Raw genomic sequence first — 72089 nt, forward strand, 5'->3', positions numbered from 1 at the left:
GTCTTTAGTTTTTCAAATGCTAAAGATACATTTGGTTATTTTTTAATGAGACTAGTGTTGAGTGAAATTTGCTGACTAGCCACTAACCATGTCTGCAGCTGTATTCTTTTCACACTCTCTTCCATTTATGAGGAACAAGGAACTATTTTATCTTTCCAATGAGTGCAACACATCGCTTACTGTGCTGTATCCTGTTTCCACAGGGATCTGGTAAATCATCTCAAGATGAAAGTCAGATTGAGCAGATCCTGATTCTATTCTGGGGGAAAAAATCCCCAAAGTAACTCATTTGCAAGCTTTTACGATTTTGCTGCAGTTGCAGGAAAAGTTAATTTGTAGTCTGCATTTCCCCAGAAAGATTCAATTCAGTGAGTCTATGGCAGCGTGCACCAGTAACATTTACTTCAGCATTTCAACCGGTACATTACCTAAACTCTCCAAGGGCTTGTTAGTGCAGGCCGACATTTCAGTACTACAACTAACACTCTTCCCACCTGTCTGTTTTCTAATGTCCTCCTGGGTTGCTAGGGCATCTCTCAGTAAGAGCAGGGACATGTCCCATCTCGAGTTAACTAATAGCCAAGGGTTGCATGGAGTCAACTTTCCCCTCTACCTCCAATTCTTGTAGTATGATTGTCCCCCTCAGATAATTCATTATCTTCCACAGATAAGGGCTGATTAGTAAGGGAGTGACTCGTCATCAAGGGAGGTACCTCTAAAATAAGCTCCAAAGAGTGCTATGGCAAGATGAAGCAGGACGGTAGAAGGCAGATTTAGCAAAAACATGTTTCAGCTGGGAAAAGTCAAGTCTGTTGGGAAAGTTGTTGAACGACAAGGTAAGTGAAGTAATATCTTTTATTGGATCAACTTCTATTGGTGGAAGGGACAAATTTGTGGAGCTGCAGGCTTTGGCCTGAGACCGAGACGTGTCTTTGCAAATGCCTGATAGGCCAGCTATAGATACTTATTGGAGAATCAGATTTCTAGACCTATGAATGGGAAGGGAGGACTTAAAATTGTTCAAGAAGCCCACTCACTGCTCCTCAAAGAGGGCAGCTGCCACCTCAAGCCATGAAGAATTCAGCACATGCTTTTTGCTGCAACTTTCTCAGAGGCAGATGAAGGACAACGGGATGGCATGGAAGACGGACCAGCAGGTCATCAAAACAGTGAGTGGTAACTTCTTTCCCTTGGATTTACTGACAAACTATACAGTTTTGGTCACATATTTAAAGGCTAGCTTTACAAGTCTGGATTCAAAGCCTGTCCAGTGTTAAAGGTTACTTTCTAATTTTCATATTGTATAAAGCATGTTATTTGTCATATACTCTCTTGCATTTGAACTTTACAACCAAGATTATCAAAAACAGGTGCTTAGTTAGGCTCTTAATTGAGTTTATCCTGACTTTTGAAAGCGGATGGGCATCCTCAGCGCCAACTGAGCTATTTGAGCTGCTGAGTATTCAGCATTTTTGAACATTTTGCCCAGATATGGATGTAAGAGGCCTTATGGACCAGACAGTTCAAGAACAGGAACCTAAAAATCTTGGCCTAGGTATCTGTAAAAGTCGATAAACTGGACAAGTTCTAGTTCTGTAACTAAGTACAGTATTTTTTTCCTTTCTTTCCCAACACACTCAACCCAGATCCTAGACTTTTGGCAGTATCTTGTAACTGACTTTCAAGCTCCTTGCATTTAAGTTTTCTCAGAAGTAAATGCCAATACATTCCCTATTTAATTGTAAAAATATTGGCTTCTCAGTCTGAGAATTTTGCATCTTATCCAGATAATAGTTTTAGAAATGGATTTATTTTTTGAATGTTTTTAGCAAGTTAACAATTTGTAAAAGACAGGCACTCTTGAGCATTTTACCCTTCAAGTCCCATTGACTTTCAATGAGAAGTCCCATTTCTCAAAGCGACTCAGTTATATGGGAGCCAAGGCCCTTAAGTCATTTAGGTGTTTTTGACAAATTTACCACACTTGTGTAACTGCTACAGAAAGTATGGATTCCAGGAAGGGTTTAAATTGTGTATCAAGTATATAAGAAGATTGCTACGAGCATGATTTTTAAAATATTGCCGTGTGATTGCCTTAAAGTTGAGACCGAAGCTATACTATCATTCCACGTGTATGTGACAGGTTCTAGTGACACCACATTCTAATGTAGCAAAATGAAAACCGTTACCTTGCCACCAAAACTAGAGCCGAGCAGATGATACAGTCACATTTAGAGTTTAGCAAAATTCCATATCTTTAATCAAGTGCCAGGTGCATTTTTCATCTTATGTATATGCCAAGAGTCCAAATTTAACGGATTTCTGGGACAAATTTTTACGTGCTTTGTCTTTGATAGTTACCTTGACAGCTGGTGGAGTATGGAAATATTTGCCCTTGTTATCACAAAAACGATATTTTCCCTCCCACTTTCATTCCATGTTTAATAACTGATCGTATGCTTGACAAAAAAGGAAAATTAAACATTTACTTAAAAATCTATTGGCAATGACTGCACAAGTCTTTGTCCTGAAAATTTATTTAGTACGGAATAGGCTCAGATAAATGATTGACTTGATAGGTTTTGAGGTCAGCATCAGGAAATTCATTTTTAACGTCTTAGAGATGATTTTACTGAAATCAGTGCACACCGATTAGCAGTAACCACATAAACAACAAAATCAAGAGGTCACTGTTCTCAATAGATAACACACTTCCCAAGGGGGCCTGGTCCACATATAGTTTATTGATGTAATAAAACAATACAGTTAGTGTTAGATCCAACCACAGAGAGAGAAAGAATGAGTGAATGAAAAATTTGTACAGTACATATAGGAAATAGGATGTTTGTGAGACAACTACTCATTTCAAAATCAAAAGGTTTCTAAAATATATTGAGTTATTGAAATCTACATGAATACATGGATGTTAACAGCAACAAGGTGCATAAAAACCAAAACATCAAATATTGAGCAACTCAGTGATGTACTAGGCAACTTTGCTAACAATGCATGATGTCTTACGATCTGCTTGAAATATCACCTATACCACACAGGGTAAACAAAACATTTAGATTTAATCTCAGATACACAATATTAGCATGAACTTCCACAACTACAGGCAGGGATTTTTCTGAGCTGGCGAAGTGACTACTTTAGGAACATCAAATCCTCTCTGTAAATTAAGAGAATGTATCCAAATAAAATGCTGTTATAGTCCTTTCCAGATAAAACCCTTCCCTTTTACTTAATACTCATTTCAGTCATAAGCATAATACAGCATTTAAGAACACAGTTTATATTACAACATGACTAAAACAATGACATCCTCGAGAATTAAACATGATTTCGTAGGCAAAAAACAAACAAACTGTCAAAGATTCTTCTCCTTAAAAACTAGTTTTATAAATGTAGACTATATTGCATGAGGAATTGCTGGTATTTTTCTTAAGAAAATATATTGTGCGATTGTGGCTACAATGCACTGCTGCAAAGCATTGTTGTTTCATATAAAAAAATCATTAAAATAAAAATTTGTTTTAAAATAACTGACAAAGCATACATCTTCCCACTACTTATGAAGAGCAGGCAGGAAGTATTGACAGTTTTACTGTGTAACATTTTACTGATAAGAATCTTTCAGTGAAACTCTCCAGCCAAAAATAATAAAAAATAAATACGTTTTTAAAAACAGGTGCATATTTCAAAGCTGCTATTGCAAGGATGTTTTAAATGTAATGGACTTAAAGTCTATGTACCAAAGAACTATGAAAATGCACTATAATCTGAGTTGTTACATAAAGACTATATGAAAAAAGTCTGTCAAAATAAGTAAAGTAGAAAGGGGATCGAAACGGAACTAACTGAATTAGTGCAGTATTGTAGCCAGGCTTCTAAAATCAGATATAGAAAATATAAATAGACTGCTTTAGGTGATGATTCTCCAGTGTCCAAAAAAAGAACAAATATTGTGAAAACTCAGTTAACTTGATCCAGAGCTCTGAGCAATTCTTCACCCTGTAGCAGGTTTCTGCTGCCTTGTATGGGAGCATTTACTTCACAATCATAACTGGTAAGTTGTGGTAGTCCAGTCTCATCCATTGACTGTCCTAGGAGCTTACTCGCTATATCTAAAAAGGAAGAAGATAAAGATAAGGGCACAATACTTACTGTATTTTACATTTCCCAAATTAGTGTATAGGGCAAGACAAGTTCCATTAGCCAATACAGCTTTAATAATATTTAATTTCCCCCCTCACTCCCACATATACGAACACTAACCAGTTGATAGTAAGATGATTGTCTTTTGTCCCACTCCATTCTGGCCATTAGATTTGCACCCTTTTACACGTTTCCAACAAAGTGATGCATTCGCTCCACAATCTTCTGACTGCTGGAATAAAGATCCCTTTAAAAAAAAAAAGAAAAAATCAACAAAAAACCCCAAACCACTTATTTCGGCAGCTCATGTATGCAAAAATTTCAAGAGGAAATCAATCACCAGTTCTTGTCACTATAGTTACTAACATGCTGCTACTATTTAAAGCTGAATTCATTCAGTATCTGAGAGAGAAAGTTTAAGAGCAAATTAGTGTAGACTGATGTTTAAAAGTAAAAGCGAGTCAGTTTAAAAACAAAAAACATTAAGAAGGATAAAGATAACCTTAGTTTTAATAAAACCAAATACCATCCTCAAAATCAGGGTGCATGTATATGTATACATACACCCCCCCCCCCAGCCATCCCTTACTACTTTTGCTGGTCACTCCCACTGTCTGAGGAGGCAGCAGAATTCACTGAAGTGAATGGAAATAAAAGACACAGGAGAAGAGAGAACTACTATGGCATTACTACTGTTCCCAATCCCCACGTGCACAAAAGGTTAAATAGTTTTTATATCTAGTTATGTGAATTTTGCTCCCACACGGCAATTATCTTGCCTCCCAGCTCAGATGCCCCCTTTCTTTTGTTCTCATTGTCAACGTGTAGGGCCCTACCAATCTCATGGCCATGAAAAACATGTCACGGACCAAGAAATCAGCCCCTCCTCCTGACATCTGATCCGCCTCAGCCAGAGTCCAGGCTGAGCGGGGGGTGGGGGGGCAGGATTTCTTCTTCACCTGCAGGGCTGCTCTCAGGGGGGAGTTCAGACCCACCTCCATGTACCTTTTGGGTTGGGGCCCTCACAGTTACACCACTGTGAAAACCTGAAATTGACCAATTTTAAAACCCTCTTGCCATGAAATGGATCAAAATGGACCCTGAATTTGGTCGGGCCCTACCAATTTGGAATCCTGACTCGTCCAATCACAGGCGTGGCTCTAGAATCACTTTTGACAGCAGCAGACAAGAGATTCTGTGGTACAGGAGAGAGCAGAAGGCTCTGTGTGCCTTCATAGGAAAGTTATTGCTTTCTGGAATAGGTAAGAAAACAGGTCTGCTAAACCAGAAAGCAAGACAAAAGGAAAAGCCAACCATTTACAGAAATGCTTAGAAGCTGGGCAACAGCTGGCAAGAGTGCTAATACTGATGCCTGGATTTGGAAGTTCTGTCCTTTCTCTGGCTGTTGAACATGGAGGGGTGAAGACAGTGGAATGTTGGGAAAATCCTAGAGACTTACATATTCAGGTATGTTGCTTTTCACTTTGAATTACTTCACTTTTTCGCTAAGAATTTTCTGCATATGTGAAATCTATAGAAACAAGAAAACCTGACTTTGGTGTAAAAAAGGTTAAAACGAATGACTCAATAGTCAGAAGATTTAAAAGTTACGTTTTCACAGTAAGGTTAACTCAGCCACATTGTACTAGTATATAACTAGTATATTTTTTTGCGCAACGTAACAGTTCACATTACCTTTCCTAACCTTTGATTCATTCGTTTTGAAATCTTATTACACCAATGTATTTTTCTTTTTAACCAAGGATACATCTACACAGCAAGCAGCACCATGGCAAAAGAGTCTCAGACCCTCGTCTACAGTGGGGCATGCTACAGTGCTAAAAATAGCTATGTAGATGTTTGGGTTCAGGGGTGGGCTTCAGAGCTCAAGCTCCAGCCCGAGCCGGAACGTCTACCCAGCTATTTTTAGTGCTGTAGTGCAAGCCCCCTGAGCCCAAGTCTGTAGATCCAAGCTCTGAGGTTTGCTGTGTAGATGTACCCTAAATGTCCTTGTTTTAAAAAAAAGTTACACAATAGTATATTCCAGTTTCTCTTCATGCACAGAACTATGGAACGCTACACTGACAGGAGCATAAAATCTTATGTGTAGCTCTTCAAAACCAGGATCTATATTTACATAACCCTAAAATATGAGAGAGTATAAACCTAAACTTAGCGGCAGTTTTCTTTTACACATGCGCAACACACATTTCAAATGCTTACAACTCCATTTGGGGCAGGCTGTACAAGCTGGTTTGGAACTAGTCCTCAGTAAAACCTACACAGGGGTGGTCAAATTTACTGACCCTCAATCATCAGAAGTTCAAGAGCCCCATGCGCCTGCTGGGGCTTGGGGCTCCAGCCCTGTGTGGAGGGGAGATTTCAGAGTTCAGCCCTGCGAGAGGCGCCTGCTCAGGGTTTCGTCTCTGCAAGGGGTGGGGGTGGCTGCGTGTCTCTCAGAGCTTCAGCCCCACAGGGGGCGCCTGCACGGACTGAGGGCTTCAGCCCTGCTCCTGCTGAAACCCTAAGCCCTGGCACATGTGCCCCAGAGGGCTGAAGCCCCGAGCCCCCAGCATGCGCACCCCGCAGGGCTGAAGCCCCGAAACCCCCCTCCCAGCCGGGCAGAAGCCAGAGCTGACAGGTGAGGGGGATGCCTGGGATCATGTGCCCCCCCCCAGATTTTTGCCAGGGTTTGCTTTCCCTGCTTGGTCACATGGTGCTGCTGGGCCTCCTCCCTGCACGGCAGCTGCTGGAACCAGCAAGCTGGGAGCTGAGGCAGCAGGGAAAGGCAGTGGCAAACAGCTAGGAGCTGCAGGGAGAGCCGCTGATTTTGCTGCTGCCTCTCTCCGCAGAGCTAAAGCAGCTGCCCCTCCCTGCAGGAGCTACCTCTCCATGCGGATTTAACACCTGGGAGCTGCAGGGAGGGGCCGCTTGAGGGTAAGAGGGGATAGTGTGCGAGGGGCAAGCATGACAAGTTGGGGGGGGGGGAGAGGAAAGGAGAGTCCTTTAATTCGTGTCCCCCCTCTCAGCGGGCACCAGTCATCTCTGGCAGAAGCCCCTAGCCCCACCACCACCCTGCTGCAGGGCAGAAGTTCCAAGCTCCCTCCCCCCAGTCTGGTAGGCGGAGAATGGGTGGTGGGCTAACTGTAAAAGAGTCGCATGCATCTCACGAGTCATGGTTTGGCCACCCCGACCTAGGCACTGGAAAATTTAATCTTTTAAAGCACAACCTTTGAGTTACCTGTGTTAAAAATAGTAATTTTTCAAATATGTGGCCAGAAAGACGTTGCCTTTAAGCAGAGACAAAATCAGTAATGGAAATTTTAGCTAAAACGAGAAACTGAGAAAATTATGAACGTGAGAAAAAAGGGGATGAGAGGCACTGTATAAATGGAAGCCTGAACAGAACCTTAATTATAGCAGCTGGCTTACACTGCAATACATGAAGCTAGCACAGATCATTTGCTATTTTATCAGTGGTGACACCTGTTGAAATGGCCTAAATGGGAAAAATATGGCAGTCATAGCGACAATAAGTAAGACACATGCAGCAAGAATCATTAGAACATTGATGGAGAATGACAAATTCATAAAAGGCTAATCAGGAAAAACCAAACATGCATGTGAATGCAAAGAGCAAAGAGAATGAAAACACAGTGTTAGAATTTTTTTTTTTTAAATAAAAAGATTAAGAGAAGCTAAGGAGAATAAAAACAAGAGTCTCTAAATTACCTAAAAAAAGCTTCAGGAGCTTTACAGAAGAACTGGATGTACAACAAGTTTTCCCCAGCCTTCTGGGAGACAAGAGGTCAGATTGCTTACATTTTGTTTACTGGCTGTCATTCCAAAGCCAGGACAGGATGTAGGGATAATTCGCAATTCGGAAGAAAACACGCTTGCACTCTAGGGCATGCTAGCCTACAGCTACAAAGCAAAACAGAAAAAACAAAACAAAGAGTCCCTGGTAGCAAGTCTTAGAGCCCAGGTCAACTGATTCAGGCTTGCAGGGCTTGTGTGGTGGGGTTAAAAACGGCAGTGCAGGCATTCGGGCTCAGGCTCCGAAACGTAGCCAACCGGGGCGAGGATCTTTGAGCCCAGGTTCCAACCAGAGCCCAAATGTCTATACTGCTATTTTTAGTCCTGCAATACAAGCCCAAGTCAGTTGACCCAGGCTTTAAGACTTGCTGCCATGGGGTGTTTTGTTGTTGTTTTTTTTTTTTTGCTACATACACATTCTAAGACCACACTTATATTTCAGACCATCAAAGAATCAAAGTCTCGAGACGCATACGAGATAGAGAATTAACTTGTATGAAGTTTTTAAAAGAAATGGGATTTTATTTGACAAGTGACATAGGCAATAAGAGATCTCTCTGAAGTTCTCAAGATACATCAAGGAGAGAGAAACGTAGCTGTACTAATGTCAAATCCCAGTATTTCAGAATACTGACTCAGTGTAAAAAAACCCCAAACAAACCCCAAACCAAAAATCCCCAGATGGAATTTTGCTAAAATAATTGTATGCAAGATGATAAAGTTGTGAAACACCCTGGTAAGTGAAACAATACAAACTACATAGCTGTTTAAAAGGAATTTTTCAGGTGCTATAAGGACAAGTGATGGGTTATTCACAAGTACAATGACTAACTACAGGACAGACTATGCCCTCAACCCTCTTTTTAGCCCATAACGTTCCCATTCTAACATTCTGATTGTGTCTATTCAAGGCACAAATGTATATAACTATAAATATATTTCTATTTGTAGGATTTACACATCTTTCCAAATCTGTGCTGCTCCTGTTCCAGCTATTTGCACTGTCTCTGATTTTGAGGGACATGTAGATAAAGTTTGAAATAGCAATGACATGCATTGTTAGCAGGTGAACGTTCTTTTTAGTCTCGTGTTCTTACAATGCCTTATTTTCTCCTTAAGAAACACATTCCAGAAAACTGTTTCACAAGTGAAAAGTTTATCTTCTATCTAACTGAGAAATTTGTCTGGGTGCAGAGGGTAGTTTAAAACTATTTTGACAGTGGGAAAGAATTGAAAATCAGGGGGTTTGCATTCAGGAAGACATAGGATGTTATGAACTTAAATGGATTACTTTGGTCACAGGATTTTGCTGTACGACACTAGCTAAAGTCAAGATTCTATATCAGTGGTTAATTCTGGAAACAGTAAGATTACAACTAATTTTAAAAGAAAAATAATACCAAAACTTACAATTCCCACTGCTTGAAAAAGCGAGCCATCATATTCCATCTTTCGCTTTCTCTGAGAGTTATGCAAAGCCAGCATCTTTGGATTTAGTTCTTCATTCATTGCAGATCTAAGAAAAATTGATTCAGTCCATTAAAGTTCCTACTATCCTCAAGCCAGTCTTTTATAAACACTTTGTAAAATAAATATTTCACAGTGACAGTCAAGTTATTTATGTGTCCTAATTTTCTATGATTAGAAAGAATTCTAGCTTTAAATCTTGCTAAGTCAACTACTTCTGATCCTAACATGGAAAACTGGCTGTCCTTTAAAAAGTTCTTCTCTACAGAAAAACAGAGGAAGCTTAAGTGTTTGTCGTTCTGCTGTCCCTCCTTAGACAGCAGGCATGGGGAGAGCAGTTAAAATGTCCATTTTGCATGTCCATGCACAGGGAAAGCTACTTTGTTTTATCCAATGGATTGAAATTCTGATTTGGTGACACTGTATGTCATGATAAAAATCTGTTTTGGATGCTCATAATCCATATTGCTGAAGTCTGACTTATTTTAAGCATAACATCTAAGCTTAAGGCATAACTACAGTCTCTGCATTCATCACAAACTGGGCAAGAAATTACTTATGCATACCCTCTCTCAATTGGCCTACTGGACTGTTTTATTTGCACAACTCAGGTATGAAGAGGAGCAGAACAAAAATATGAACAAGAATGGTTCAATTGTTTGTTTTCTATACAAAGGCTTGATGTAAATAAAAATGCAAACAAAGTTCTGGGAAATTAACTCCAGTCTACTGTTGAAGTGCACTAAACCTAAAATCTTCTTTTAAAGCACAAACTAAGGTGTATAGCTTATTCAAAAAAAGAGATCAAAGACAACAGCAGATAATACTGTACAGGCTAATTTCTTCAAGATTAATGGGTAACGGGATTTCAGCTTCGTTTTTAAAATACCTTTTACTCAAAGTGACTGTTAACAAATTGGGTGTTCCTGGATAAGATTTCTCCGTCTGGTCCAATGTTCCTTTTCCAGCCCTGATTGGAGATGCAGTTCGACTTCGATTTCCACCATATGGTGATGCTGGGGCGCTGTTGGTTTCATTGATTATGAGGACAGGAGACTGAGAAACAAGTAGAGTCTTAATGTCATCCATGCGTTCTGTTTTCACTGGTGTTATTTCCTCAGTGGCAGTAGACGGCGTATGAGTTTGCTGAAATATGGTATTGGTGGCCACACTCTGAGCGCTGGCACAACCACTCTCCAGTGAAGGTGGCTGATCAAAGGATCGTAACTGGAAGTCATCATCCATTGGGATGTAAGGAGCTAACATCTCCAAGTCTAAATCAGTTTCCTGAAAGAATAATAAAATGGGTAAATAAAGTTTCTAGGGTATCTGTGCAATACCCAAGAATGCCTTCATCATCTGTAAATAGTCTGCCACTTCCCCCCTCCCCAAACCTCTGGAATAGTGCTTTGTGAACACCATTTTTTTATATCTCAAAAACTATTTAGAAACAAGCTACCAACTCGTCTTCCATTTTCAGAAATACTGCTCCTGTATTTTAACACATTAATTTTAACATTTGATAAAATAAGCTTACAAATACTGTGCTCTAGGATAGGCTTAAGATGACATTTAAGTTTAACTTAATGTACATACCTGAGTAGAGAATGGATTTTTCGCTTCTGTGTCTATTGCAAAGAGTTTTTCCACTAATTCCAGCTTAAACTCATTAGCCATATCATTATCCACATCAAAGCAATACTCATTGGGACTACGGGGCTGTCAAGACAAATCAATTCAATTTTAAGTACAAATTTTCAATTGGTTCAACATTCTGTTATTTTCCATTGTTTCAAGAAACAATGGGCTTAAATTGTAGCAAGGGAAGTTTAGGTTGGACATTAGGAAAAACTTCCTGTCAGGGTGGTTAAGCACTGGAATAAATTGCCTAGGGAGGTTGTGGAATGTCCAGCACTGGAGATTTTTAAGAGCAGTTTGGACAAACCCCTGTCAGGAAGGGTTTAGGTAATACTGAGGACTGGACTAGATGACCTCTCGAGGTCCCTTCCAGTCCTATGATTCTACAGCTTCACGCTAAAAAAACCCCATAAAAATGTGCAACCAAACTATAATTGCAAAAATTTCATGAAAACTCAATGGGACTGGATAGTATTTGCATTCATCTAAATATGCCCAGAGTTTTCACCATCATCAGTTTTAATAGATTGCCCCAATTTGGGGACTGTGGGACAGGTATAAATGTGTCAGAAGTTTATACACTGATTTGCTGTAACTCACTCATTAATTGCAATAAGCATATCTCTGAATCTTAAGTTCTTTAAAAGACATACTCAAAACAGTTACATGCTTCATATGCAGTTTTAATTTCTAATTTTTTAAAAAACTGAAAATATAGCTTTCAAACTGAAAAGTAAAGTAATTTTTTATTGACAGGTCATGCTGCAAATATAATTTAACAGTACATGGCCACAATTTATAAATACAATCAAAACAATTTTGCAAATACTCTTTAAAAAAAAAAAAACTCTGTTCATGTCATAGTGTCTAGAGATATTTACTCAAAAGCCTACTGCACATTTATTTGGATGACTGTCTTCCCAAATTGTATGACTGACCTCAGGTGAACTTTGGTTAGTGCTTGCATCAGAAGGGCTGGCTGGCTGTTCTTGCCTCTGGTGGCTGGAAAATGCAAGTTCAAGTGGCTCTGTGTTTGGCTCCAGCTTTGATACAACTTCTCTATTGAGTGCAGGGTCAGCATTGCTACGAAGTGGCTTTGTAGTTTCAGAGGCAGGAAGTGGGGACATTGCCAAATTTATATTCTGCAATTTCTCACTGGATGAGGGGAGCATTACATCATTATACAAAGGAACTTCATCATATTGTTGCTCATCACTCTCTATAAAAATTAAAAAAAAACAAGCAACCTAAGTAAAAGCGCTGAGTGGGTCTATGGACCTCATTAAATAACAGCAGCTGAAATATTTTTTGTTAAGCAAGTGATACCAGGAAGTTATTTTCTAATGTTTATTTTAACATACACTAATATGATTAATCAATAGGGTCTCTGACTTAAACACAAACCCACCATTACTGCTGAAATCTAAAGAGATAATCGTGTCTCCAGGAGCTGGTGCGAGCAAAGTTAAAGCATCTGGTTCCTTTTTAAGTTTTTCAAAGAGGCTGTTAGTATCTTCTAGGTCAGCCTTGCTGAATATTTTCATATCAGGAGACTCCACTGGTTTCAGCATGCACTCAGTCTGTGCAAGGGAAAGAAATAACTCCTTCTGTACAATCTCACTGTCAAAACCAAAAAGAAAGACTATTCTTTAAAGAGCAGCTAGCAGCTCATGGGAAGTTCAGAAACAATTCTGCCAATTCTATTTTGTTTCTCTTTGCTCGTCATATGCATTTTCATTAACACAGAAGTTTTTAAAATTCTTTATTGCCCATTCATCCCCCAAATTCAATCTTTTCAGAAACCAATTGTGATCATATAAAAGGATAACTTCACGTAAGTAATTATGATGGCTGTGCTTTATTAAAATGTCAGTAATAAACAGATTAAAAAAATACCAAACACAGATATGGAAATCTTAATTTTTTTTTTTTTACACAACAATTATATGCTGTTTTACTGGTTATTACAGATTAATTCAGAATTTTGAAGAAGTTCAAAAGATTTCCAAAAACAGCAAGTTGCAGTCAATATTAGCAATGCAGTTATTTTACCAGTGAAAAGTTAAAGTTTTGATGAAACAAAAAAAGTCACACTTATGAAGAAGCGGGAGGAAAGGTTATATTTTAACAGAGAGTTAAATAGTGTTAAAGAGTGACGGAGTTAACACACCACTGAAAAACTCCAGACAAAAAGGTAAAATTAGAGATCTGGACATCTATCTAGACCAGGGGAGGGCAAACTAAGGCCCATGGGCCAGATCCGGCCCATCAGGGCTTTCAATCCAGCTCGCAGGGTTGCCAGCCCTGCTGTGTGCCGCTGCCACCCCAGAGCTGCTTGAGGTAAGTGGCGCCAGGCCAGAGCCTGCACCCCTCCTGCACCCCACACCCTAACCGCCTATCCTGAGCTCCCTCCTGCACTCCAACCCCCTGCCCTGAACCCCCGCCGCACCCCTCCTGCAGAGTCCATCCTAATTCTACGTTCAGATTTCCCCATTGACATCAATGGGAGTTCTAGGTATACATTAAAGAGCGACTCTACTTCTCAGTTTATTGCTCCCTTAACCCTGTAACTGGCAATTTTCTAGGCGAATGCAAAGCATTGCTTGTAAAGGAGATAGTAAATGCCAGAACCTATCTAATATGAGGTCAGATCCTTTGGGCTTTGGCTCAATCTACAATAAAGAAACATGCAAAAAGTGTTTAACTACTCACAGCTTACCTCAAGACGTAATTTACACACACTATGCACTGTGGTTGGGAGTTCTTAGTGCTGTATATAACAGTTGCTTGAGTCTCAACCCAGACATATCCACCGTGTTTAGCAAGCATTCTGTACTGTCCTGTAGTCACTTGCCCTTTAGTGAACACTAAAGCAGAAAGGTCAACTTTAGCTATAAAAAGTCACTTCATTATTCTAAAGCAAAAACAATCAATCATTTCAGAGCCACACTTGCTATTAAAAACTTTCAAGTAGTTCCCTCCCTACACACACCCTCCCTATCTTATCTAAAGGACTTAAATTACAGAGAGTTATAGGTCTGTCTTTCCACTTACTATCATGATGAGTTTTGGTCAGATGATCAGAGTCCAGAGCATGATAGTATTCATAGATGGAGTGACCCAAGAGTTCTTCTGGCTCATATCCCATCAGCTCTGTAATTCTTTAAATTGAAAAGAAGAAAGAAAAAAAGTTAAGTGAAAGCAGAAATAGAGAAGTAGATAAGAACATAAGAATGGCCCTACTGGGTCAGACCAATGTTACATATAAGCCCAGTATCCCATCTTCCAACAGCGACCAGTACCAGTGCTTCAGAGAGAATGAACAGAACAGGGTAATCACTGAGTGATCCATACTGCCGTCCAGTCCCAGCTTGTGGCTGTCAGAGGTGTAGGGTCACAAGAGCATGGTGCTGCATCCCTGACCTCTTGGCTAACAATCATTTATTTTTATGATTAGATGAATATAGTTAATGTAGATGTTAATGGCTCTAAAGATACAATCTCTTCCAAACCAGAAACTCCCAGATGAATACATTGCCAACAACAGTGGTGCGTTTAAAATGAGAGTTTTCCTTTCAAGCAGGTTAAACTGAGGAAACTTGTCTCTTCTGATGTTTGCCTAACTCAAAGATCTCATAGTCCTATTCCACTAGTCTTTCTAGGCACAGTTTTACTACCAGCTGGAATGTTCATAACCCTCCACTTCTGGATATTAAAATCTAATCTCAGCTCTTTATACATCAATTTTTCTCTTATTAAATACAGGACAATGGATGCACTCTGAAAGGATGTAGTATGCCATTTGTACTAATACTATATTCAGAAGTTAAATCAAATATAGATAAGATATTATACCTGCTTCAGCACTATTTTATTCTGTAATTGTTTAAGATGAATAAGAATCTGAAATTTCAGCAATCCTAACTTTTACAAGCGCAATCCCTTTAACCACTAGATGGCAGTGTTGTACACAGAACAAAAACAAGAGCACTCAGTTTAGCTGCCTATAACAAAAGAAACCAGAGAAACAGAACACACAGAAATGGCACTGATCTCACTAAACTGGCTGAATCAGTGCAATTTCTGCATGCAAACGAGTTCTGAAAAAACACTTGCACTAACATACAATATTTGTTTGAATCTAACAGCAACCTGATGAAGCGACAGTTTACGTTAGAAGCAGCAATCTCCGACCACTGCTTATTCTATCAAGAAGTAGCAGCATGCACTGGTATTGATCGGAGTTTTAAATCCAATGTTGTAAAGTTACTCATTCCATATTCTGAACTTGACAAACTAAGTTTTCACTGCGAGCTTGTTAGATAAATGCATTTTGCTCAGAAGTGGTCAATTGTACACATGCAAGAAAGGTTTATAAAGAAATACAAAACACTGAAATTAGCAGCTGTGTTACACCCCAGAGGTGGCTGCACTTCACTGATGGGTAAAAGGGTATCTGATTTTTAAAATGCCTTTAGATCCTTCTGGGTGAAAGGTGCTACTTTGCCAATTCAAATTCTTCCAAAAGTGATGACTCCATACAGGAATTATTTCCTTAATGTAGTAAACTTCTCAGGTTAAAAAAAAAAAGAAATCCTTGCTTTTTACATAAAATATATTGACCAATTAAAAAATGACAAGCTAGGTAAAACCTGAAGTATCACATATGAACTCAGTTTTATAGATAGGTGAAAGTTAAGCAATAAAACTACCCACAAGTATAAAAACTACAATAATGCATTGAATGTTTGTCAGAGCTTATATTTAGCTTTACCTTTCATCACAATATGAAAATTTCATATCCAGGCTGTGGCGACTGAGGAATGTCTTGCTGTCCAAAGGGACTTCAATGTTTGATGGATGAGGGATAGGTACACAGATCAACACCAAGCATGTCATGGGAGGCTTTTTATATCCACAGAGAGTCTGATTATTGCAGGTATCATACACACGAACATGCCCTGTGCAGTGAAGTACCTACGGGGCGGGGGGAGGGGGAAAAACATTTAAAAAACTAAGTTCTGTATTGGAAAAGGAGATTGACATAATAACGGTTTTAGTTTCATAAGTGGGCAGTGGCCATCCTCTCTCCCTGTGCCCAAGGTGAGCTATTGGTGTCCGTAACCAAAATGCAATAGCAGCATTCAAGCAATATACATGACATCTGCTACAGTTATGTTAAAAAAAAAATTCCTCCCCACTTACACTATGCACATTAAAAATGTTAAGTTGGCTACCAACTTTTTTTCCTTTTTGGTGCTCACTGAATTTATACTAAAGTTAATTGATTCATCTTTGAAAATTGCCTCTACAGCCAACAGACGAGTGCAATCACTCATCAGTGACATTGTGCATTAGCAGATGGTGTTTGATTGCTTGTACTTCAATTTGAAACACAGACAGAAGACACAGCTTATATTCTGTTTGAAACAGAGATAGAAGACAAAGCTGTATTTTGCATTCTTTGTGGGGATGAAGGTGGAAGGAGAGAGTTCCAACAAACTCCAAATATTCCTGAAAGACAAAAGCCTGGCAATCACTTTGCCTCCCTGAGTCTGAAGTCAGAATTGTTTCTAAGAGTGGGGAGCTGATCATGAATACATGAAACTGAAAGCCATGGAAAAACTTTTCTGAACAGAGTGTAGTCACAGGACATATTAAAAGTGATCATATTTTATCTGGGAGAGAAGATGGATCCATTTAAAGAGACTCAAATTAGCTATATTTTATTCCAGTTATGGTGTGGGGGAGAACCAGCAAAAGAGGTATAATAATGCTAGGCTCCTTCACAAAGTGACCTTAACTGTGGTAACCACTTTAAAGTCAATCAGGATCAGTCATCATCATGATGTAATCCTAGTTAGTTTTATGCAAGAGCAGGAAGCTTCACACAAATATTTTAATAATGATTAGTGATTCCTGATTTAAGTTGAAAGGTCAGTATTAAAAAGGTTCTCTTATTTTGAAAATGACTGTTCAGTTACATCCTAGGCGTGTTCTAAGTTGCAGTGCAGCATACTTAAGAACTTCTAGTCAAAAGAGTGCACTGTAGGTTTTACCAAATCAGCAAGAAATTGCAGAATGCTAAATTGCACTGCTGCAAGCTAATTATTTTATACTTTGTTCCAAATGTGGATACTTGCACCTGATGAGATCTGAAAAGCAAAGGTTCTAGTTATATCAGCATTCATGTATACCCCATGGTTGGTTACCTTCCATGTTGCAGACTTTATATTCACGGTCCTTCCCCTGCTGGTCAGTGTGCACTTCATTCTGAGGAAAAAGCTACGCTCTGTATTCTGTTCTTTGCCCTTTTTCATAGGACCTAATAAAAAATATTAAGTGAAATGTGAGTATTTCATCACCTTCACAAGCTTCAAATAAGTGCAGCAAAACTAGCTGTGTGACTAGAATAAAGGACACATGAAAGTAGGGATGAAATGGTTATTTTTGTGTGAATGATGCATGCTGGGAGGCCTGACCGCATTTTAGATATGAGGAGTTTTCAGGTAAGTTTTTACTCTGAGATAGGCAAAAGAGGATATTGCAATGCTGGACCTGCCAAAACAAGGATAGGTTCAAGGTTCCATTTACAGTAATCCCCCTGATTTCAACGTGAGGACAGACAGGGGGGAAACAGAGAGAGAGACTGACTGAGAATTAATGTGTATTGTTCTTCCCCCATCTCTATTTTAAACACACAAGAAAATTAGTCTGAACCCTCTCCACACCCAATAACTCATGGTGGGTGGGGAAAAAAAGAAGGCTAGATATATTGTACCAATTTTGGCCTATCTTCAGGTTTTCAGTATTTAAAAAACAAACAAACAAACAAACAAACAAACAAACAACACTATTTCAATTCAGGATTAATCATCTGCATGATTTACTGAGAGTAACATGCTGCTGCTGCATAGAGGTCTCCAAGACTGGGACCGAAGCTGATGCCTAGCCACTCAGGGTGGGATTGATGTTGAAGGAGAATCACAGCTCCTTAATAATGGGTACTTGGCTCTGTTTTGACCCATAGCAGCCTTTATTGACAAACAGCTCTATACCATCTGGAACACTACAAGGGATTTTATGGAAATTAAGAAAAGGAGTACTTGTGGCACCTTAGAGACTAACCAATTTATTTGAGCATAAGCTTTCGTGAGCTACAGCTCACTTCATCGGATGCATACTCACGAAAGCTTATGCTCAAATAAATTGGTTAGTCTCTAAGGTGCCACAAGTACTCCTTTTCTTTTTGCGAATACAGACTAACACGGCTCTTACTCTGAAACCTATGGAAATTAAGGAACCATGGCCCCCTGCTTCAAAGAGTTTACAGTGCGAAGTAGAGAAACACAGAACATGAACACAGGTTTCAGAGTAGCAGCCGTGTTAGTCTGTATACTCCTTTTCTTTTTGCGAATACAGACTAACACGGCTGCTACTCTGAAACCTGTGTTCATGTTCTGTGTTTCTCTACTTCGCACTGTAAACTCTTTGAAGCAGGGGGCCATGGTTCCTTAATTTCCATAGGTTTCAGAGTAAGAGCCGTGTTAGTCTGTATTCGCAAAAAGAAAAGGAGTACTTGTGGCACCTTAGAGACTAACCAATTTATTTGAGCATAAGCTTTCGTGAGTATGCATCCGATGAAGTGAGCTGTAGCTCACGAAAGCTTATGCTCAAATAAATTGGTTAGTCTCTAAGGTGCCACAAGTACTCCTTTTCTTTTTGCGAACTTGTGGCACCTTAGAGACTAACACATTTATTTGAGCATAAGCTTTCGTGAGTTACAGCTCACTACAGATCTCCCCACTGTATTTTCCACTGAATGCAACCGATGAAGTGAGCTGTAGCTCACAAAAACTTATGCTCAAATAAATGTGTTAATCTTTCAACAGTTCTCTCACCCTATTTCTCCTCCTCTCCCCCCCCCATCCTTTGCCTATCTTCATGTTCTGTAAAAAGAAAAGGAGTACTTGTGGCACCTTAGAGACTAACAGTTCTATTACACATCTCACCCCCAAAACTATTTCATTATAGCACCATAGTCATGACAGCAGGAGTTAAGATTGTGTCCAAGTTCCTGTTACAGATACAGGAATGTGTCTATATATGACCTTAGAATTGTACAATAAGTATGAACCAAGTTTTGAAACACACCTTCAACTCCCTTGAAGTCAATGGAGAAATCTTAGTGCAACCTCATATTAATGGATCCCATTTTATGTTACTGTACAAGTCATCTAATTGTGGTGCACCTGGATTCATTAACAAACTTCTGAAGACCAATCATTATTTTTAAAGCATTGTGATAAAAATGAGAAGTCTGAATTTCAGAGAGGTCTATTTCAAAAGGAACAAACTGCTCAGACTGGGCAGAGAAGGTGCAAACTGCCTCATCAACACAAGTGTAAGCAGCTTAGTGCCTTTGTGAGTGGAGACACATGAGGTTTGGAGATGGTGGTGGAGAATTAGTTTGCAGGAATGCATTCATAATGACTTTAGGCCACCAATTTGACCTGGTACAATTTGGAAGCTTACAGAATACAGGCTCATTCTAGCATACATTACAGCTATGCACTAGTCTGTTCATACTCTGAAGACAACACAGTTATGACATTCACAGGAAGAAAAATGGATAGAAAGCACATGTTCAGAGGATCATAGCAATAACATATCAACTCAAAGTTTTTAAAACAGCACACAGTTTCTGGGTGCATGAACTAGGCAAAGCATATTCAGAAATCTACAATTCACAATATTACCATCATTATTACTTTCTGAATAATCTGTCTAAACATCTTAATGTGTGGTTCTACTCTGAGAAGCAGCTGTATAAAGATGGCACATTTACTGGTTCTTGGTGACTTAGATCTACGCAAGTTGTTTTCAGATTGACAATTCTGAAAAAACAAACTAGGATCTGAAACTAAACTGTGCTGTGATTGTACAGCATTACTAATAAATGTTTCTGCTAGCCAAATGTTAGCTTCAGTTACACCTGTACGATCACATACAGCAATATTTAGCACCAAGACTGAAAACGGGTTAATAATTCTGTTATATGTGAGCCAGAACAAAACCTAGGTTATTCAAAGCCATGTTAGCCTTGTAGGGATAACAAATAAAGACATACTTTTGTTATTGCAGTCAGGAAATAGAACTCAATTATATACAGAAAAGAGATCTTTTGAGTGAGGGGGTAGGTAAACCATGTTGAAAACTGACTAATTTAGACATGCCAGAATGGGTCTACATTATATCTACTTATTATGAAACGGCAGTCTTTAAAAAGAATTTATCTTTGCAACAGATCCATTTATATCCTGCTGTACTGAATATAGCATTGCTTCAGGTACAAAGATCCAATTTAGCACTGGATGCATGGACCAGTAATGATGGCAGGAAGATTTAGAAAATTCAGTATTAATATTAAAAGGGCCTGTTTTTCCTTTACACTGGCTTTAAACTAGTCTTCTCCACTGACTTCAGAGTCACTCCTGATTTACCTTGGTGTGAGAAAACAGAATCAAGTCCTACACATTTTGATGACATGTAGGAATTTATAATCATCTTCTGTTTAATCATTCCAGGGACTCAGGGTAGGTCTACAATGCAGCTGGAGGTATAATTTCCAGCTCAGGTAGAAGTATCTGTGCTAGCTTTGATCAAACCAGCGCACTAAAAATAGCAGTGCGGGTGGCAGTTAAGGTTAGCCACCTGCGTACAATCCTGTCCGAGACCCTAGGTAAGTATTCAGGTAGCTAGCCCACACCGTCACAGCTACACTGCTCTTTTTAGTGTGCTAGCTCAATCGAAGTTAGTACAGGTATGTCTATCCAAGTTGGAAATTACACCCCACCTGCAATGTAAACCTACCCTCCGTGACATTCTCCCCTTCAATAAGCACAGTGGCTTTGCTTGGCTGCCACCTATCCAATATCTGAACTTTTTCCCCTATTTGCTGCAGTGAAAATATAGTAGCTCAATCGCACAGTCTACACTGAGCCTGCAAATGGCTGATGAGTAAAAGGATTGTGGAAGTTTTAATTTTCGCTAGTGCAGTTGGAGAAAATGGGATTAGTGTGTTCCATTCTAGTACAGAGAAAACAAAACTATGAAATATACTGTGTGTCAAAAAGACAGTAACTTCAGACTAAAGAACTGCAGTGAAGCAACAGCATAGTCAAAGACCAGTATTAGCTGAAGATTCATTTTACTTTAAATATTTTTGGTTCGTCCTAAATTCATGCCAAAGCAAGATCTAAAACCATCTGAAATTTATAAAGCTACTGCGTGATTCTTTTCTATACCTTTTCTGAGAACTGCAACCAAAATATAACTTCTTCCAGCATCCTGTGGAAAGATTTGCCCTGCACAGACACTCCAAGACCAATACAGAAAAATACAGATTTATTATCTTCAAATTCTTCTATATCAACCAATTAAGATGTTCTTTACACTCACCCTACCCTCTAAATGTTTCTTATCTTTTAGGCATTTTCATTCCTTCCATCTTCAATAGTTTTATTTGATACAAACTTTTTTTTTTTTTTTTTTTTTTAAAGCACTACTGAGTAACTCACATCTCTCAGAACATCCATCCCCTGAAGTAGCGTGAGATCTCGGTAGAATTTGAGTTGTTTCTGACACCTCTTACTATAGTGTCCCAACTAGATTTGTTGTGAGCTCTGAGAAGTGAAGTGTAGCAAGTAGTTCTCTCCACTGACTCCTTTTTTCCCCTTCACAGTTATTTTATTCTTTAAATACCTTTGGTGCCTGTTCTAAAGAAGCCATAGAAGTCTCAGTAACCAGGTAACTGTGGATTCAGGCTTTTTCCCTATTCAAGTAAATGAGGTAAACAATATCAAAACTGGTAATATCAGCATCTGATTATACAACACTGATAGGAACCGTCTTTCATTAAATTAAAGAGTAGCCTCTTCTTACCATTTCTATGTGTAAGCATTTCTCTCAGCTCTTCATGGTCACATGGGTGGGTAAAATCGAACACAGTGTGCCCAGTCAGCTCAAACTGTAGAAGTAAAAAAGAGTGTGAGTCTAGCTCTGAGTAGTCAAGAATGTACAGTAGGCACAACATTGTAATTGTATTTAAAGATGTGTCAGTATTTCACCTGAGTGAGCCCCATACACTTGTTCACATTTTCAGACATGTAAATCATGTCACCATCCTCGGAAAGAACCATGACAAATCCATCAAGGGCTTTTAAGTAAAAGCAATTCATCTCCTTCTCCATTTTGGCTTCTGTCTCCAGGTCACCTAGAAGAGCCCACATTTTTATTGATTTTTAGATGAAACTCACATAATTCACACTTTGTTGCCTGATGCCTGAAGTCATCCCACACATTAACAGCTAGTTTGACAGGTTGCTCACCAAAGACAGCACAATTCTCTTACTGGGATACTTAGCTGGAGAGATAGTTGTCCTGATTAAGCATCTCACTTAAAAACATGAGCTTTCAAAGACTGTCTGATAAAAACTTAGTAATACCACATACTATGTTCAAAAATGCCAAAATAAAAGTAACGGTTGCTGCATTTTACCTTTATCTGATCTTTTTTCTTTTAAACTTTAACAACTTCTGCATTAAATGACAAAAGTTTGTATCATTCATATCTAACATCTTGGTAAATGCCACTTATTTACCAGGTTTCAGAGTAGCAGCCGTGTTAGTCTGTATCCGCAAAAAGAAAAGGAGTACTTGTGGCACCTTAGAAACTAACAGATTTATTTGAGCATAAGCTTTCGTGAGCTGAGCTGTAGCTCACAAAAGCTTATGCTCAAATAAATTTGTTAGTTTCTAAGGTGCCACAAGTACTCCTTTACTTATTTACCAGGCACTGACTAGATGGGTCCTCTATTACACAGAGTTTAAATTACTATCTCACTTATGCAGCAGTCACTCCCCATCGCTACCACTATTTCCTGGAACACGTATTACTGAGGCGTATCTTAAGTGGAGCACAACATATAATGGTTTTCAGTGGTTTCATTTAAACAGGAATGCTCAAATTTAGCAAACCTAATCTTAGATCTACCAACTACATATGGGGTCCTGTGAGCTATCTTGGGCATAATCGACCTCCCTTCTCACAAGGGAAGCAGGCAGAGTAGAGATGGTGTCAAGTTTTATGCCCAGAAACTTGAGACCCTGATTTCTGTGGGGGGAGTCACAGCTGAGATTTTTAAAAAATAAGATAATGGTGCTGGTCTTCTTAGGGATCCAAGAGATATCAGGAATAAGTATGAAAAAAATGGAGTGTACGTTACAGTTTAGGCCCCCCTCAGCCTGGCTGTATCTATTTAATCTCTCTCCCCACAGTAAAAAGTAACGTTCTAGTTTTTCTAGTGTCTTCATTGATATCCCAATGGAGGGAGGCTATCTTTAACCAATGTAAAAGGCAAGGGGCGAGTTCAGATCACTCAGACCCCTTTCCTGGCCTCTCTGTTGGTAAGCCATAAGAAGTTTATTCACTTACTTGCATCTAACAGCTTTCTCATGCGTAAGTAGCTGATAGTCAGCCTCATAATGGAGGCCTTGTCAAGGTGTGCGCTGACAGTATGAGGAAGAGGCAGCTGGTGAGCAAGTTCATAGAAAACTTCAGATTCCTTGCTTCTTCGGCATCTGGCTGCATCTCTTGACTTCTCCTTTCTGCGATCTGAACTAATCCTGTATGAATAAAATTTTAGATTATTAACATACATTGGAGGCAACGTTATCACAGTGACACAAACACATTCCTTCCGCCTTTATATCTAAGCTACTTGGTAGCTGGTACATTTGTTATGACATATCTGAGACTTTGTAGAAAGATTTAAAATATTCCATGTAAGGGCAGATACTATTCCATATCTGCACATGAGTCTCTGACTTCTGGCACAGAAAATCCTCGCAGACAAGATTAAACAAAAACCGATTATTAAGACCAAAATCCAGTTTAGACAACAATTGTGGATTGATAATACACACTGCAGCTTCAATGGATATATTCTTGGCATTTCCAAGTGTGACCGTTACAAGATTAAATTGGCAAATGCAAAAAAGATTTATAAACAAAGTTTGTTTAAAAAATAGTTTATCGAGAAGTAGCATGCCTCATTCTTCTGAGAATATCAAATTATTCAGTCATCAACTTAATTTTAACATGGCAAAAAAGAGAGCTCCTGTTCTTTCACCTAAAGCACTCCCCTCTCCCCTTTTCTCTACCATGATGGACAACACTGCTGCCCTACCTGTCAGAGTTTATAATCTTGGCTTTATATTTGACTCAGCTTTTTTACCCACCTCTCCAGACCTTGTCTAAATCTTGAGGCTTCTTCCTCAACATATGCAAGACATGACCTTTTCTACTCACTGCTGAACTCTTGTCCAAGCCCTGACCATCTCATGGCCTTGATTATTGTGAACTCCTCTTCTCTGGCCTCAATCCTCCAAACTTGCCCTATCCTTCAAATTCACTCAGAATACAGCTGCTGAAGTTATTTTTGGTTTGTTGCTCTGACTACATCACACACACACTCTCTCTCTTTTTTTTTTAATCCCCTCCATTGGTCCCTCTTCTCCTAATGCATCAGACAAACTTCCTGTCCCTACTTACAAAGCTCTTAACAATTTAGCCCATCCCTTCCTATTTGACCTATCACCACAAGGTGGGCTCTGCCAAAGATGCCAGCCTCACTGCCTAATCCTCCTTTTCCTCCATCAAACACATCTATACTCTCTCCTATGCTGGTCCTTGTCACTGGGAGCTTATCCCAGTTGTAATCTGTAACGCTACCACCTTCAAGTCCTTCCTCAAAACTCACCTCTGCTGGGATGCACACAGTAAGTTACAATCAGATAATGACTGGGCAGGTGACAAGCTGTGACTGTGACAGATGGACAATATTCTGAATAAAACTTAAGGGTTAATACCTTTGGGGTACATTGTATTAAAATGCAATTGTGTGTGTGTTATTGTGGCATTGTATGTACATTCTGCAGGAGGGAAGCGGGGAGACTAATGTACTTCCTCCATTATCAACGATTTAAAGCTACTTCCTGGAGAGGTAAGCATATACTAGTTCAAGTGTATTCTCCAGGGACCAGAAGAAAAATAAAGGGTTTTTGGATAAACAACTTGATTTTAAACTGGCTCATGACCTTCTTCCTGATTCATTGAACAGTCCTTAGGGTAGGTTTGGAAAGACTGGGCCTACTGGGTACTTGTTCCGAGTTGCAGCGGTGATGAACTCATAACCACGAGGAATCAGCTTGGGTGGGGAGTAGAAGGATTGCTCCTGCCAGAACCTATGTTAGAGTGAACTCTGTTAAGCTTATTAGTATGTAAGTTCTTTTACTGTTTTTAGTATGTTTTCTCTGTAATGCTTTTTACCTTAAGAATAGGCTTGCATAAGAAGTGCTGTGTGGTGCCTTATAACTGTGGCAATTAAAGACATGTTAACGGTCTCTGAACAGAAAGCAAGCAGGTGTCCTTGGACAATTTATCTGTGCTGGGAATAAACACAGTAAAGGCAGGAAACTGTGCAATCTGGAAATACCCCAGTCAGAAAGGTCTCTACATAAGAGGCAATAGCTGAGGAGCTAGAAAGCTGAGAGTATCCCTGTTGTACGCTGAACGGAAATATAGATGCAGTTGACCTGAACTGCTACATATGGTGGTAGCAGATATGGGATCTGTAGCAATGTGAATTGCTAAGTGCCAAAAGCAGTAAAAGTACTGTAGAAGGAAAAAACAGAGAAAAAAGCATTGACAGTCCCTTTGGGAAAAGAAATAGCGAAGAGAGAGAGAAGGGAAAATGAATTATGATCAGCTAAAGAAAACGTGGCTGATTGAGTTATGAAGAGAAAGGGAAATTAGAACCAAAGAAACAAAATCACAGTTGATTTGTTGTGTTCTAATGACCAGTCGAGAAATGATGATCTGTGTTGCTGCTGAAAGAGGGACCAGCGGTTGGGTGTTGGCTCCAAGATTCTCCCCTAGAGAGAAACAGGGAAGAGTCCAACTTTTTAGAGTGCTTACTTAGGAGGGTGGTCTTGTCTTGTCTTTTAGTTGTGGGCCTCTGTGTCTATCAATACTCCAAGATGTACTAGGTGCTGAGATGGTTGAAGATGACTCTTGAGAATTTACTATGAATCCATCCTGTTGCACCATTTGGACCCAAGGACAGGCTCTGAACAGAACATTGTCCAGGAAAAGGTACATCTGTACACTCTTCGGCCCGAGAACAGTCACCAAGACGACAAGGACTTCTGTGAACACTCAAGGAACGGATGACAGGCCAAAAAACAGCGTGTTATATTGAAAATGATTGGTCCCATGAGTGAATTGCAAAAATCTGTTGTGCATTGGTGAACCAGCATATTAAGGTAGGCATCCTTCAAGTAACTAATGCAAGGTAATCCCCCAGTTGAACCACATCCAGGACCCATCTGTCAGTTGTTGAGAGAAGCCGACTGCAACCAGACAGCATTTCTAGTGCTGGAATTTGCTCTGAGGGAAGACTGGCTTCTCCTCTTTCTGGACTTAGACATGTTTCACCTGCTTTTGCTGTAGTCTCACCTTCATTACTTAGCCAGAGTAGCCATTACTTAGCCAGAGTAGCCATGAAAAGGATACTTAGGCCTGTAATAAGGCCAGCTTTTCCTTTCCCATGTCTGGAACCAGGACGGTTCTTTAAGAACTTTTTTGATTTATCTGAGGACTGTCATCACTTTGTCCAATGACTCCCCAAATAACCAACCTACTTAAAATTTCGAAGCTGCTAACATGGTTTTGGCGACCACTGTATCCTGTACTGAACCAAGCAAAGCTACCTAACAGCCGCATGGACATGTCCTTTTGTTTCAAACTGGATCGCAGGGTGAGCAAGGCAGGCTTCCATACGGCTGACTCACACCTTGTTTTATCACTCTGTTTGTTTTAACAAGTGGTGGGCCACGAGGCCTCTTACCACCCGCTTGTTCCTCTATATCTGAGCTGCTCCTCTCAGCCCTCCAGGGCTGGCTGTGTGGGGCGTGGTCAACCCAAAACAAGCAGGATTTCGTTAGTCCAGCAGTTGTGGCATGACTGACCTGCAGCACGAGCAGGGTCCTGTTAGCCCATGCATTCTTGTGCCTTTTCTGCCAGCTTTTCTATTCCTCTGGTTAATTATGCGATGCAAAAAAAAAAAACAAAAAACAAAAAACAAAAAACAAAACAAAACCCAACCAATCATCATTAGTTATTTACTGCCTATTCTTTTCTCCAAACATTTGGACAAATGGGGATTTAACGCATGATTTCAGGAACGCCAGTCATTCTCTGAAATATCTCAAATCGTTTCCTGTAGTAATGTGTCCATTTTGCCCTTCTCAGACAAAACCACAATTGTCCTGTTAAGTAATCGCTTGGATATATTGGTTCAGAACAGTCAAACTTGAATGTGTTTCAATTCGAGAAGCCAGGCTCTTTGAATTTCCCTCTAATTTCTGTTGCAGATGTTTCCAGTTGAAGTTAGATTCCTTCCGACTATCGGGATGAAATAAACTTCTTCTCCCGGCACTGGTTTAACAAAACTGTTTCAAATGATTTACTTAAAACAGTGCAAAGTCTGCAAAGGCAGAATTAAATCTGGCTTATATTTAACTTAAATCAATTCCTTACAGACTTAGGTTAAATCAATAAGCCAGGTACAAACCAATTTTAGTTAAGCCTGTGCAACTAGACATGGCCTAGAATTGCCACGCCCAAGTCCGTCTGCTGCAAAAGCCCACTGTGGAGAGCTTGACTCAAATTCCCCTCCTGCCCCTTGACTCAGACACCCCCCACCCATATAGCTTTTTAAATATAGGTACAGGTTATTACCAAAATAGTAACCACAGGACTACTATCCAATAAAAACAATTTGTTTACTCTTACCTAATCTAAAGGATCTGGGTATAGGAAGGAAAGATTTACCACAAAACACTTAGAAATGTAATGGAAAAGTCCTCTCCCACTTAGTTGCATATATAGATTTTCTTGTGACATTTAATTTCCTGCCCTATCTAAAAATCCAAAGGGGGGCGGGGGGAGAAAAAGACCATTACTATTAATGTGACATCTCAAGTGGCTAGATATACGAATTATTTTGGACTTTTAAGCGAAAAGACACATAGTAACTTTTGTATCATGACCTGCCTTTTTGTAATTCCCCAATAACTAGGTTTAACCCCAGCCACCGCACAGGAAGGTTTCAGTACTATTAGGTTTCCAAGAATCCACAGGCTGCCCTCAGATTCCAGTTTTAAACCACCAATACACGTCATGATCTCTAACCGAAGAAATGAAATAAAATGACGCAGGCAACAGTAAAACCTGATAAATATTTAATTATAACTAGGGCTGTTGATCGCAGTTAACTCACGCAATTAACTCAAAAAAATTAATCGCAATTAATTGCACTGTTAAACAATAGAATACCCATTGAAATGTATTAAATATTTTTGCATGTTTTTCTACATTTTCAAATATATTGATTTCAATTACAACACATAATACAAAGTGGAGAGTGCTCACTTCAATGTAATAAATTATTGTTTTTATTAAATATTTTCCACTGTAAAAATGATAAAATAGTATTTTTCAATTCACCTCCTACAAGTACTATAGTGCAATCTCTTTATCGTGAAAGTGTAACTTACAAATGTAGTGGGGGTTTTTTATTACATAACTGCACTCAAAAACAAAACTATGCAAAACTTTAGAGCCTACAAGTCCACTCAGTCCTACTTCTTGTTCAGCCAATCACAAAGACAAACAAGTTTGATTACATTTACAGGAGATAATGCTGCCTGCTTCTTATTAACAATGTCACCAGAAAGTGAGAACAGGCGTTCGCATGGCACTTTTGAAGCTGGCGTTGCAAGGTATTTACATGCTAGATATGCTAAACATTTGTATGCCCCTTCATGCTTCAGCCACCATTCCAGAGGACATGCTTCCATGCTGATGATGCTCGTTAAAAAAATAACGTGTTAATTAAATATGAGACTGAACTCCTCGGGGGAGAATTGTATGTCTCCTCTTCTGTTTTACCTGCATTCTGCCATATATTTCACGTTATAGCAGTCTCGGATGATGACCCAGCACGTTTGTTTTAAGAACACTTTCACAGCAGATTTGACAAAATGCAAAGGTACCAACGTGAAATTTCTAAAAATAGCTACAGCACTCGACTCAAGGTTTAAGAATCTGAAGTGCCATCCAAAATCTAAGAGGGACGAGGTGTGGAACATGCTTTCAGAAGTCTTAGAAGAGCAACACTCAGATGCAGAAACTACAGAATCCGAACCACCAAAAAAGAAAATCAACCTTGTGCTGGTGGCATTTGACTCACGATGATAAAACACGTGTCGGTTCACACTGCTTTGGATCGTTATCAAGCAGAACCAGTCATCAGCACGGACGCATGTCCTCTGGAATGGTGGTTGAAGCATGAAGGGACATATGAATCTTTAGCACATCTGGCACGTAAATATCTTGCAATGCCAACTACAACAGTGCCATGTGAACCCCTGTTCTCACTTTCAGGTGACACTGGCTAAACAAGAAGCGGGCAGCATTATCTCCTGCAAATTGTGACCAAACTTGTTTGAGTGTCTGACTGAACAAGAAATAGGACTGAGTGGACTTGTGGGATCTAAAGTTTTACATTGTTTTGTTTTAGAGTGCAGGCTTGATTTTTTTCCCCACATAATTCTACCTTTGTAAGTTCAACTTTCATGATAAAGAGATCGCACTACAGTACTTGCACTAGGTGAATTGAAAAATACTCGTTTTTTACAGCGCAAGTATTTCTAATCAAAAATAAATATGAAATGAGCACTGTACACTTTGTATTCTGTGCTGTAATTGAAATCAATATATCTGAAAAATGTAGAAAACATCCAAAAATATTTAAATGAATGGTATTCTATTATTGTTTAACAGCATGATTAATCGCGATTAGTTTTTTTAATCACTTAACACTTGACGTTATAAGTAGGGCTGTCATGCTGGCAGTAAATTGTTTGAGGTAACATTTAAAATCTCAGTTAAATATAAATCTGATGTTAAGAAACTGAGCTGAAGTTTTCTGGATTTTGTGAAGAGCATATCAAGTCTCTCTCTCACTTCATTGAAAATCTTAGTTTAAACTGTAAGAACTATACTTACCGACAGGTAGTTTGCTCACCAACTAATTACTTCTAGTAACTGAAAATAAGTATTATGATTTAGCAAATGCATGGCAGAAAAAGTTTCCTACCTTTTCACGGGCAAAGGCAGTGACGAAGTGGGGGGAAAAGACACCCAGTTTCTGAAGAATTAAAAGTTTTCATTCAAAAAACTAAGACCATGATCTTCACACTTGGGTGACTAATTTTAGGCACTGAAGCCTGAAACTCTGCCCCCCTCCATCCCCCAAGTTTCTACAATATCACAAATCTGACCCAAACTTCTATTCCTTATGATTTTGAAGACAATCTTCCAGATGAAAGCCAACATAGTTGTCTTCCTGAATGTGCAAGTAGAGAGAACTGCCTATATTCACATAGATGGGAGGGGTTAATGACCATAGATGGTGAAGATTTTCATCAGGATTTGCTGCAGCATTGTTAAGGAATTCAAGAGAGGCATACGGTTAAGGAATTCAAGAGAGGCGGGCATTGACAAAACAACATGGCTCTTCAGACAGCGAGAGTTGCATTGGAAAAAGTGAAGTGTGAGCTAATGGACATTAACTTGCCATATCTTACTATGTATGCTTCTGGACCAAAGCACTTGAGCAGGATACGGAGTTGTTCCCAGTTTAAACGGACTGTAGCAGATCTGATCAGGATGACAGTAGCACCTTGCTAAAAAGCCATGCAGGATGCTGAAATCAGCAAGAATGACGCTGGCAAATTATCCTGGTTGGTGGTATGAACAGAATACCTAAGGGGCAGCAGACTGCACAGGATCTGTTTGATGGTGCTCCTTACAAAACAGTTAATCCCAATAAAACTGATGCTATTGGTGCTGCTATTCAAGGCTGGTGATGTCACCGACGTGCTGCTGGTGGACATGACTCCCGGTGGACATGGCTCCCCTGTGCCTGGGAATCAAGATGATGGGAGGTGTCTTCATTCAGCTCATCAACAGGAACACAAAGATTCCAAATCAAGAAAAGCCAAGTGTTTTCTATAGCAGCTGATGGACAGACTCAAGTGGAGATTAAAGTGTGCCAGGGTGAGAGAGAGATGGCTGCTGACAACAAGCTTCTTGGGCAATTCACTCTGGTTAGAATTTCTACAGTTCCACATGGAGTGCCCCAGATTGAAGTCACTTTTGACACTGACGCTAACAACACTGTTCACATTTCAGAAAAAGGATAAGGGACAAGACGCAAACAGCAAATTGTGATCCGGTCTTGTGGTGACCTCAGCAAAGATGGAACTGAGAACATGGTGAAGAATGCAGAGAAATATTCAGTGAAAGACAGATGAAGAAAGGAAGGTGTCAAAGCTGTGAAGATGGCAGAAGGCATCATCCAAGATAGAGGAGTTTAAGGATCAGCTGCCAACAGATGAGTGCAACAAACTGAGGGAAGTCAAGTATCGGGGGGTAGCCGTGTTAGTCTGGATCTGTAAAAGCGGCAAAGAGTCCTGTGGCACCTTACAGACTAACTGACGTATTGGAGCATAAGCTTTCGTGGGTGAATACCCACTCCGTCAGATGCAATCTGACATACATATATACACACATATACATACACACAGTATAAGTTTTAAACAATTTAATACTGTAAACAGCAATGATGATTATGAAGCTTGGTTGAGTTGGAGTCAGAGGGTGGAATATTTCCCAGGGAATGCCTTACTGCTAAATGATGAACTAGCACTCAGCTGAGCCCTCAAGGGTTAACATTGTTGTTAATGTAGCCTCACACTCTACAAGGCAGCACAAATGGAGGGAGGGGAGACACACACCCTGTGTGTGAGAGAGAGAGAGAGAGACAGACACACATGCACGCGCATTGCCCCTTTAAGTACGCTGACCCCACTCTAAGTACATTGCCTTTTTAAGTAGATAAGCAAGTTGAAACAGCAGCTGCTGCCCACAAGCTCCCTTTGTCCTGAGCCCTGTTGATACCTGTTGTGTCCCCCCCACTGCTCTGTGGATGGGGTAAAGGAGTGGGGGGAAGGGGGACACCTTGACATTAGCACCCCTTTCCCCTCCCGCCCCCGCACAGCAAGCAGGAGGCTCCAGGAGCAGCTCCAAGGCAGAGGGCAGGAGCAGCACAGGGCAGCGGGGGGGGAGGGACAGCTGAACTGCCAGCAATTGATAGCCTGCTAGACGGCTGCCACACAGGGAACTTAGGGGAGCAGGGAGCTGATAGGGGAGCTACCGGTCCACCCTGGTTCCAAGCCCCCACCAGCTAGCTCCAACTGGCTGCTCTTCCTGCAAGCAGTGGACAAAGCAGGCGGCTGCCAAACAATGTTATAAGGGAGCACTGCACAACTTTAAACGAGCATGTTCCCTATTGATCAGCAACGTGACGTTAACCAGGATGACTAAGTGAAGAGTTACTGTACACAGACTGGAGCAAGAAGAGGGTGAAAGTTCTGAAGCTTGGAAGCAAAGGGACCATCCTGAGCTGAAATGGGCAGAATTCAGTCTGTCTTTGCAGTACTCTATATGCAGTTTCTTCAGTGTATAAATGTAATGATTCGTCTACTAGATAACTTTCATCAAATGAAGGTTTAATTCATGCAAGACAAAGTTCTAAAGGTTCAGTCTTGTGGTATTTTCAGCTGAGCAGCCAGGGGATTCACTCGTCATTTACTCCTGATACTTGACACAACAGTGTACTAAATTTAGGTCAAAGGTTTAAAACCATGTCACAAATGGTGCAGGGACAGGAGTCCTGATGAAGCCTGAAACAGAACACCCCCCCATGGATCCTCTTTGTGGAGCTAAGCACTTGTGGTCTGATTTGTAGTAGGTCCTGGGTTCAGCAGTGGCTGGGTCAGCTACATTACTAGACAACATTAAATCTGCAGCTAACTTAGTATTCTTGTACCCAGTGATGAGCTGCCAAAACCTTAACAACGGGTTCCCTCCTCACCCCACGAGGGGGTCGTTGCCCGCCCCCGCCCCCCGGGACTCCTGCCCCATCCAACCCCCCCGTGTTCCTTGACATCCCCTCCCAGGACCTCTGCCCCATCCACCCCCCTCCCCTGTCCCCTGACTGCCCCCAGAACAGGGCAGGAGGGTCTCGTGGGCCACCGTAGTGGATGGCCACCCCACCCCTAAGAGCCAGAGGCACCTGCCGGGGGGCGAGGTGGGGAGTCCCAGCAGTGCTTACCTGGGGCAGCTCCCAGGAAGCATCCAGCAGATCCCTCTGGCTCCTAGTGGCGGGGGAGCAACCGCTCCCCCTACTGATCACATCAAAAGTGGCGCCTTAGGTGCTGACTCCCTGGGTGCTCTGGGGCTGGAGCACCCATGGGGAAAAATTGGTGGGTGCAGAGCAGCCACCAGCAGTTCCCTGCCCCGCGCCCGGCCCCAGCTCACTTCCGCTCCTCCGCCTCCTCCCCTGAACCCACCGCCCCACTCTGCTTCTCTGTGCCGGCTTTCCGCAAATGAGCTATTTGGCAGGAAGCCGGGGAGGGTTGAGAAGCAGGCGGCGGCTTCCCGCTCAGGCCGAGGGTGGCGGAGGTGAGCTGGGGCGCAGTTCCCCTGCGCCGCCGCCCCTCCCCCCCTGCCGGGTTACCTGCTGCGGCGCAGGCGGCCCTCCTCACCCCCCCATGCCCCCCCCCCGCCCCAACTCACCTCCGATCTGCCTCCCTGGGCCTGAGCAGGAAGCCGCGGCTTGCTTCTCAGCCCACCCCAGCTTCCCCCCCAAACAGCTGATTTGCGGGAAGCCGGCGGGAGGAGGGGAGAAGCAGAGCGGGGCAGCACGTTCAGGGGAGGAGGTGGAGCAGAGGTGAGGTGAGCTGGGGCTGGGAGCTGCCGGTTGGTGCTCTGCACCCACCAAATTTTCCTCTTGGGTGCTCCAGGGCTGAAGCACCCGTGGAGTCGGTGCCTAAGGCGCCACTTTTGGCCGGTTAAATGTAGAAGCCCTTTTAGAACCAGTTGTCCCTCGCGGAACAACCGGTTCTAAAAGGGCTTCTAAATTTAACAACCAGTTCTAGCGAACCGGCTCCAGCTCACCACTGCTTGTACCAAAGAAAAATGCGTTATTTTAATTTGGCTTTAACTTTATTCTTTATTTATAAGGGCACATTGAAGTTGCATGCATTACTTGTCTAAGCTTTCTACTCCATCCTAGTCTGCTTTCTGCTTATTGTAAAACAACTTCTCTGATGAAATTGTTCTCACTGGAAAAATCATTAAGTTCCCCCCCCACAAATTAATACATGCATCCACCCATTCCATTCTTTACCCCTGCCCTCTCAATACCATGCACTCACACACACAACATTGGTGGTTCCCAGCCAATGGGAGCTGTGGAGCTAGCACTCGGGGCAGGGGTGTTGCACAGAGCCGCCTAGCCGCACCTCTGCCTAGGAGCAGCAGGATATGTTGCCGCTTGCGGGGAACTGCTCCAGGTGAATGCCACCCTCCCACGCCCCACACCCCTCCTGCGCGCCGAACCCCTCGTGCCCGTTCCTCTGTCTAGGAGCAGCAGGATCATGTCGCTGCTTCTAGGGACCCATGTGGAGCCAGGTAGGGAGCCTGTCGGCCCCACGCCAAACCGGACTTTCAATGAATATCAGAAATGCTGATTTATAGAGCTTTCCGGTTGATAAAGTGCCAGATAACACAGCTTTTACTGTAATTAGTCATCGCCTCTTGTTTTTCATATCTTGGAAGGAGCTGCAGATGCAGGCTTTATAGATGGTGAGGTTTTTTGTTTTTTAAAAAGGAGAAGCGAAGCCACACTTAGCTTGACCGTACAATTCCATACATTCAAATGATCATGAAAATTAAAATGCCAAACACAAAATATACAGGCCTTTAAGAAACATTTTGCGTTTTCAGTTCATTAGTAAGTTTATCCTGGGATGTGAGTTGCATAAAGAAATTTTTGAAGATCAGATGTCCTGAGTTCTTAAAACTCTATTTTCCCTCTTGAAATGTAAAAAGATCCCCATATAAAAAAAGCTAGTCTGATTTTAATTAGGAGTACAATAAAACATGGATTCTAGAAAACAGATGTCATCCTTGTTCACTAGGTACTACTACAATCGCATCAGTGTTGAAACTGTTGAAAAGGGTATATTTAATAAAAGTTAATGACTTGTTAAAACCTCCCAGCGTTGTAATACAAAACAGTTCTATTGTACTGTAAGCACCAAGTGTTGCAGCTTGCTCAATTTTTCATTTGAGCTCCTTTTCAATGCAATGCAAGTTACAAATGTACTAACTTTGCAGATTTTTCCTTAAATGTTTAATAAATATACATTCATATACTACTATTTAAAATATTTTGCTAATTTCTATCTCTCTACTCCAAATACTCCATGTTGTGTCCAAACTAAAATCTTGGACTGTCTCTCTGACATCTTTTCATGGATGTCTCGCCATCAATTCAAGCTAAACATGGCTAAAACAGAGCTCAAACTCTCCCTGCTATCTCATTTCTCATTGACCATGGAAAATACCACCAACCTGCCTGTCACTCAGGCCCATAACCTCAGTGTCATCTCTGAGTTGGAGCCCTCACACACAGATCATCACATCCAGGCTACGTCCCAAGTCTTGCAGATTCTTTCAGCATATCATCTCTTAAGATGCACCCTTTCCTATCCATCCACACAGCTGAAACTCTAGTCCAGGCTCTCATCTAGGATCTCAGTTACAACACCATCCTTTTCTCTGGCCTTGACAAATACAATCTTGCCCATCCATTCAGAATCCTGCTGTAGAGATCATTTTCCTGTCCCCTTACTTTGACCATCTCCCCCTGCTTTGCATCCATCCACTGGCTCCCTCTTCTCTGGTGTATTAAATAATCAACAACTCCTACTTTTGATCCGCCCATGATGCCAGCCTCTACCACCCACTTGTTAAATTTTCAAGCAAGCACCTTTGTGCTTTCTCCGATGCTAACCCTCAGACTTCGAAGAAGCTCTCCATAAATATCTGCAAAACTAACTCAATCCTTCTTCAAACCCTGCTCTGCCATGATACCCACAAAAACTTTACAACAATTAGGCTGTGGTGGCTGAGACCACAGCCTCTCACTGTTTTCTTGCACTCCTCCATCAGACTGCCTGTGTATCCATCTGTCTGTCTCTTGCCTGATACTTAGATTGTAAATTCTTTGGGGGCAGGGATTATCTTTTTGCTCTGTTGCTACTGTGCCTAGCACAATGAGGTCCTGGTCCATGACTGGGACTCCTAGGAGTTACAATACATACATAATAAATTATTAATAGCTATTATCTGTAGGATGAAAACATGAAGCCACATGTGGCCAACTGTTATAAATCTCCATAAGGTCTGAAGTAAACCTAGTCAGTTTGCAATATAAATCAAGTTTAATGACTATCTTTACTCTCCTAAGAGCTACTCATGGAGTGATATTCTTGAAAGGTCAGATTTCCAGTGCCAGCAGGGCAGTTTAAAATGTCTCATATATCAATGCAAAGGCTGTAGATGTCAAAATGGAGGACACTGCCATTATAAGTCTGGATATTACAGACTTCAACAAAGGGAAACAAATACAGGTTAGATACTATATATGTATACATCTGATGAGGCGTTCACCTTTATCAGCTCGTTTATTTTGAACAAAACACCTTGGGCCAGATCTTCAGGTTGGCATAAACTCATATAGCTTCAATGTAAATTGGCATAGCTCCATCAGCTGGGGGATCTGGCTCCAAAAAGAACCCTAGGGAATGTTGGGGTTTGTGATTTTTGCAAATAGTATTTAAAGACACACTGCTGGAATACATCCATATTAAAATAATTTCTCCATTTCTAATGGTTTTGAAATGCTATTCTTTCAAAACTGAAAAATCTTACCTACAACATTATAAATAGCATTTTTATGGTAGGCCAAATCACACCAGTTCTTGGAAGCTAAGATCCATAATCTGAATTCTTCCCAGACTGCTGAACATCACTTCAAGCACAAACAACGCTCTACTATCCTGGTCTATCCTCGACCACTCTTTGCATGTCCTCTCTGTGTTAAGTTCCACAAATTTTCCCTCCCCAGGTAGTATTTGGAGGGATTCTTTCAGTGTTCCTCCAGTTGCCCAAGAGCACACTTGCCATGGCAGATGCTCTGGCTTCATTCCTAACAGGTATCCCAAATAATTCCATCTTCTTTTCTGGATAGCTTTAAAGAAAATGAGCTGTTGAATGCTCTGATAAATCTCAGCATTTGTTATAAATTCATTCCATTTAATATTTAGTATTTTTCTAAGGCATTTAGAGACTTGCCTGTACCTTTGGGGGATTTCCAGCTATTACATCCATGCATTAAGACAGATATAATATTTGAGTTGAACATTTGTAGTCTGGTCTTTAAGTTGTAGACTTTCGATGACCAAATCTTGTTTAAGCTGGGGACTTCAGCTGCCACTTTACCAATTTGTGACATTATTTCCTTATGGCCATCTCCACTGGCTTGCATGCACGTTACTGCCAACATATGTGAATTAACTCACTTCTTTCTATTCCTCTGCCTTCTAAAGTAATGCTTGAGTTGGAAGTTGCTGGGATTCTCATTTGATTTTTCCTCCCATAATTGATTATTAACCCCGTCTTTATTTGCATGTTGGTTGAGCTGTCACTTAGGCTAGCTAGATCAGCACAAAATAGATCTTCTATACTGTTGTTAAGCTGTCTTGATTATATTAGTTATTTTTACTGGCATACCATAACTCTTAAAAACGTTCCCAATTGAATCACAACAGATGCATCAAATGCTTTCTTGAAATATATGACAACTGGTTTTTGCCATAGGACACTCTCTTCGATTATTCTTCTTAGGGGAAAATCTGGCTGACACATGAGTTTCTGGGTTTTAGTTTAATACCACTACCACACTCATCTCCCTAAATATGCCCTGGCTAAGCAAGTACCAAGGACATTCAAAAAAGTTGGTCCATTCTCTGTAATTATGAGCAGAAGAGACTAAACGGAAGAAGTTTTCAAAGTCTCTTAGGTTCCTGACAACCACAAAAAAAGATAAGAGTTTCAAACAAACAGTAACTGTTAATGACAGTTTCTACTGATGATTAAAAAATACCTGATTGGAAAAGATGAATTTGTTACCAACAGTCTCAGTGTTCTCAAAAGACTTATCAACTTCTATACCTAATCCAACTACACAGAGGAAACAAAAGGTCTTATGCTCAAATAAATTTGTTAGTCTAAGGTGGCACAAGTACTCCTTTTCTTTTTAAAAGGTCTAAGGTTCCCCTCAAACCATCCAAAGGAGGAAGCTGCAAGCACCAGGGAACAAGTGCATGCTGTTACATCACTGACATCAGTCCCAGTCACACTAGCACCAAGGTCTCCCTCTTCCATCAACAACGGGCTGAGAAGAAAGTATGAGAATTTCTTAGGTCTTGTCTAGACTGGCATAAAATGTGTCTTTTTAAAACACTTTTAGCTAAAGTGTTTTTAAAATACACCTTTTACCCTAGCTTAGATAAGCTCTTACCAGACAGAATGCTCACCATTTCTCATAAAAGATGGGGAGTGCAATGAGGGAAGGGTATCTTCTTTCACCTCACAAAGAGCTCTAGTACTGAGCCAAGAGCTAATTAATGCCCCCCAACCATGGTAACAGCTTCAGCTCCTTTCTCCCCCCCCACCCAGCAGTGACTGAATGCATCCTGACAAATGAGGGAGAGGAGCCAGAAGAAAGGGCAGCATGCTAAAGGAGGCCGCAGCGAACTTGGGATAACAGACTCTTACCACTGCTCCCTGCTGCTGTATGCCTGTTGTGTACCAGCTGACAACTTGGCCTATCAGGCCTTCTCTACACTACATTTTTCCTTAAAGTTTCCCACTATTGTTACAGATTCACTGGTGGTAGCAACAGTGGTCATCTAGTGCAGACCAGTTGCTGGTATTTCAGCTGCATCAGAGCAGGCCTAGATAGCATGGAAATTAAAACACCTACTCTCACCCACACACTACCTATGCTAGTTCTCCCACTATTATCACTGATGGAGCCACACCGGAAAAGTTAAAACAAGGCTTCAGTAGCTACACTTCTCTGACTTGCATTCTCTCACTAGCAGGAAGATTCTGACCAACCAGCAGTCACAAAACTGTTGCCCACTCCTCTCCCTCCTGTTTGCAGACAAGTCGAGGGAGAAATATTCCTCTCAGACAAGGATCTAGAGATGTGTAAAGGCACATTTTTCTAACAAAAATGGAAGCGGCAAGGAACGGCATTGTGCTTGCTCTGCCCTTTTTCCATCCTCAGAAGTAACAGGAATGTCAAGTCTGGTATTCCCCTGTTTTTTCAGGAAGACTTTTGGTGGACCAAAGAATATGAACTGGAGAGCTGACTCGCAGGGCTTGTCTGCATAGGGAAATTAACTGGAATAAAATATTTCACAATAGCTCCCTCTGTGAGCTCACTTATTCCAGCATAGGCGTGGTCACATGGAGAGTGGTCCCAGAATATTTTTTTCAGAACAGTTTACCACAGGGCAAGGGTGCTGAATCTTTAATGAAATCCTTTATCCAGAATGCTCATTAGTCAAGTGAAATTAAGTGTTAAAGTTGTAAACAATAAGTGACTAAAAAAAACACTTCTCCTTCCAACTGTTCAGTTTTCTGTCTTTTTACTCTTAGGATATCAATTTCACTAGTTCTCCAGGCACCATCTAGCAGTCAAAGGAAAAGAAGGCTGGATTTCTAATGTGTAAAAACCATACACAAAAATTTGCAATTAAACACTTTTCATGCCTTCTTTATAGATTTTTTTTTAAGAGAACATTTCCCTATTTTCCCTTTTTAAATTATCACCTTTTATGTTCAATTAGTTATTTTCTCATTTAGGATAAAATTATATAGGAAACATCCCCACAAAGAGAACAATGTGAAAAAATTAAGCAATGCGTGTTTTAGATGTTCCCTATTCAGAAGCAGGGCTTGGTAAATCAGCTGGCCCCAGGCAAGACAGAGGCTTGCCCTAGCTAGCTAGCAATAGTACTTAGCTTAGATTCTGCAAATGTTGATTGTCTATCATTTACCAAAACGCTTCTAGCCCCTGCACTTGTGAAGATAATTTGACATTAGATTATTGTTCGAAAGCTAGTCCTTTTCCAAATCTTGGCAATAGAATGCTCCAGGGCCACTTCTGTTACTCATAAGTTTGTTAAACATCAAAAAAGTAAAATTAACAAAATTCTGATAATTTTTATTGATGGTATTCAAAACCTTGTGCATATCATGTTATGCATACTTAGTAAAGCAATGAGAAGCTGCAGAAACAGACACTGGAGCTAATTACTCCGATGTGCCACACAAAACATGGCTGATTAACAAGGTAAAGCAATGGAGACCATTTCCCCCCCCCTTGCAGAAACAGGGAAGTACTTATGCATAAAGAGACAGAAAATCTCCCCCTCTCACAACACCTGGGGAGGTGCAACTTCACATTTTTCAGACTTTTACTAATCAGCAACTAATATCGATGACATAGATTAGCCTTTTTGGCTGAGTTTCCCACCACTGCTCACACTGGCAGAGCTGAATCAGTGTCAACAGTGAGATTTTTTTTAAAAACACAAAGTCCATGATGAATGGTTCCAGAGATAAGATGCTGGAATAGCCTCAGCAAAACGGTCATCCCCCCTCATCATCTGTGTATCTGTTGGCCTTGGAACTTGGCTTCTCATCAGGTTTTGCTGGTGGAGACCCCACCCTCCTTTCTCATACTGGAATGGAATAATGGATGTCTAGTCAAGTTTTTAAGTCCCAACTAAGAATTAAACATGTAGACGATAACTGTAGTTTTAATGAAACTAGAAACCAAATATGAGTGTTGCATTATAGACATGTAAACTACTGGTATATAAGGCATACTGAACACCCGAGATTACCTCTTAAAATTCTCCTGTATGTTACCCTTAATAGATAATATTGAAAACAGAAGGAACAATTTACTCCAAAAGTTATTGAATACTCAGGAAATAAATGTTATAGTATCAAGAAAGAAGATGATAGCGTTCTTGTTTAGTTTCCTTTTCTAGTATGTGTAGTCACAAGCAGCATGTCTTTAATAATATTAACTAGTTTTACTATGCAGCACATACACTTAAGATGGCGCAAGTGTCATGCTGCTAATGGTGAGCATTCACATCATGGCATAGAGAAAAAACCCTCTTGGCAGCACCAAGCATTTGTACCCGGTTTATAAAATTTAGGGGGCTAAAACTTTACTTTAGCATATACTATCCTTTTAGGCTGGATTACTTTTGTTTTTGGCCAAATTCACACCAAAGAACTGAACAGTAGAGTAAGAGACCCTATTTGGAAATAAAGGGTAAGCATATTGGTATTATCCTGTTTAACAAAAGCCCAAAAGAATGACAACCGAGGCTTACTAATTGAAAACAAAAACCCCTCTCAGAGACCCTGTTTCTCCCCACAAGGCACAAGTGGCAACAGGCCTCCATGAACCCATATTGAAGATGGTTTAACTGCAAGGGAAGAGGCAAAACCCAAATAATTGTCAGTAATCTGTCAAGTGTCCATAAGGAATGAAACTAGAACTACAAAAGTTTTGAGCTATATAAAGCAGAATGGCTTTCAAGTGTCTTTCGAAGTTTTCCATGAGTCAGTAAGTCCATAAGCCACCAATTCACATTTAAAATTACTATCATCACTGATCTACATTTACGTACCGCTTCTCTTTTTCATTCTTCATATACCTATAACTACTCACCTCCATAATTAAGTTCAGGACTTCACAGCACACTCAACTAGCAGATAACAAGTCTCACTTTATATCCTCTTGCAAATACTCATGAATCGGATGTACCCAAGTGTTAAGATTCCTTTATTCTTACACTAAATTCCAGAGTAAACTGTCAAGTAAGATTGTTTCCCAATCTTTGCTGCTCCTGTATTTACAGTATTGCAACTTTTTTTCTGCTCTATAACAAATACTAACTTTTATCCAAATTCTAACAAAATTAAGTTCTGTTTCCAACACTTCAGGGGGAAAAAAAGATGGAAACCACCACAGGATTTATGTTGCGTCTCCAAATATGAGAGAAACTTTAACAAAACTAAAAATAAGCATCAATGTTCATGTGGTGTAAAATAAGAGGGATTCAACTAAATGAATGTATGAGAGTAGAAAATTAAACTGTGGTGAGTCATCATCACTAAAGCTTTGGCTCAAATGTTGCATTTCTGTAGCTTCAAGAAAACATTACTGGAAAATGGAAAGAATCAGCTTCAAAGAAGCCTTCAATACACACAGTCAAACCTAACCCACCTCAAACAATTTGGGACTGTTAAGTAACATTTGATGTTTGCAGTACTGTAGCCATGTTGGTCCCCAGATTTTAGAGAGACAAGGTGGGTGAAGAAGAGCTCTGTGTAGCTTGAAAGTTTGCCTCTTCCACCAACAGAAATTGGCACAATAAAAATATATGACCTCACTCATCTTCTCTCTCAAGTAACACAGACTTTCAACAAGTTCTCTGCTCCAAGTTGCATAAATGTCAACTCATGTCCTTCCTTTTATGGCTACCCACATCTTTGCTCTATGCATTTATAACATCAGGAAGAGTATTCCTAAATTATAACTTAAATTTTATACTGTTTCTTTTTCAAACAAAAAACATACTCCACAATACTTTAGAGTTAATACAACTTCACAGGAAGATTCAGAAGGAAGTTCTTCCCACATTGAAGTAGGTCTCCAGGAAGCAGCAGCCAATAAATTCTCATTCTTGAGCTTCACCTTTAGCTTATCCCCTCCCTCCTATGTACACTGATTCTTACATCGAAAAATAAAATAAAATAAAAATAAAATCGCAGATCACATCCAACAGCAGCAGGAAAATGGGAAAAAGTTGCCAAATAAAAGAGGATGGTCAGAAAAATAAACAGCCACGGACACAGAGTGAAGGGACTAAAAAAACTGAACACCCAAAACCTTTTCCAGACCAGCCTTTAAACTGGGCCAAGCTCAGTAAAGGTCATTTACTTATGGTGCAACATTTTCTATGAGGCTTCCCGATAGTTATTAGCGTTGAGTGGAACACATGAGTTTAGAATGGGAACCACCCATATGTACCCTACTTGTATGCATTTTGCTACACAAGACTTCTTTTTTTTTTTAATTGAAACATAAATTGCAATTGGTGCAAAGGTAGCACTTCCCCCACAGGTAAATTGCTCAGTATTTTCACATACAGTCTTTGCAACCTCTAACTGCACAAAATCAATATCCACCAGAAAAATCTAGTTCAGCCACAAAGATATTTAATTCGTCTCACTTCCAGCATGATTTAAATAGTAAAGCATTTTATCTCTTTATCTCATTGGACCTTCTCAGATGATTCTCTGATACAAAGACCAAGATAACAAATCTCAAAAAAACCAGGAGTACTTGTGGCACCTTAGAGACTAACCCAGCTGCTACTCTAAATCTCAAAAAAGGTATCAATATAGGGTGACCAGACAGCAAATGTGAAAAATCGGGATGGGGGAGGAGGGTAATAGGAGCCTATATAAGAAAAAGACCCAAAAATCGGGACCGTCCCTATAAAATCAGGACATCTGGTCACCCTAACAATAATAATATAAACATACTCTGCCTTCTGCAGATGGAGATTAAATTAATCCCTCCTCAAAGCCCATTGGTGGAGTTTGTTTAATCTAAAAACCTGATAACCAAAATACTGTACTCCCCAGCAAACTCTACACCTTCAACATATAATAAGGTTTATTTCTCGAAGCTTTCATTTCCCCCCTTTTGAATCTGAATTAAAAATTCTTGGAGAAGAAAGTTTTTACACTTTGGAACATACATTGTTCAGTAAACTCTCTCTTTTCTAGAGGATCAGTGTCTTGAAGAGGAATTTTTACTTATGGGTTCAACATTTTAAGAATCTCCACTCTTCCTCCCTCCCCCCCCAACCCCAACAAAAACCAGCCAATTACGGAAACCAAAACTGCAGAAGATGCCTTAAAAAAAAAAAAAAACACCAGAAAAGCCCCCGACGACGTCAGAGTTCATTGTTCACATATCCTTTCCAGTACAAACAGCACTCTGGAGTTGTTTTCAGTATCAGAACATCTCATCACATTTGTACCTTTTAAAAAAATACTGTGTTGATTTTCTCAGCATATATAGACATTCTCTTCCTTCCCAATCTGGTTTTAAAAATCTGTCAATTTTTGAAATAACTACTAAACAGCTGTGTATTTTCGTTTCTGCTGCCTGTAACTGTTCTACCTTTATTAATCTGCTGTATCTATTTTCTGACACATTGTAGAGAGCTTTAAACAAGAGTATGGTTCTTATTAATACAAATCTACACACTAAAAAGCCACCCCCTCTTCTCATCCAAACACTATTACACTCACAAGTACTCTTTTTCTTTTTGCGAATACAGACTAACGCGGCTGCTACTCTGAAACCTGAAATTATACACAGTACATAGTCATGAAATCAGGTGAACACACATCACAGTTAATCAACGGCAAGTCATTCCCAACTTACTCCAAGCCAAGAGCAGAACAAGGGTGGGTTTTGGGTTTGTTTTTGTTTTTTTTTTTTTAAGTTGTGTAATGCTCCGTGTGGCAGCAAAAAAGCAGCTCAGGCCACTGAATTCCACCAGGCCTATTCATTAAGTGTCACTGATGTTAATCAATTATCTTGGAGACGAAGATGCATTAAACAGAACAGCCAAAAGCTCCCCGCGCAAATCCTGGATATTAATTTTCTGAGATCCAGCTTGTGCACTCCCCTCCCCCGCAAAATGGCGACGTGGACCGCAGGGAGGAGGAGAAACGAGAGTGCAGCACTCTCCGGAGAGGGAATAGAGGCCGATGGGGAGGCAGGGAGGCGAGGGGGCTTGGGGGGGGGGGAAAAGGGGCGCCCGGGGGGGAGGGAAGGAGGGATGGGGGGGGAAGAAGGAAGGGAAGGACAGAGTATAACCGGGGGAGAAGAAGGGGAATGTGACGGGGGGGGAATGAAGGGGGCAGATCCCCAGGGGGTCTCCAACCCCCCCCCCCCGGGCAGGCTGGGGTGGGAAGCGGGCGGCGGGGCGGACAGGCGGAGGAGCCCCAGCCCCCCAGACCGGGCGGGGGGGGTAGTGGGGATTAGGCCCCGGTGCCGCGGATGGGGCGGGCGGCGCAGGCCCAAGGAGGAGGAGGGGAAGCGCCACGGGGAGCTAAAGAGACAGAGGAAGGCCCGGGGCGGGGGAGGATCGCGGCTGGAGAGCGGGCCCCGGTACCTTTTTTTCTCGCCGGTGATCTCCATGGCGGTGGCCCCCGTCGCAGTCCGGGCCGGCGGCTCCAATCCCCGCGGGGGGTAGCGCGGCGCTGGGGGGAGGGGGAGGCGCAGCCGAGGGGCCGGAGCTCAGCGCATGGGGCAGGCGGCGGGGCCTGCGGAGGGGACGGGCTCGGCGTCGGCTCTGACCGCACAAGGCTGCGGGCTGCTCGCTCCTCGCCGAGCGCTGGGAGGCGGAGGACGAGGGGGCGGGCGGGCGCGGGGCCGGGGCCGGGCCTGCCAGGCGTCGCACCACTGAGAGGCCGCGCCGCCGCCCGGCCCCCCTCGCCGGCTGGGTCAGCTGAGCAAACAGCTGGGCGGGGGCTGGAGCCTCACGTGTTGGGCTGTGTGCGGGGCGGGCTGGGGACGAGCCCCCCTCCGCCCGGCCCCCGGCGACACGGCGCGGCCTGCAGAGCGCTCGGGGCGGGCCTAGGCTGCAGCGTCCCCGAGCCCGCCCCCGGCACCCCGCGGGGCCGAAGACTGTCCGCCCCCGAGCCCGCCACCTGCACCCCGCGGGGCCGGAGACCCACCGAGCCCGCCACCTGCACCCCGCGGGGCCGGAGACCCCCCCCCGCCGGGTCCCCTCCCCGCCACCGGCACCCCGCGGGGCTGGAGACCCCCCCCCGCCGGGTCCCCGCCACCGGCACCCCGTGCACACAGCAGGGCTAGAGACCCCCCCCGCCCCGGAGCCCGCCACCTGCACCCCGTGGGGCCGGAGACCCACCGAGCCCGCCACCTGCACCCCGCGGGGCCGGAGACCCCCCCCCGCCGGGTCCCCTCCCCGCCACCGGCACCCCGCGGGGCTGGAGACCCCCCCCCCGCCGGGTCCCCGCCACCGGCACCCCGTGCACACAGCAGGGCTAGAGACTCCCCCGAGCCCGCCACCGGCACCCTGCGGGGCCGGAGACCCCCAGCTCCTGAGCCCGCCACCGGCACCCCGCGGGGCCGGAGACCCCCCGCCCCCGAGTCCGCCACCGGCATCCTGCGGGGCTGGAGACCCCCACCCTGCCCCCGAGCCCGCCACCTGCACCCCGTGGGGCCGGAGACCCCCCCCGCCGGGTCCCCTCACCGGCACCTCGCGGGGCCGGAGACCCCCCCCGCCCTCCGCCGGGTCCCCTCACCGGCACCTCGCGGGGCCGGAGACCCCCCCCGCCCTCCGCCGGGTCCCCTCCCCGCCACCGGCACCCCGCGGGGCTGGAGACCCTCCCCCCCGCCGGGTCCCCGCCACCGGCACCCCGTGCACACAGCAGGGCTAGAGCCCCCCCCCTCCCCCGAGCCCGCCACCAGCACCTCGCGGGGCTAGAGACCCCCCCCAGCCTGCCACCGCCACCCCGTGGGGCTAGAGATCCCACCCCCCGAGCCTACCACTGGCACCCCGTGCACACAGCAGGGGTGGACCTCCCCCCCACATGCAGAGAGGGAGTCTAGGGACCCCCAAGACTGCCTCCAAGACCCCCACTGCGAGCCTGACACTGACACTCCCCCTACGCACATCCCCAGTGGTCCTAGAGAAACCCTCGCTCCCTGGGCCTGCCACTGAGAACCCCCTCCCACACAGAGATCCTTACCTCTGTAGATGGAGACAGGTCTGCAGAGGTTTTCACCCCTCCAAACACAAACAGAGGCCTGAGAAACTCCCCTCCCCAACATGGACACGCAGATGGGGCAGCATATCACCACCAGCACTTACTAACATCAACAAGAGAAGCCTGCAGAGACATCACCACCCACACCGACAGGCCTGTAAAGACAATGTATACACACACACAGCTGCCACACGGACCCCACCATCAAGACAGGTCTGCTGAGGAAGATTGATTTCAAACATTTGTTAATTTAGGATAATATCTTGCATCCTGTGAAAGCACACATGGCTTAATCCCTACATCATCTATTGATTTCAGTGGGTTTCTGCATGGGCACAGGGAGCCATCCACAGGGGTCTGATTGTACGTTCAAGGCTCAAAGGCCTTGTCCCCAGGAATTTCAGGCAGGGATGGCCAGTTACTTATGCATGCCCCTAGCATAGGAAGAGTAAGCCACTACAAACCATGACTGCTGCCAGTGCAACTTACCCTTACTTGAATAAACTGTAAATCATGGCTTGGCCTGTCAACTGGGTTTCCATCTGGTACACTGATGGCTGGTTACGGATGAGTGAAATCCCCTGTGCAGCCAAGGCTGTTAGAGACCGTAAGATGCTTGGGCCAGGGCTTGTGCTTTTCCTCTGCATTTCATACAGCACCAAGTACAACTGATGAGACTCACCAAATAATACACTTTATAACATGCAAAAAAACTGTTCAGCCTCATAGCTGAGATTTTATTGGGACAATACATAAACATCCATGACAGCACACTATTATTTAAACTATTGATGAAAAAATTTCACCATCTCTTTTCTGTTTCCACATGGTACTGTACACCACAAGGAAAACATAATTTCCAGTTACCCTTATTAAAACTCAAATGTTTTTAAAAGCTTCTTTTTCATTATGAAAGATGTAAAGGAGTCATGTCCAACCTTTTCAGCCTTAAGGCTGGACAAGTTATTTCAGTGTTCAAGGGGCCACGCTTAGTACTTTGGGCTATATGCTCTGTCCTGTTCATCTTCGTTTGTGCCTCTCAGGCGGTGCAAAAGGGAGCACTCCAACTCACAACCAGTTTCAAGTTGCCACCAGGCACTGAGAGCCAGCATAGCTTTGTCCTTGCAGCTTCTGCAACACAGCACAGGGAGGGAAAGTGGCTGGAATGTGCTGCATTCAGATTATCCACAGCTGGTTTATGTCCTTTAGGGACCACAGACAGCCGGCATAAATTAGAGCAGCCCCTAGAGCTCTCATCTGTGCTGGGACTGTGACAGAAAGGAAGGGAGATGGAACTGGTTGTTGGTTCATAGTTTTCTCTTCTTTTTCCCCTCTTGTAAGTTATATGAGGGAGAGGAACCTTCCTCTGATTAGTACTCCCCTAGGCACAGGCAGAACCAACTGGGCTCTTACAGGTAAGGAGTGGGGCAACCAAAGGGATGCACCATGTGGTCAGTAGGGGTGCTACTGAGCAGCTGCATCACAGACTGGACAGAAGGTGTGGAGAGCACTCCTGACTCAGATCAGAGCTGCTCCTGGAGCTGTGTAGGGGAAGTGGCAGGAGGCAATGTTCCATAGCAATGATTCAAACATTTAAGTTTAGAAGTCAGAGGGCATGGCTCAGAGAACACACTTTCCATTTGCAGAACAAATAGATGCAACTACTCTAAAGAGTCAAGGCACTAAAATCTTTTACAAACTACGTCCCCAATCCTGCAGACTCTTAATGAATAACTTTATACATATGAGTAATCCTATTTAGATCAATAGAACTACTCACCTGCAAAAAGCTACTCAGGTGTATAATGGTTTGCAGGTCTGGGTTCAGTGGACTCAGTCCAACTCTCATTATGATAGTGGAAAGACTCCTACTGACTTCAGTGGGAGCAGGACTCCTACAAACATAGCCTCGGTGTAGGAGAAATATGATTGCAATGCAATCATGGTACAATTTTCATGTTGTCACATAGGACTAATATCTCTTGTCTTTTGCAATACAGTACAGGTAAAATAAATTATGTTAATATAGTATTAAGAAAATGTTCTATGCTGAATATAATACATTAGTTTAGTACCTTTTGTTCCAAAAGATGTCAAAGTATTTTACATATGCAGCATGACAAGCATACGTGGTGCTTTACCAAACACAGAAGGACAAGGTCCTTTCCCAACAAGCTTGCAATCGAACTCAGACAAATACAAAACAGGAGACAACTGTGCCAGCACAAATACATGCCAATACTTTGTTGGTGAAGAGATTAACATAGGAAGGCCTTACGAAGGAAGCTTTACATAAACACAGGCACACAGACAAACAGTAAGAAGCATCTGGGAAAGAGAATAACAACTAGAACATAGCACACAATGCAACCACAACTAGGGAGAGTGAAGAGAGGAAATTTTGGCCAGAGTCAGTGCATTTAGCATTGAAGGCTCCACAGCAATATTAACTATGTCTCCTTGATCATGTGGATTATGGGTCTGATCCTGTGAGTGGTAAACAGAAGTGAGATACACTGGAAGCAATTGGCACCTCACAAGATTGAGTCCTATGACAAAAGCGTTCATTATATTCCATCATATATAGATCACTCTGCTTCTGTGTTATACCCCCTCTGCCATGCTGTGTCTATCTTGTCAATTTAAATTATAAACTCTTCAGGGCAGGTGCTGTCTGCTACTCTGTCTGTACAGTGCCCAATACAATGGGGCCCATAGTTGATTGACATAAATAAATAACAATAACAAACAATAATAAATGCTCATACAAAGCTGGGTAATGTGATATACTATTCAATAATGACACATAAGGAGCTACACTTGTTAAAGGAGACGTTTTGGTGCATATAGGTAACCTTTTGCATGCCTGTATACATATTGTATAATGTTGTAATGAATTGTCCTAGGGGTGCAAGTTGGCGTTGCTGTAATATCCTTAACTCCCTGACTTTTATTTACGTAGGTTCTTAATTTTAACAAGCCAAAGTCATTTTTGCATGCAACTGTGTTTTTCTTTAAAAAAAAAAAAAAGTGGTGTCTGTGAAGTTTAAATAGAAATGGCAGGGTGAATAGCTGCTGCAGTCGGATACATATGCCATAGACTCTTGTTATCACTTTGAGGTTTCTCATCCAAGAACGGATGAAGGCCAGTTTTGCTTAGCTTATGAGATGTGACAATATCGTAGCTCACGGCAGCATGGCTGTGGACTTGTGATATTTTTGTTGTTCTGCTCACCGAAGCCTCAAGGACAGAAATAATAAGAACAGGTATCAAAACTAGGTTTCAGAGTAACAGCCGTGTTAGTCTGTATTCGCAAAAAGAAAAGGAGGACTTGTGGCACCTTAGAGACTAACCAATTTATTTGAGCATGAGCTTTCGTGAGCTACATTTCGATGAAGTGAGCTGTAGCTCACGAAAGCTCATGCTCAAATAAATTGGTTATTCTCTAAGGTGCCACAAGTCCTCCTTTTCTTTTTATCAAAACTAGATCTCCCACATAAACACTGAAGAGCACTACCACTAGGCCACCAGGCAGGAGAGCAGATACTTACCTTTCAAAATGAAGCACAGCCAGCCTAAAGATAGGGAGAAATTCACTGGTGCATTGCAGCACCTTTATACCAACTTAAGAGGGCCACAGAACCACTGTAACAGTCCTCTCGGGAATTCCCCTGATGTAATGGGGAGTTCCTGGCAGGTGCAGAGGTGTCCCCGTTGGCTCTCTGCCACTCCCACAGGAGCACCGGCAGAGTGGATGTGTTGGGGCATTTCTGGGGGGGAGATAGAAAGTGACAGTGGCATTCCTGTGCCCTGTCCTGGCTCCTTCTGACTGCTGGAATGGTGCTTTAATCTGCACTGGGAGCTGAAGTGGCCCCTGCTGACCCCATCATAAGGAGGTGCAAATCTGCCTCAGTGCATGTGGAGGGTTGATTTGGCCCCTTAGAACACTAGGTAAATAGCACAAGGAAAGGTACTAGTCAGGTCAAAACCTGTAGAGCTGTGAAAATTAGACAGGATCAGGCTTATTCTAGCCATTAGCATAATTTGTTTTCAAGCTTGCCGTTGCAATCCTTTCAGCTGCAGCTAACTTTGATACCTGTCGTGCTCATTTTAGGAGGCACTTGTATATCTTTACCACCACAATCTGGGTTTGTTATACCATTAAGGTTTGAAGAGTTTATGGACCACTGTACATGTGACAAATGTAGATTGTGCCTCACAGTATATCCCCCAAATGCCTCGTCCTGTCTAGTTGTAAGTGACTCAAGCAATGAGACTCCAGATTAACACTACAGTCACACAGGTGTAGTAGATCCTTTGAGATCCTTGGATGGAAGGCACTAGATAAAAGCTCAGTGTGGCATATTATTAATAGTATCCACGTTAATTGTTTAGAAAGTGTAAAATCTCACTGCATGAACTGGCTGAGGAGTTGTAAGTGCTATGGTCTCATTATGCACAGTTCAGACAGGCACCTTTGTGTGCATTTCTTTCATGCCAAATATACACACAATCTGTAGTAAAGACCTATCCATCAAACGGTGGTAGTATTTCAGAACAATATTAAAAATGGAAGGTTGTTCAGCAATTACACATTTCCCTTAAAAATGGTACTATAGTCGATTTAAAGATGATATGAAGTATAAATGTTTTCCCCGACATGAAATTTCAAGCCACTTAACTTCAACAATTTCTTATACACTTTTCCCCTCTCATCTTGCCAGTGCCTGCTAACAGTAACTCATTATAGTATGTAGCAACTTAGTCACTTTTCCTGACCTTTATACATGTACAAAGTTCACTAAGTTATTTCGTTAGCAGAACTTCCTGAATAACCTATTACTTACATATGACTAATTACACCTCATTCACAGCAGGCTGGGCATTGAGTCAGAAAGTAGCTCAATGAGGATGGAGCAGGAAATAGGGAAGAGAACAAGTCAACAAAAGGATGCCGGACCTTTTTCCTTCTCGGTTTCCTGATGTGCTTGCTCAGTGGTTCAGATACCACGGTGATGGATGAAAAGGAGCTGTCTTGAGCTCCAGTTCGGGTCTCATTGAAAGAAATGGCGAAGCTTCTATTGACTTCAGTGGGAACATGGTCAGGACCTTAATCTTGCTGGACACCCTTCTCTCCTGACTGCAGCAGGACACACATACAGACACTCCCCAGGTTACGCAAGACCCGACTTACGCAAATCCGCACTTACGGAAAAAGTTCTGTAAGCTAGAAATAGGAGGGTTTTTTTTGTTTTTTTGCATAATGGTTGGGTATACGTTTCCGATTTACGCAACATTTGAGCTATGCAAGGTGCTCTGGAAAGGAACGATTGCGTAAGTCAGGGAGCATCTGTAATTCCCATTGACTTTGAATTGACAGTGAAGTCTATTGTGATTGCAACATTAATATCCATCAACTTTGTAAATAAGCCCCTGATGCCACAGTGATAGGCACCATATAAATCAATACATATTTGTCCACAAATCAGATGCAACCCACTATACTCCTTCTGGAAGCACCTACTGGAAGGGTATGTCCTCACCACAGAGTTAGACTGGCTAGACTAGCATGGGTGGAGCATCCCTACTGCAGAGCCCTATGCATGAGACTGCATCCATAATGGTGCTAACCTAGCCCTTGTGCTGTGTTGAATTTCTAGCAGGATAGCCTATGGTTCTTAGCTGTGCATTAGACTGGGCCACTCCTTTGAATTCATTTGCTGTGTGTGTGGAAGAACTTGTCTGTCCTTCCTGGGTTCCTGTGCAAGGGGTCTTGTGAGTCTTACTGATGTCACATCACAGATTTACCATGAGGCTAGTGTCAGCTTCTGGCCATCTGGCAGCACGGGAGAGAGATTTGCTGGATGGCATCTCTGTTTAAATGCTGAGGAAGTGCAACAGAAGTGGGGCAGGCAAACATAGGTTTAAAATGCGGTGCAGAATAAGGGAGGAGTTCGACAAAAAGTACTGCTCAGGTGCGATAGGATAGGAGGACTAACAGCACTTGGGCTTGATTCGCCTGCATTCACACAGCCAAGTAGGCAGGTTGCCAGCTTGGGCTGAAGTGAAATCCAAGTTCAATTGCCAATTGCTGTGACGTTTTTCATGAGGCAAAGACCTGGAATAATCACCAACTCATTTTGCAATAAACAGCTGTTTTCCCGTAATATCTGTCCCTATTAACTGGATTCAAGCCTGTGACCGGGTAGTGAAAGCTACTGCCACAAGTTATTCCCTGAGTCTGCAACATTGGCTGAAGCAGAAGAGACGTGACCAGAAAAGGATACTACTCTTCTGCAATTGCTACGATTTCCAATAGTCTCTCCCAAGTCTGAGAGCACGTCTACAGTGCAATCCAAAGTGTAACTGCAACTCATGGAGCCATACCCGAGCTAGCTTTGGTTTAGCTAACTCAAATAACAACAGTGATGCTGCAGCGGCCCAGATGGCAGCATGCACTGTACAACTTCACTCAGGATCCTGGGTATGTGCTTGACCCTGGCCCGTGCTGCCGCCCTTGTTGCTACGGCTTCACTGCTATTTTTAAGCTCGCTAGATCAAAGCTAGCTCAGCTATCTACATGTGCTGCGGTCACAATTCTGATGGCAGTGTAGATGTACCCTTGAAGACTCTCCTCACATTCCTAATCCAGCCTCTTGTTCCTTCCTCTTAGCATTTGCATGTTAAAATATTTTAAGGCCAATGCCCTCTTTTAGGGCCTGGCTCCAAAGCCGGTTTAGGTCAATGGAAAGACTCACACTGACCTCAATGGGCTTTGGATCAGGCCATGTCTCTGCATACAAAGAGGATGCAGCGTGGCTGGTAACTTTTACTGTAATAAAAAAACCCGCCATCCAGTTCAGTCTGCCCAAATTCAGTATAGCTGAACTTTAAGGGAGAATATTGCTCTCATGAAGGAGACAAACTGAGAACACTGACCAGATGGAAGCATGGTGCATGCAGGTGCTACGCAAACTTCCCCTGCTGGCCTGCCAATGGACTATGCTGTGCCAGCCCCAGACCACTCTTGAACAGACACTGGTCAACGTATGGAGGGTTTCCTGATGTGGACAAACATTCACTAGGGATCAGAATGGTATCTACAAACTGCTCCACAGAGTAAGGATGATGATCTTGTAGTTAAGACGTTATCAAGGGACTCAGGAAGTCTGGGTTCAGTTCAGTCCTTCTGTGGGACACTGGGCAAATCAGTTTCTCTGTGACACATCTTCCCATCTATAAAATGGAGACACAAATGTTTCCTTTCCCCCACCCTTTGTCTTTTCTGGCAATCTCTTCAGAGTGTGGGCTGTCTCTTACATGTGTATGTAAAGTAGCTAGCACAATGGGGCCCTGATCTCAGTTAGGGCCTCTTGGTCCTGCTGCAATACAAATAAATAGGGTTGCCAGACACTTTTACTTGTGTCCAAAATACAGTATTTTAACTCACATCACTGGAGCTGAAAGGATACTCCAATGTGCCAACCAGCTCCACAGCGTAATCAACTTAGCTGCAAGGCATCTGCAAAGCTAGTTTTACTTTCTTCTTAGTCCAGCTTCCCTTCTGAATGCCTTATAAGTATAAGGGAAATGCTTTAAGAACATGTAATGGAAGCCAGGCAAACAGTAGGCAGGTGAAACATGAACTGGATTTCAGGAAGAATGTGTTCATACATACCAAAACCTACAGCAGAGGGGAACTGTATCTCAAAAGGAAAAGTGGTTTTTGCTTCACACAGACACTCGTTGCAAATACCCATGAACATTTTGGAAAACGTTTCTTTTCTCCCCTTCAGCTAATTTACAGCCTGGACTGCAGATTTGTGAGATTCTGTGTCCCACATAATCCAATATTCTGTTATTTCTGAAATAAGCTATGAGTGTTAACATGTATGAGTGTTAACATGTAACACAGGATAGGCTTCTAGGGGCACAAAGCTCTAAAGATATAGAGCAGGTTGCACAGAGGAGCCAAGAGGCCAGTGAAGAAGCTTGGCAACATGTGACCTCCAGAAGAGGTAAGCGGAATGTCCGGGTTCCAGTAACACAGACACAGGTAACCAACCGCTTTCATGTTCTCTCCACAGGTACCATTGCGGAGAGTGGACCAGATGATATGTCTGGGGGGAGAAAGCAGAAGGAGACTGCGCTGGTTGGAAGGCATGAGATGCGATGTCCTGAGGTTGGGGGTTCCACGACCACCACTCCCAAGAGGAGAAGGCGGGTGGTAGTGGTCGGGGACTCTCTCCTCCAGGGGACTGAGTCATCTATCTGCCGCCCTGACCGGGAAAACCGAGAAGTCTGCTGCTTGCCAGGGGCTAAGATTCGCGATGTGACGGAGAGACTGCCGAGACTCATCAAGCCCTCGGATCGCTACCCCTTCCTGCTTCTCCACATGGGCACCAATGATACTGCCAAGAATGACCTTGAGCGGATCACTGCGGACTACGTGGCTCTGGGAAGAAGGATAAAGGAGTTTGAGGCGCAAGTGGTGTTCTCGTCCATCCTCCCCGTGGAAGGAAAAGGCCTGGGTAGGGACCGTCGAATCGTGGAAGTCAACGAATGGCTACGCAGGTGGTGTCGGAGAGAAGGCTTTGGATTCTTTGACCATGGGATGGTGTTCCATGAAGGAGGAGTGCTGGGCAGAGACGGGCTCCATCTTACGAAGAGAGGGAAGAGCATCTTTGCCAGCAGGCTGGCTAACCTAGTGAGGAGGGCTTTAAACTAGGTTCACCGGGGGAAGGAGACCAAAGCCCTGAGGTAAGTGGGAAAGCGGGATACCGGGAGGAAGCACAGGCAGGAATGTCTGTGAGGGGAGGGCTCCTGCCTCATACTGGGAATGAGGGGCGATCAACAGGTTATCTCAAGTGCTTATATACAAATGCACAAAGCCTTGGAAACAAGCAGGGAGAACTGGAGGTCCTGGTGATGTCAAGGAACTATGACGTGATTGGAATAACAGAGACTTGGTGGGATAACTCACATGACTGGAGTACAGTCATGGATGGTTATAAACCGTTCAGGAAGGACAGGCAGGGCAGAAAAGGTGGGGGAGTAGCACTGTATGTAAGGGAGCAGTATGACTGCTCAGAGCTCCGGTACGAAACTGTGGTAAAACCTGAGTGTCTCTGGATTAAGTTTAGAAGTGTGTGCAACAAGAGTGATGTAGTGGTGGGAGTCTGCTATAGACCACCGGACCAGGGGGATGAGGTGGATGAGGCTTTCTTCCGGCAACTCACGGAAGCTACTAGATCGCATGCCCTGATTCTCATGGGTGACTTTAATTTTCCTGATATCTGCTGGGAGAGCAATACAGCGGTGCATAGACAATCCAGGAAGTTTTTGGAAGGCGTAGGGGACAATTTCCTGGCGCAAGTGCTAGGGGAGCCAACTAGGGGGGGCGCTTTTCTTGACCTGCTGCTCACAAACCGGGTAGAATTAGTGGGGGAAGCAAAAGTGGATGGGAATCTGGGAGGCAGTGACCATGAGTTGGTTGAGTTCAGGATCCTGATGCAGGGAAGAAAGGTAAGCAGCAGGATACGGACCCTGGACTTCAGGAAAGCAGACTTCGACTCCCTCAGGGAACAGATGGCCAGGATCCCCTGGGGGACTAACATGAAGGGGAAGGGAGTCCAGGAGAGCTGGCTGTATTTCAAGGAATCCCTGTTGAGGTTACAGGGACAAACCATCCCGATGAGTCGAAAGAATAGTAAACATGGCAAGCGACCAGCTTGGCTTAATGGTGAAATCCTAGCGGATCTTAAACATAAAAAAGAAGCTTACAAGAAGTGGAAGGTTGGACATATGACCAGGGAAGAGTATAAAAATATTGCTCGGGCATGTAGGAAAGATATAAGGAGGGCCAAATCGCACCTGGAGCTGCAGCTAGCAAGAGATGTCAAGAGTAACAAGAAGGGTTTCTTCAGGTATGTTGGCAACAAGAAGAAAGCCAAGGAAAGTGTGGGCCCCTTACTGAATGAGGGAGGCAACCTAGTGACAGAGGATGTGGAAAAAGCTAATGTACTCAATGCTTTTTTTGCCTCTGTTTTCACTAACAAGGTCAGCTCCCAGACTGCTGCGCTGGGCATCACAGAATGGGGAAGAGATGGCCAGCCCTCTGTGGAGATAGAGGTGGTTAGGGACTATTTAGAAAAGCTGGACGTGCACAAGTCCATGGGGCCGGACGAGTTACATCCGAGAGTGCTGAAGGAATTGGCGGCTGTGATTGCAGAGCCCTTGGCCATTATCTTTGAAAACTCGTGGCGAACGGGGGAAGTCCCGGATGACTGGAAAAAGGCTAATGTAGTGCCAATCTTTAAAAAAGGGAAGAAGGAGGATCCTGGGAACTACAGGCCAGTCAGCCTCACCTCAGTCCCTGGAAAAATCATGGAGCAGGTCCTCAAAGAATCAATCCTGAAGCACTTACATGAGAGGAAAGTGATCAGGAACAGTCAGCATGGATTCACCAAGGGAAGGTCATGCCTGACTAATCTAATCGCCTTTTATGATGAGATTACTGGTTCTGTGGATGAAGGGAAAGCAGTGGATGTATTGTTTCTTGACTTTAGCAAAGCTTTTGACACGGTCTCCCACAGTATTCTTGTCAGCAAGTTAAGGAAGTATGGGCTAGATGAATGCACTATAAGGTGGGTAGAAAGCTGGCTAGATTGTCGGGCTCAACGGGTAGTGATAAATGGCTCCATGTCTAGTTGGCAGCCGGTGTCAAGTGGAGTGCCCCAGGGGTCGGTCCTGGGGCCGGTTTTGTTCAATATCTTCATAAATGATCTGGAGGATGGTGTGGATTGCACTCTCAGCAAATTTGCAGATGATACTAAACTGGGAGGAGTGGTAGATACGCTGGAGGGGAGGGATAGGATACAGAAGGACCTAGACAAATTGGAGGATTGGGCCAAAAGAAATCTGATGAGGTTCAATAAGGATAAGTGCAGGGTCCTGCACTTAGGATGGAAGAATCCAATGCACCGCTACAGACTAGGGACCGAATGGCTAGGCAGCAGTTCTGCGGAAAAGGACCTAGGGGTGACAGTGGACGAGAAGCTGGATATGAGTCAACAGTGTGCCCTTGTTGCCAAGAAGGCCAATGGCATTTTGGGATGTATAAGTAGGGGCATAGCGAGCAGATCGAGGGATGTGATCGTTCCCCTCTATTCGACACTGGTGAGGCCTCATCTGGAGTACTGTGTCCAGTTTTGGGCCCCACACTACAAGAAGGATGTGGATAAATGCGAGAGAGTCCAGCGAAGGGCAACAAAAATGATTAGGGGTCTAGAGCACATGACTTATGAAGAGAGGCTGAGGGAGCTGGGATTGTTTAGTCTGCAGAAGAGAAGAATGAGGGGGGATTTGATAGCTGCTTTCAACTACCTGAAAGGGGGTTCCAAAGAGGATGGCTCTAGACTGTTCTCAATGGTAGCAGATGACAGAACGAGGAGTAATGGTCTCAAGTTGCAATGGGGGAGGTTTAGATTGGATATTAGGAAAAACTTTTTCACTAAGAGGGTGGTGAAACACTGGAATGCGTTACCTAGGGAGGTGGTAGAATCTCCTTCCTTAGAGGTTTTTAAGGTCAGGCTTGACAAAGCCCTGGCTGGGATGATTTAACTGGGAATTGGTCCTGCTTCGAGCAGGGGGTTGGACTAGATGACCTTCTGGGGTCCCTTCCAACCCTGATATTCTATGATTCTATGTATGTGAATGATTAAAATATAAGGGGAATTTATATATTTTTGCATACGCTAACATCCTGTATTGTTTCAACTTTGAAATTTTCCTGTCACGCTACTAAATTTATTTCACTAAACACTGGAAAATGCACATTTCCTGAATAATTTTTCTGTTTATCATTTTTCCCCTTGGGTTTTTGGTTCAAATGGAAACTTAATTTGCTGTTGTGTTTTGGCTAATATATTAGAAAACACAATTCAGGCATTAATAGCTGTGTGTGTTATAACATGCCTTTTGGAGAATTGTAGGCATTCAGAGAGGAAGATGATTAATATTATATCTAGGCTTGCAAAAACACGTAGATGCAATTGGCTTGCTTCTCCAGCTATTGGAGGACATTAATTAAAACAGTGATCTCTTGCATTTTTCCTTCTTCCATGAATGTGTGTGTGTACACTACTCAAAAAGATTATAAACCCTAAGCCACAGCTTTTAAGGGACCATCCTATTACAGATGGTAAGGGTTTCACACATATTCAAGAAGAAAAATTCATACAAGATATAATCAGTGTTTATTATAAAGCAATATCTGCAGCAAATTTAAAGTGAATTCAAGAACTCCTGAATTCTAATCCCAATCCTGACACTAACTTCCTCAGTAATTTTACCCAAGTCACTTAACCTTCCTCTGCCTCAGTTTCCCCATCTGCTAAATGGGGATAACAGCATTAACAATGCCTGATGAGAAAGTTAACTGGCAAGATTCACTAAACTACCACAGGAAGGTGTCAGATATACCATACCCTACACCAGTATGGAACTTTGCACCCCAAAGATGAGATTTGGAGGGGAAAATGACAGGTGGAATTACTTCCTCAGGAATCCCTCTTGCAGAAAGCCTAGGGGACCTAAAGCAATGTTTATAAAGTACTACCTAAACAGAACACTGCATCTCACTGGGCAGAAATTAGCACTTTGCCAACTTGACAAGGACAGGGCTGAGACAGGGAAAATTTATCTCCTTTCAATTCTCTTGCAATTATCTAAATGATTGGTTATCACTATGGCTCAAGGCCAACAATGCAATGCTAGCTAAAGAGAACTCTCCAGTTTATCACAGGGTAATCACTGGTTATTCCTTATAGCAGTGATATTACTTTTGTTGTGGTAGTGCCAAAAACTAAAGCAATATGGCAACACACCGCTGTTATAGTTAGTAACTCTCCAAGAACTCTGAGATAATTTATTCAGCCTACTGGGATGAAGGATGGCCCAGTGGTTTGGGGGCTAGCCTGGAACATGGGAGACCTGAAATCAGTGGGAGTTAGGTGCCTAAATACCTCTGAGGATCTGAATCTTAGTCTTTCTGTTCCTCAGTTCCCAATCTACATAGGGGGGATAAAAGCACTTCCCTCCTCACATGGTGAAGGTAACTAAATTAAAAAGTGTGAGGCACACAACCTCTATGGTAAGCACCCCAGATAAACAGATACCATGCAAGTTACTGTTCAGAGACAATAGTGGCCCTCACCCTGTGTGACCCCATAGGGCCTTGCATTTATAGCCAGCTGGCGCACCATCCCTGATTCCTTGTCTATCATCCTATCCTCTGACATGATTCATGAGAGATACTGAATTTCCCTTCCCCCACTCCTAGCTTGGAAAGTCAGGCTTTAGCTCATCCTGCTGGCTTCATAGGGGTTTCACCAGAGACTATGGGGGCTAATAAAATAGTGGAGTGTGAGTGGATCTTGGGCAGCCAGGAAGGAGGGGGTAGCTGTGCAGAGATAGGGGAACAAGTCACAGGAAAGCAAGGAGCTGGATGGAGCCTTGCCATATTATTTCACAAAGGGTTCCACTAATTCGGGCTGACCCTGTTGGGAGGTAATGGAGTACAACCGAAAACGTGAAAGACCCTGAGTTCACAGGAAAAGGAGAAATCAGTGTCAAAGATGGTTACAGGAGGAGGAGAGTGTTTGCAGAAGTACTAGGCCAGGAAAATTCAAAACCATATTGACAGAGCAACTGATTAAAACCAGGTTTCAGAGGGGTAGCTGTGTTAGTCTGTATCGGTAAAAACAACGAGGAGTCCTTTTGGCACCTTAGAGACTAACAAATTTATGTGGGCATAAGCTTTCTTTTCATGTAGTACGTATATATATCTTCCTACTGTCTTTTCTACTCCATGCATCTGATGAAGTGGGTTTTAGCCCACAAAAGCTTATGCCCAAATAAATTTGTTAGTCTCTAGGGTGCCACAAGTACTCCTCATTGTTTTTGATTGAAACCAGTCTTTATTAGCTGAAATATAATAGCAATTAATGAAACTGTTGCTCCATAGGAGGCAACTCATGAATGCGGAAGAAAGTTTTGACAGGAGCTGGGTCTGCATTACATGATCACACATCTCACCATTTGCAGAACTGAATATAGAACTCATGTATACACCCAGCTTTCCCATAATAAAGTTCCTCAAACACACCCACTTACTCACTCTCTCTCTCTCTCACGTGCAGAGACTCTAAACTAATCAAGCTATTTCTTCTACAGCCTTGGAAGGAAGAGAGAAAGAGAGAGATTATTACTGTTATTTTTATTTTTACATATGAGGGAGGCACTCATACTACCGTAATAGGGGCCATGTACATTTCTAGTTAGAACTTACTTCTGGATCCATAAACACTTGTAATAAGCCTCATTCTAGAACTATGGGTGTAAACCATATTAAAGTTTATAACTACCTTAACAAAATACAGACCGCAAATGAGGTGAAAAGCTTCTGGTTCACTGTCAACAACACCATGTAGTTTAACAATGAAGTGAAATAAAATAAGTAAACAAGGTCTTGGACTTTATATTGAGATATAGAATAGTGAGCTGCATACAAGATGTTCTGTCAATACATGAACCTAAGTACACTTCATTTGAATAGATTGTGTTGTGATAGCCCGGGCACATTGTTAGAGGACAAACATTGCAGAGGTTAGAAAAATACAACAGAACACAGCCAAAGTTACTCAGTTGTGTAGATTGGAGTTCTGATTAAACATTAGCCAAACTCTGCTTGAGATTACAAGGCACCAGAGATTTAACACTAGATCGGAGGTTCCCAAACTTTTCTTATTGTATACCCCCTTCCAGATCTACCAGCTGCCCACGTACTCCCTTCCAGATTTACCAGTTGCCTGCATACCCTTACCCTTCTCATCACCGATACGTTGTGTGTTCTTCTTAGCGCTACCTGTCTTTAGCCATCTGTCCATATTTCACTATTATATACAGGTATAGCTATAGTGTGATGTATACAACTGAAAAAACAAACAAACCCTAAGTTCTGAGCTCAGTTAGATTGGACAGTTGCTGGGCAACTGAACCCAGGCTGTACGGTGACAGGAGGTGAGGGCTCTGTACATCAGCATCTCTGTGTATCTGTGTTCTTATTGGTTCATCTTGAAGTAAATGAACAATCATACTTTATATAACAAATTCCCACAGTTTTAAAGCTTTGTCTGAGCAGCCTATTATGAAAATGGAATAAATAAAATCCACCATTACACAATTTCTCATGCATACCTCCCAGAGATGTCTCGCATATCCCCAGGGGTACGCATACCACAGTTTGGGAACCTGCACTAGATCTATTGCTCTACAGTCTATAAAAAGGGAAATAAGGACAATCCAGGGAATTACAGACCAGTCAGCCTAATTTCAGTACCAGGAAAGATAATGGAGCAAATAATTAAGCAATCAATTTGCAAACACCTAGAAGATAATAAAGTGATAAGTAACAGAATGGATTTGTCAAAAACAAATTGTGTCAAACCAACCTAATAGCTTTCTTTGACAGGGAAAAAGCCTTGTGGATGGGGGGAAGTGGTTGATGGGATATATCTTGACTTTAGTAAGGCTTTGAGCACTGTCTCGCATGACCGTCTCATAAACAAACTAGGGAAATACAACCTAGATGGTTCCCAAAGAGTAATTATCAATGGTTCACAGTCAAGCTGGAAGGGCATATTGAGTGGGGTCCTGAAGGGATCAGTTCTGGGTCTGGTTGTGTTCAATATCTTCATCAATTATTTAGACAATGGCATAGAAAGCAGCCTTATAAAGTTTACCAGCCCTATCAAGCAGCTTGTTCAAAGTCCCACACAGTCAGTGAAAAAATTAGGGACAGAAGTCAAGTTTCCTGATTCCCAGTCTTGTGCACTTGCCACTGGATCATGCTGCCAGTAGTTATCAGAAGTGAAAAAATCCAACACCAGCATGTCAGGATCAAACACACCTTTTCAATCAACAAGAGACGTGTGACTGGTGTGACTCCAGTTTATCTTTCCAAATAAAGCAGCTTCTCATGCAAAAGCAACCCAATTAAGTGAGTCAAAGCCAGCAAGAAGCTGCCATGCAAAACAAATATAACATCACATGTCCAAATACAAAACTATTTAAATGAAAATAAACTTGTTCCATACTTAAGAGACTTTACACATGAGTAAACATCATACAGCATATAGAGATAAGAAAACTGATGCAATATTCCAGATAAGTGTGTGCAATAGTACACACACAATTTGCATGTGCCTAACATATATATGCACAAGATGCAGCTAAGGTATTTATACACACATGCCAGTTAGGTGCCTAACTGGCTGTGCATGTGCACACACCACATACAGATGAATGCGTGCAATTGCACAAGCTTAACTTTGAATATCTTTTACCCCTCTGTAGCGGGATCTTATTGGAAAACCCGGGAGGTGGGCGGGCGCAAGCCCACCCACTTCTAAAGGCCCCTCCCCAAGCCTAGCGGGAGGGATCACTGGACCCAGGGACCAAGTAAATGCAGGGGACAACTAAGGAAAAACAGGGATTGGAGTGAAGGTCATAGGTTCAAAATGAGGATACCAGATGGGGACACTAAGCAGAGAACCCCGGACAGAGCCCACTGCTCCTCAAAGCTGTCAAGGGAGCCAGCGGACGCTGCCCAGTGGAACTCTGCCCGGATGCGTGAAACTAGGGAGGAACGGAAATAGGCCCCACAGTCGCAGAGCACCCCCTTGTCCAATATCCTCCTCCTGGTATTATAGATGGAAACTTTGGCCACGGCCAGGAGGAGGTTGACGAGGAGGTCTCGCGACTTCGTGGGACTACGGATAGGGTGTGCAAAGAGGAACAAGTGCGGGGAGAAGTGCAGCCAGAACCTCAACAAGAGGTTCTGGAGGAGCTGGAATAGGGGCTGCAACCTGGCACATTCGAGATAGGCGTGCTCCAGGTTCTCCCTCACATTGCAAAAGGGGCAGGCCTCGGGTATAGGGGTGAACCATGCCAGGTGCACGCCCGTGCTCACGGCTCCATGAAGGAGCCGCCAACTGATGTCCCTGGCGGGCTGTGGAACCAAGGTGGAATAAAGGATGGCCTACCGGGGCTCCTCACCCTCTTTAGGTGGAAGACAGTCCTGCCATTTGGTGTCGGGGCGGGACGCGAGGGTGAGGAAGTGCAGTGTGTGGAGCACGAGTGTGTACAGATGGTTTCTGGGCGCGGTTCGAAACCAGACTGGCTGCAGGGGATGCAGCTAGCTCGGAGTGTGGGAGTGGGGAGGCCGGGGGGGGGGGGGGGGCGCTCGCGGAACAGGGGCCAAAGAAAAAAGTCCGGAGGGCTGGGATGAGGGGTGGGCGGGGAGTGCCCTCTCGAAGGGCTCGCCACAGGAAAACGAGAGAATCGGGTGACAAGGCAGCCTTCACCTCCTGGAGTATGCACCTAGGGGTCAGAAGGGTGGAAAGCCCCATGCGTCGTCCGAGCACACGGGGCTCCACGCAGTCCACCCTGTCGTAGTCCAGGAGGTCTCCGACTCTGGTGGTTTCTGCCAGCACCAACCTCTGACACACCAAGGGAGACTCCGCCACCTGCACACGTAGATCGAGGTTGTGTAGCAGGGGCTCCACCCCCTCGGTGGCCACAAAAGACCTGGTCGCCGAAAAAAGCTTCCAGGTCTAGAGGAGGTCCTGGTAGAAGACCGGCAGCTCAGAGAGGTCTCGCAGAAGACCTCTTGGATGGAGAAAAAAGAGCTGCCGTCATATCGGGGCCCTCAGAGGCGGCGGAGGAAGGTGTGCGCCAACGTGCTCCATGCCAGATTACCTGCACTGTAAAGGAGCGTCTGCAGGGCCTGGAGGTGGAAGACATGGACCTGGCTGCGTAAGCAAACCAGGCCCTGTCCTCCCTCCTCCAGGGGGAGACCCAGGACCCCTGCAGAGACCCAGTGCAGCCCCAGCCAGAAGAACTCCAGAGCCATCCTCTGGAGCCTGGCCAGGATCCTCGAGGCCGGGCTCAGGGTGTTGAGCCAGTGCCAGAGCATGGACAGGACTAGCCTGGTCAGCACCAGCGCCCTCCCTCACAGGGAGAGACACCGGAACAGTCCTGTCCATCTCCGCAGCTGCTCACCCACCCTGGCCTCCAAATCCTGCCAGTTCTCCAGCGGAGAAGGATGCATGGAAAGATAAATGCCAAGATAGAGCAGCGGACCCACGCTCCACCGGGTGGCTTGAAGCGCGGGCGGGAGGGAGCTCGCCTACCACCCGTCCCCAACCACCAGGCTAGAGCTCTTGATCCAGTTGACCCGGGTGGAGGAGGCCGTCGAGTAAACGGCCTGGCAGGCCTCCACCCGCACCAGGTCATCTGGGTCCTGGACCACGAGGAGCACATCGTCGGCGTACGCCGACAGGACCAGCCACAGCTCCGGCTCCCAAAGCACCAACGCCGTCAACCTCCGGCAGAGGAGACGGAGGAAGGGCTCAATCACCAGAGCATACAGCTGGCCCGAGAGGGGGCACCCCTGCCGTACTCCCCGCCTGAAGCTGACCAGCTCGGTCAGGGTATAGTTGAGCCTGACCAGACACTCCGCATTAGTGTACAGCACCTGGAGAAAGCCCACGAACTGGGGCCCGAAGCTGAACACCCGCAGGGTGCCCAGGAGATACTCATGGTCCACCCAGTTGAACGCCTTCTCCTGGTCCAGGGATAGGAGGGCGAACAACAGACCATCCCTACGCCCCAGCTGCAAGAGTTCCCGGACCAAATACAAGTTGTCAAAGATGGTCCGGCCCGGGACGGTGTAGGTATGGTCGCGATGGACCACGTCCGCCAGCACGGACCCCAGCCACAGCGAGATGGCCTTCGCTATGACCTTGTAGTCCATGCAACATCTTTCGGGGGGGCCTCCTCTCCCTCTTCATCGGAGGGGAGGGATCGAGCCCGTGATTTAAGGATGCCGTGCTTCCCCCGGACGAGCACCCAGCCCTCCGAAGTGGGCAGGCAGCCGCGGGTGTCCTCAGGGAGATCGTGGACCATCACTCCCTGGTGGACGTCTGGCGCGACCACCACCCGGACAATGATGCCTCCTTTACCTATGCCCGGGTAGAAGTGGATCGGTCGCGCCAGTCCCGGTTGGACCGCATTTATTTTTTGCGTTTCCATCTGGCATGAGCGCATGACTCCGGTGTCCGGCCGGCCCTGTTCTTGGATCACCACTTGGTGACCGTGACGGCCTCTCTCAGTTCGGAGAGTCCGGGCCAGCCTATTGGCCTTTTCTCCCCAGATCCGACTGATGCCAAAGCCTGCAGGGTGCTCTGGACCGAACTCCCGATGGTCAGTGCAGGCGACCGAGATCAGCTGGAGCTGCCTCTCTCTCTGGCCAAGCTCTTGGAAGCCCTCCGCTGCATGCCCACCAATAAATCTCCGGGCATGGACGGGTTGACCGTGGAGTTCTGCCGCATGTTCTGGGACGTCCTTGGCCCGGACCTTGTCATCGTCTGGGCCGAGTCCTTGCAAAGCGGGGTCCTCCTTCTCTCGTGCAGGCGAGCCATGCTCGCCTTATTGCCGAAGAAGGGGGACCTCCGCGACCTACGGAATTGGCGTCCCGTCTCTCTCCTCAGCATGGACTAAGGTCGTAGTGAACGCCATCTCGCTGCGGCTGGGGTCCGTGCTGGCGGACATGGTCCATCGCGACCATACCTACACCGTCCCGGGCCGGACCATCTTTGACAACTTGTATTTGGTCCGGGAACTCTTGGAGCTGGGGCGTAGGGATGGTCTATCGTTCGCTCTCCTGTCCCTGGACCAGGAGAAGGCATTCGACAGGGTGGACCATGGGTATCTCCTGGGCACCCTGTGGGCGTTCAGCTTCGGGCCCCAGTTCGTGGGCTTTCTCCAGGTGCTGTACGCCAACGCGGAGTGTCTGGTCAGACTCAACTGGATCCTGACTGATCCGGTCAGCTTCGGGCGGGGAGTATGGCAGGGGTGCCCCCTCTCAGGCCAGCTGTATGCTCTGGCGATCGAGCCCTTCCTCCGTCTCCTCCACCGGAGGTTGACGGGGTTGGCACTACGGGAGCCGGAGCTGCGGCTGGGCCTGTTGGCATACGCCGACGACGTGCTCCTCGTGGTCCAGGACCCAGATGACCTGGTGCGGGTGGAGGCCTGCCAGGCCATTTACTCGGCGGCCTCCTCCACCCGGGTCAGCTGGGTCAAGAGCTCTAGCCTGGTGGTCAGGGACAGGTGGCAGGCGAGCTCCCTCCCACCCACGCTTCAAGCCATCTGGTGGAGCGCGGGTCCGCTGCTCTATCTTGGTGTTTACCTATCCGCCACGGATCCTTCTCCACCGGAGAACTGGCAGGATTTGGAGGCCAGGGTGGGTGAGCGGCTATGGAGATGGACAGGACTGTTCCGGTGTCTCTCCCTGCAAGCGGGGGGGGGTGCTGGTGCTGAAGCAACTGGTCCTGTCCATGCTCTGGCAGCGACTCAACACCCTGAGCCTGGCCCCGAGAATCCTGGCCAGGCTCCAGAGGATGGCTCTGGAGTTCTTCTGGCCGGGGCTGCACTGGGTTTCTGCGGGGGTTCTGAGTCTTCCCCTGGAGGAGGGAGGAGAGGGCCTGGTTTGCTTGTGCAGCCAGGTCCGTGTTTTCTGTCTCCAGGCCCTGCAGAGGCTCCTTTACAGTGCAGGTAGTCCGGCATGGAGCACGTTGGTGCACGTCTTCCTCCGCCGCTTCTGAGGACTCCGATATGACCGCCAGCTCTTTTTTCTCCATCTGAGAGGCCTTCTGCAACACCTCTCTGAGCTGCTGGTCTTCTACCAGGACCTCCTCCAGACCTGGAAGCATTTTTCGGCGACGAATGAGTCGCTTGCCCCCTTCCCCGCTACCTCCCATGTTATTGCCGCCCCCGAGGTTGTCTCGTTTCCTCTGCCTACAGACAATTCTCAGGGGGCAGTTTTCATGTCCCCTCTTCCCAACATCATGGGGGCTGCACCATTCCCTCTGCCGCCCCCTCCCATGCTGGGGATGGGGACGGGCTGCCCGGCGCAACCGCGCCGGGGTTCCGCTCCATGCTTGCCCGTCTCTGCAGGCCTCACCAGAGGATGGCAGCGGGTTGGCTGCCACGTCCCCCTCTGTGCTGGTGGAAGAGCTTCGCCGAGGCTGGAAACGCTAATTCCCTGGATGACCAGCAGGAGGCGCTGCAGGGTGAGTCGCCGCTCCGCTACACCCTCTCATACCAAGAGCATGAAAGAGGCATAATGTCCTTAGAGTGACCCAATGTATCTGACCAGAGTTTATTTTATTGTTCACTATCTTTTCTTCAGTTGGCCATCTAGAGCCTTTTGCCTGGAAGATGCCTCTGAAAGGCCTAAAAACTACACAGTAATTAATGTATAAATAAATAGTAACATGTACTATGAAATAGCTCCCTGAACACACACAGCTACAGCGTATAGGTTTGTGTGTATGACTCAATTACTGCTGAGTGTAAACCCTACAACTGGCAGATTTCCAGTTCCTGAAATATTGCTCTGTCACTATGAACCCTGCCTCAAAGTTCATTCTTTCATATAAGAAAATATTATTGATGTTTATAGCATGACTTCAAACACCTGCTGATGAGATGAAGATGCTAATCATGTCCTGGCAGCATTTCTTCTTTTTTTTTCCATGTGGAGTTATTTTCTGTGTCATAATTATGCACAGCCACTGAGTCCTATTGGATGCATCCATGCTTCGAGGCATCCAAGCAGTAATAGTGGCAAGAAATGCCTTCTTCCACCTTTGGCTAGGCAAAAGACTGTGCTGCACCATGGTGTTCAGGGATCATTTAATAAGCAAGGTGCATGCAAGAGATTTGGTTTATTCTGTGTCTGGATCCAATTGGCTGTGCATAACAGCAAGATCATTCCATTGCCCTGCCCACACTCCCTATCTGAGCTGCTCATCCCTAAAAGGCATAGTCCCAAATACCACACTCTTTCCTCTCAGATGAGACCCTAGAAACTGTTATGCATGATTGCATCCTATCTCGAATGGTTTACAGCAAATTCTTCTGCCTGGTGCTCACTGTGATGTCCACATAGAAACTCCACTTGGGACAACATACAGCTTCCCTGTTATACAAGCGTGACCAATGAGAGTGTATCGCATGAGTGCTCTGCATACTCCACTGGCTCCCCATTTGATTCCAGATCCACTTCAAAGTCCAGGTCCTTAATGAGCTGGGGCCCAGCTATGTATGTCTCTATCCACCTCACCCACTCAGTGAGGATGTTGCCGTTGGTAGAGATTGTTGTGAACCAGGAACAGAGACAATTTGGCAGAAGATTGTTGATTGCGGAACTCTGAATGAGCCCAAATCTGACTATTTTCACAGCACAGTGCAAGGCCCACCTTTACGTGCAAGCTGTCCCTCAATGAAGGAAGGAGAATGTCTTGTCACTAACAAATGGTTGATGGCAAGAGGCAGTGGGAAGGGAAGTCACAAGGACCTGATCCTATAATCCCTTGCTCACATGAGTAATCTTATTGAAGGTTTGCTGTAATGGGCAAGAAGTAACAGCACTTCACATCAGGAGGTGAAGGAAGCAGGGTACTTTTCAGCAACATTTTGCTTTGGATGACCTCGATACCACACAGTGTTGTGTGCATTAGCTATAAATAGACAAGCCATTTCCTCTTTGTGGCTTAATATCGTCTTGATATCACAGCAGCCATTTCAGTTTCATTATGATAAGATGAGCAACATCACATCTGGGGTGTCAGGTAAAAAATATCCAGCAAAACCCCCCAAGTTTAAAATTTTACATTGCTAAAGTGAGCAAGATTGAAGAGGAGAACAGGGCAGGAGCCCTGACTGTCCGCAGTAGAACCATTTACGTGGAGCAGAAAGTGTGGACTTCTGACTGAAGAGGACGCGTATGCTAAGTCTTGTCAGTCTTTTCCTTGAAGAAGTCAGTGCAGTGAGATTGTAGGCAGAGAGGCAGAGTTCAGGAAGACGATGAAGGTGGCAGGGAAGGCACAGGGGTTGTAACTCAGTGTTTTGTGAGGGGGATGGTGGTACAGAAGTAACTAAATGGGAGCTACCAAAACAAATTTCTCTTTTCAGGCACATCATTTTTAGGCTTTCCAGCGAGGTAACAGTCAGGGGAGGGGAAGAAGGCGTCTGGTGAAGAGCCATAGAAAAGGCATCTTTTATGCCAAAACATTAGCCTACTTGTAAAGGATGAGGAACTCCATCACACCCAGGATTTGGGGATTCCCAGGAAATGGAGAGGAGACTGAGGCCAGGCCCAGGTAAGTGTTAGAGCTGTAGAAATAGGATAAATAGGCAAAAATGAGGGTAAGGCTAGGAACAACCACTCAAAACTGCAATCTGGGAAAGGAATTGGAGAGCCCCATGAGAAGCACAGCTGCCTGAGATCAGGGATTAAGCAGGCCTTGTGAGCAGGCTCATGATGACTCATAAGCCAACAGAGCATTTCTTCCCTTCTGAAAGAGAGAACTTGTGTGCTGGGCAGGCCTATGGAAACTCTCTCTAGATGCCCTGCTGTTACAAGGCAATGCAGCCATAGTTACTTTCAAGGAAACAAGCTTAGTGGGTTATTTTAATAAATGCTTTTTACAAATAACATTTGTACGGAACATATTTTTTCTCCTCAGGAAGTATGTGACACATGGTAACTGTCTGCTTGCAGAAACATTTGGCTATCTGTTTTCAAGAATGAACAGAACAGAAAAGTTACCTTATCCAACATGTAAGAGAGAGAAAAAAATAACCACACAAACCAAACAAAACTGGGAGCATAGAGGCAACGTTAAACACTGTTAGTCCATTTCCTGAGCTCAAACACAGCATTTGCAGTGAAATGCCAACAGAAGTTTTCCTCAGTCTTAGTAACACAGTTCAGTCTACTACAGAACTATCACATGGTAGCATTTGTAACTTTGGTTACGGTTTGTTTATACTCCTTCTAGTGAACATTGGTAAAAAAGGTTATTTTATTATTCCTAGTGTGGGGGGATTTACTGAGTTCTGGCACTTACATAAAGCCAGTGATTTGCTTTTAAAAAAAGCTAGGAATTAAAAAACACAAAATATAAAATATGAATAATAGCATCACTGATTTTTAAAGAATTAACCTACATTTTAAAATTCAGAAAATACAGGCAACCAAGTTTCATAAATATTTAAAAGGTGATCAACATTTAACGGAAGGTTTTTGTTTTATATGATGGAATTCCAGCTGAGGCAGGCATCTCAAAGCGAAAGTGCTCAGTGACATGGATTTCTCTTTCTGTGTATTTTGGAACATTTCTGTTCACTGAAATGACAGCTTTTCTGGTAATTTCTCCGTTTCCCGCAAAAAAGCGTTCATCGCCTTACTGGAAATTGTTCTATTTATGCAAAAAGAAAAAGAGTACTTGTGGTACCTTAGAGACTAACAAATTTATTTGAGCATAAGCTTTCGCGAGCTACAGCTCACTTCATCGGATGCATGAAATATGCTCAAATAAATTTGTTAATCTCTAAGGTGCCACAAGTACTCCTTTTCTTTTTGTGAATACAGACTAACACGGCTGCTACTCTGAACTCTATTTATGCAGTAAATCCTGCTTCTAAAATTGCTTCAGAACTTGTTATGTAACCTAAACAGATGGACTCTGAGCAGTTTTTGTATGTCAATTCAAACGATAATCTAAACAGGCTGCAGTAATTTATCAGCTCATTCACCGCGGATTAAAAACAGAGTTGAGGCCTTAAAATATTCATGGAACACACACACTGATTAGCAGCGTTGATGGGATAAAACTGTAACAAATAATAGTCCTTATAAAGGGCTTTTCCCCACCCTCCCCAGCTGAAGCACTCTGGATGCAGTATATAATAATAAATACTACAATGTATAATATACTATGGTCCTGATCCTGC

The 72089-nt window shown here is 43.7% G+C and overlaps 1 protein-coding gene across 1 annotated transcript; it reads right to left on the bottom strand.

The window, feature by feature from the left end:
• Positions 1 to 2724: 2724 nt before the first annotated feature.
• On the bottom strand, positions 2725 to 45697 carry HIF1A (hypoxia inducible factor 1 subunit alpha). The gene is made up of 15 exons (XM_074956410.1): positions 45544 to 45697; positions 23576 to 23766; positions 22209 to 22354; positions 22024 to 22108; positions 17292 to 17404; positions 15854 to 16056; positions 14134 to 14240; positions 13799 to 13946; positions 12488 to 12699; positions 12018 to 12298; positions 11038 to 11160; positions 10331 to 10728; positions 9385 to 9490; positions 4279 to 4405; positions 2725 to 4127 (listed from the first exon to the last, which is right to left on the bottom strand). The coding sequence occupies exons 1-15, from the start codon at positions 45567 to 45569 to the stop codon at positions 3976 to 3978; spliced, it is 2418 nt and encodes an 805-aa protein (XP_074812511.1). The 5' UTR covers positions 45570 to 45697; the 3' UTR covers positions 2725 to 3975.
• Positions 45698 to 72089: the final 26392 nt, after the last annotated feature.

The sequence above is a fragment of the Natator depressus genome, chromosome 6 (assembly GCF_965152275.1).
Source record: "Natator depressus isolate rNatDep1 chromosome 6, rNatDep2.hap1, whole genome shotgun sequence".
NCBI lineage: Eukaryota > Metazoa > Chordata > Testudines > Cheloniidae > Natator > Natator depressus.

What these genes read in the sequence shown, in the direction of transcription:
- HIF1A (XM_074956410.1), bottom strand. Translation starts at nt 45,569, where the DNA reads ATGGAGATCACCGGCGAGAAAAAAAG. An exon ending in TAAAGTCTGCAACATGGAAG is followed by an intron (nt 16,057 to 17,291) that starts GTAACCAACCAT and finishes CCCGCCCCGTAG; the next exon opens with GTACTTCACTGCACAGGGCA. An exon ending in AATCATCTTACTATCAACTG is followed by an intron (nt 4,128 to 4,278) that starts GTTAGTGTTCGT and finishes CTTCCTTTTTAG; the next exon opens with ATATAGCGAGTAAGCTCCTA.